The 69,045-nt window shown below is 54.2% G+C and overlaps 4 protein-coding genes across 4 annotated transcripts; 2 read left to right on the top strand and 2 right to left on the bottom strand.

The window, feature by feature from the left end:
* Positions 1-13,268: 13,268 nt before the first annotated feature.
* Positions 13,269-18,794, top strand: SLC51B (solute carrier family 51 subunit beta). The gene is made up of 4 exons (XM_055129504.1): positions 13,269-13,308; positions 13,644-13,844; positions 14,908-14,998; positions 18,469-18,794. The coding sequence occupies exons 2-4, from the start codon at positions 13,748-13,750 to the stop codon at positions 18,665-18,667; spliced, it is 387 nt and encodes a 128-aa protein (XP_054985479.1). The 5' UTR covers positions 13,269-13,308; positions 13,644-13,747; the 3' UTR covers positions 18,668-18,794.
* Positions 18,795-18,923: 129 nt separating this feature from the next.
* On the bottom strand, positions 18,924-35,337 carry RASL12 (RAS like family 12). Its single transcript, XM_004619624.2, has 5 exons — positions 35,137-35,337; positions 33,466-33,522; positions 25,392-25,465; positions 24,681-24,871; positions 18,924-21,099 (listed from the first exon to the last, which is right to left on the bottom strand). Exons 1-5 carry the CDS (start codon positions 35,237-35,239, stop codon positions 20,724-20,726), a joined length of 801 nt encoding a protein of 266 aa, XP_004619681.2. The 5' UTR covers positions 35,240-35,337; the 3' UTR covers positions 18,924-20,723.
* A 4,733-nt stretch (positions 35,338-40,070) lies between these two features.
* Positions 40,071-41,447, top strand: KBTBD13 (kelch repeat and BTB domain containing 13). Its single transcript, XM_055129771.1, has one exon. It carries the CDS (start codon positions 40,071-40,073, stop codon positions 41,445-41,447), a length of 1,377 nt encoding a protein of 458 aa, XP_054985746.1.
* Positions 41,448-55,854: 14,407 nt separating this feature from the next.
* Positions 55,855-62,340, bottom strand: UBAP1L (ubiquitin associated protein 1 like). The gene is made up of 4 exons (XM_055124373.1): positions 62,221-62,340; positions 58,334-58,717; positions 56,602-56,712; positions 55,855-56,002 (listed from the first exon to the last, which is right to left on the bottom strand). The coding sequence occupies exons 1-4, from the start codon at positions 62,338-62,340 to the stop codon at positions 55,868-55,870; spliced, it is 750 nt and encodes a 249-aa protein (XP_054980348.1). The 3' UTR covers positions 55,855-55,867.
* Positions 62,341-69,045: the final 6,705 nt, after the last annotated feature.

Consider the following 69,045-nt stretch of genomic DNA (forward strand, 5'->3'; position numbering starts at 1 on the left):
CAAAAATTGATGGTCCAAAGGTCTTATGCTATTATGCCAATGTATATATTTGTATCTGCACTGGATTAGAATTATTTGACCTAGAGAATCTTGTGAGTTGAAATAATTGTGATCTATGAAAACAGGTTCAAAGAGTAATGCTTCAGTTTAAAATATTATTTTCTAGAGTTGCAAAATTGGTTGAAAAACTTATTGTATTTGTGTTTTATTTGATCTCCAAGACTTCTGGTAACTAAAATTTTTAAAACTACTTAGCTTAGGGTTGTAAGGGGTTAATCTCAGATGTCAGCTTGGGAGTTTTTAAAGATTTTCCCTTGATCCACCCATTCCCCTGCACTCCAGGCTGACAAAATCTCTTGGAAATCTGATAAACCCATCTGGATTGATCAGTGGTCCATGCCCCTAGAAAAGGTCAAGGCAGCCTGTGAGCTGGTGCAGGAGCAATTATGCTTAGGCCACCTTGAACCCTCTACTTCCCCTTGGAATACCCCCATATTTGTAATCAAAAAGAAAAATGGGACTTGGAGGTTGTTGCAAGACCTTAGGAGTGTAAATAAGACCATGCAACCTATGGGCGCGCTACAACCTGGACTCCCAACTCCAGTTGCTATACCCTCAGGCTTTCAAAAAATAATCATAGACATAAAAAATTGCTTTTTCTCCATTCCCCTACATCCCGAGGATTGCAAACGTTTTGCTTTTTCAGTCTCGATTACTAACCATATAGGACCCAACCCTCGTTTTCAGTGGAAGGTCCTTCCGCAAGGCATGGCTAATAGCCCTACTTTTTGCCAGCGCTATGTAGCCCAAACTATTGATCCCTTTAGGGTGCTTTTTCCCTCTGCATATATTATTTATTACATGGATGATTTACTGATTGCCGAAGCTTTCCCTGCAGAAGTGCAGCAGGTTGCGCAAGAAACAGTTTTAGCCCTTCAAAACCGCGGCTTTACTATTGCCCCGGACAAAATCCAGACTCAGTATCCGTTCCTCTTTTTGGGTTTTCAGCTTGACCCCTCCCTCATACACCCAAAGAAAATTCAGATCAGACGGTCTTCTCTCACTTCCCTAAATGATTTTCAAAAATTATTAGGGGATATAAATTGGCTTCGACCTTACTTAAAATTAACTACCGGGGAACTTAAACCTTTATTTGATATACTCCGCGGTGACCCAGATCCTACTTCTCCTCGGTCCCTCTCTGTAGAGGCTGAGGAAGCCCTGAAACTTGTTGAAACCGCCATTGCTCAACAGAGTTGCGGCTATTTTCACCCTTCCAAAGTCCTATACCTCATTATTTTCACATCCCCTTATTCGCCTTCTGGCCTCTGTGGCAGGAAAAACAACCCCTTATGTGGATTCATATGCCTGCGTCCTTTTCCAAGGTTCTGCATCCTTATCCTCTGCTAGTGGAACAATTGATCTTTTCTGGATTAAAAACTGCCGTCAGATATTTCGGGCCTGACCCTGACATTGTTATCAACCCTTATTCTAAAGAACAAATTGGATGGCTACAGAGCCGTCATGACGACTGGGCAGTCTTGTTATCTAGCTATTAGGGACAGTTTGACACACACCTGCCCGGGGACAAGCTTTTACAATTTCTTAAGACTACCCCCTTTATTATATCCAAAAACACCGTCTCAAGACCCATCCCTGGGGCCCTAACCTTGTTTATTGATGGCTCACAAAACGGGATAGCTGCTTACGTCGTCCATGGTAGGGCATATCCCATCAAAACTCCCTTTTCCTCTGCTCAGTGAGTGGAATTGTTTGCAGCTCTTAAAGTTTTTCAAATGTTTCCTTTACAAGCATTTAATCTATTCTCAGACAGCCAGTATGTTGTTAGATCATTAACTGTTTTGGAAACGGTTCCTTCCATTCAACCATCCTCTGCTACTTTCCAGTTGTTTTCTGACATTCAAAAATGCATCCATTGTCGGTCCCACCCTTTCTTTGTTGGGCACATTCGTGCACACTCTGATTTACCTGGACCTTTGTCACAGGGCAATGATTTGGTAGATAAAGCCACGTGCCTTGTTGCTCTAGCACTAACTCCTGATCCATTCAAGGACGCGCAGGAGGCCCATGCCCTTCATCATTTAAATTTCCTCCACATTACGCCAGATGTGTGGCATTACTAGAGAGCAAGCCCGGCTTATAGTTAAAGGCTGCAAGACCTGCCTACCTTTCATGCCTGAACCTCACTATGGTGTCAATCCCAGAGGGCTTATCTCTGGTGAACTCTGGCAGATGCATGTTACTCATATCCCCACCTTTGGCAAGCTTAAATATGTTCATGTTACTGTTGATACCTTTAGCAGATCCCTTTCTGCTTCAGCACTAGCAGGAGAAGCTACTTAACATGTGATTACCCACATGCTGTCTACTTTTGCAATAATGGGACAGCCCAAGATTATTAAGACTGATAATGGTCCTGGTTATACAAGCCAAAAATTCAAAGACTTTTGTGCTCGGTTGAGAATTAAATATGTCACCGGCATTCCATACAATCCCCAGGGTCAAGGCATAGTTGAACGTGCCCACCAGACACTCAAAAACACTCTCCTAAAGCTGCAGGCTCAGGAGACATTGCACACCTTCAAGGGCAATTCTCGCCTCTTGCTTTCTCATGCCCTGTTCGTCCTGAATTTTCTTACACTGGATGACGCCGGTCGCTCGGCGGCCGATCGCCTGTGGCACCCCTCCTCTAAGGATAATTATGCTCAAATACTCTGGAAAGACCCTGTCACCGGTTCATGGCACGGCCCTGACCCGGCCCTCATTTGGGGAAAAGGACATGTCTGTGTATATGACAACAAAAATCAGGGTGCTAGATGGCTCCCTGAGAGATTGGTAAAATTATATAACAAACCTCAGGAGTCAAGTGACTCCCCACAAGATTAGTTAAATTATATTATTGAACCAGGGGAAACCACCCCTGAGACAGACTTTTCTGTTCTCTTACAGGAGACATCATGGACCTGCCTCAGATGCTGTTTTTGTGGACTTGGCTATTTTTTCCCTGGGCGTCGCCAACTTCCGCCTCAGTCTACCAACTTTTTAACTATACTTGGTTGGTTGTGAATGAGGCGGGCGATGCTGTCTATGCCTCCTCTTCCATTGGCACTCAACCCCACTGGCCCGAGCTTAGAGTGGACCTGTGTCAGCTGGCCCTAGGAGCCAGCCCTGACTGGAGCACCCATGAATATCTCTGGCCCCTGGATAGGACCCCTAACATTTTTAATCACTATTCCCACATACCCGGCTGTACCAACTACGCTAGACGAGCAGAACTAACTCACACTGACTTTTATGTGTGTCCAGGCCCCCATCAAAACCGCTCACTCTCATATCAATGCGGCCAGGCCTCTGACTATTTCTGTGCCTCTTGGGGTTGCGAAACCACCGGCACTACGTACTGGAACTCCTCCTCCTCCCGGGACTTCATCACTCTAAAACGCCCCAAGCTACAGCCCCACCAAGCGCATGCCAAATGCGATTTCCAGCGGATTCCCCAGAACCCCATGTGACCACTGGAGCCCCGCCCGTGGCTGGTGTAAGCCCCTTGTCAGTTCTTTCACAGCCAGTGGCAGACAACATGATTGGCTTAGTTCTCGAGACCTGCAATGGGGACTGCGCCTCTACATGACCTATAAGGACTTTGGTCTGCTTTTTAGTATCCGTCTTCTTAAAGAACTTCCCAATTTACATAAAGCAGCTATCGGGCCTAATTCAGCCCTTCACTCCCCTTCCCAAGAGGACTCACACCCCTCTCCCCCTCCAGTGAACGCCCTACCAGCAGTAGCCTAGCCTATGCCCACATACTTTCGCCCCACACTTCCTGAAGGGAGCCCTTCCTCCTCTGAACTAATTTTGGAAATGGTGAATGCATTTCATGCTACCCATTCAGCCCGATACGAGCAATGCTGTATTTGCTTTTCCCCAAGACCCCCCCTTTATGAGGGTGTTGCAATTTTTGCTCAGATCTTATTCACCAATGACCCCGCGCGGCCTTGAGATGGGCCCCAGATGAGGACCACGGCCTTACCTTAGGTCAGGTCCATGGTGCAGGTCTTTGTCTCCTAGGACCCGAAATGCTCCCTCCTTTTGAATTGCAGGACGTTTGTAATGTCTCCCAGCGCGTGGACGCCTCTTTCACCTATGTCTCGGCCCCGCCAGAGACTTACTTCGCTTGCTCTACTGGCCTTACCACTCATGTCGAGACCAATGCCTTCTTGCGCACCAGAGACTTCTGTGTCCTGGTCCACCTGTTTCCCAGGCTCTCCATTCATGACCTTGAGGATTTTCTCAGTTTTTGGGAAAAAGGGGCAGTCTTACCCCGCCACAAAAGAGAACCACTCACAGCAATAACCCTAGCTGTTGTCTTAGGACTAGGCGCTAGAGGCGCTGGCACTGGCATTGCCTCCCTAATTACTTCCAAACAGCAGTACAATCAACTCAGCCAGATTGTAGACAGAGACATTCAGGAACTGCAGAAAGGGCTGCAAGATCTAAAGGACTCTTTAACTTCCCTCTCTGAAGTAGTTTTACAAAACCGCAGAGGTTTGGATTTGGTTTTTTTACAAGAGGGCGGACTCTGTGTGGCCCTTAAAGAGGAATGCTATTTTTATGCAGACAAGACAGGTCTAGTACAGGATAGCATTGATAAGGTCAAAAGGAGCCTGGAAGAAAGAAAAAGGGCTAGAGAAAAACAGGAGTCATGGTATCAAAATTGGTTTTCCACTTCACCCTGGCTGTCCACGTTACTGCCTAGTCTTTTGGGACCCCTCCTGGGTCTCCTGATACTACTATCCTTTTGCCCTTGGGCCTTTAGTCGCTTAACCTCTATTATTAAGTCACAGATCGACTTGGCTACCAGAAGCACGGTTGCTGTTCACTATCATCGCCTTGGACCGATTCTGCCTCCGGAAGAGGGAGTTCCTGACCAAGTCCCAGAGACGGACCGGCTCAACTTATCCCCCTTAGCTGAGAGATTAAGGTCCCCTTGGTACCATAGGCTCTGGGCTCATTTCCCAGGGACTCGGCACCCTGACATCCCCTCTCCCACTCCGGGTCAGCTGTGAGGTTAGCCTATGACGGGATATAGTGTAACGCCAGACCCGAATAGGAGCAGCAAGGGGTCTCCATGACGGGAGTAGTGTGAGGCCTTACCTCTTGAGTCCCCATCACATTTTCACTAAGCGCTTACCCTGTGCAACCTCCCCTTAGCTTCACCTTGGGGGCGGCTGGCAGAAAAAAATAACCAAGCGCCACAAATAAGAGCACAGTGATGGCAAGAGTAAGAATCCCCTCACATAGCCTAAGACAGAGCCCCTGCCCCCTCGGGTCTGGAGGCACGTTACATAGCCTAAGACACGGCACCTCACCAACCCAGGCGGCTCTCAGTAGCCCTCAATTTTTTCATATATAAAAACACAGGGGGAGATGTGGGGGACCGGGACCCTGGGAAAAGGAGAACTTAGCCATTTCCCCAGACAGGGAGTGCCCACCAAGATATTGTATTATGTAACAGACATCCTGTACCAAGGGCGAGACCCACAAAGATGACAGGCATATCATGTTCCAGTCTGCTGATCCCCCTTACGCAAATGCCATGCGAATGCCCCGCGTGATCCACCCTGGCCCCCTCGCAAAAGCCTTGCCCCTCAGCCTATATATTCTGTATACTTTCCTTCAATAAACGAGACCTTGACAACAGTTCCTTGCTTGGTCTCCCTCTTCTTTCTCGCCCTTGCTATTTCAGGTAGCGCCTCTTCAGACCCTGGAATAACTTAGTCCCGCGGGACGGGACACCTTATGTTTGCCAAGGCAAGTTACCCCTGGGTGGCAGGGACCACCCCCAGAACCATACATACACAAGACGCATGCTGAGCCGCGTCCCAGATCCAAGCCCTGTGCTTATTTAAGTTTTGGGGTCACACCCCACAGTGCTCAGGGGCTATTCTTGGCTCTGTGCCCAGGAGTGACCCTGGCGATGCTTAGTACTTTACCTCCTGTACCAGCTCTCCATCCTCCCCCCTTGCGTTGATTGAACTGCATTTATTCGGTTGTTCTGGGGCCACACCTGGCAGTGCTTGGGGCTTACTCCTGGCTCTGCACTAAGGAAATTACTCCTGGCGGGGCTTAGATGGGGTGCCTGGGAGTGAGTCTGGGTTGGCCACATGCAAGGCAAGCTCCCTACAGTATACCCACAGAATCACCGGTCTAGCTTGCAGCCCTGTGTTTAAAACATTGAAATTGGGTCTTGGATCCCCAGAGTCAAACACAATTTTGTTTTTGTTTTTGGGTGACACCTGGTGATGCTCAGGAGTTACTCCTGGCTCTCCACTCAGGAATCACTCCTGGCAGTGCTGGGGGAACCGTATGGGATGCACGTGCAAGCCTACCCACTGTACTGTGGCTCTGGCCCCAGGCACAATCTATAACTGGGACAGAGGCTGAGAAGATGACCTTCGAGGCGTGGGTCATTCCTGGCAGATATCTGTGTCTCGGCCCTTCCGGCTCCATCTAGTAAAGAAAGAGGCAGGGCGGGAGAGGGGAGAGAAGGTCCAGGTGGAGCCGACTCCCCCAGCAGTGCTATTAGATGTGCGGGATAGGGCAGCTTGGTGATGTGTTTCCATCCAGGACACAGGAGTTATTTCCTGAACTCTTGAGGACCCATCTGCCCCCGTCCTGGACACAACTTCCCTGAGATCAGGGGAAAGACAAAGGTCTGGGCAGAGCTGGAGAGTTATTGGATCAACTTGAGGAAGAGGAGGAAGAAAAAGAAACAAGAGGCAAGAATGGGGAACCGGGGGTTGATCAGTTCCTCTTAAAGCAGACATCCCCTCTCCTCTTGAGAGCCTCAGAATTCCTTCAAGACAGACAGGAGGAGGGTGGCCAAGGGGTCACTACAGGGATTCATACCGGCCATCTAGTTCACAGACATTCCCTTTTCATGGCCCATGCATGGCATGAGAGTTGAGCTGGATGTAACTTATCCAAAACATGGGTCCACTTCAGAACTCATGAGTCCCTTCCTCAGAACTGCCGGATAGGTGCTGAGGTTATGTGAGCCTGATTCCTGGGAAGAGCAAAGGGACTCCTGGTGCCAGCCGTCCCACAGGTGAGTGCCACTCCAATGAAGAAGTCAACAAACCCCTTTCTGTTCCAGAGAATCCGTATTGGGTCCCTCACTTGTGTTTGCTTTTGGGGCAGGCAGTGCTCAGGGCTTACTCCTGGCTTTGCACTTAGGAATCACTCTCGGTGATGCTCAAGGGACCATATGGGGTGCTGGGGATCGAACCCAGGTTAGCTGTGTGCAAGGCAACCACCTTACCCACTGTACTATTGCTCCTGTCCCATGAGTCTCTCACTTTTTTTTGTGGGGGGGCTTTTTGGGTCACACCCAGTGATGCTCAGAGGTTACTCCTGGCTCTGCACTCAGGAAATACTTCTGGTGGTACTTGGGGGACCACATGGGATGCTGGGGATTGAGCCCAGGTTGGCTGTGAGCAAGGCAAACACCCTACCCGCTGTATATCACTCTGGCCCCATGAGTCCCTCATTTCTGAAAATGATGAATTGTTTTCTCCCCAACATATACCCAGTATCTGACTTCTTGTTACCGTCTCTACTGCCACTGCCTGCTCCAAGCCCATTAACTCTCCTGCCTGAATAAAGGCAAGGGCATCTCATGGTTGAGCCGCCTCGCTCATGATCTTTTACAATCCATTCTCCACCCAGCAGGCCCAGGGATCATGGATAAATATCAAGCAAGATCATGTCAATTCCTTGCATATACTCTTCTAGTGGCTTCTCATTACATCCAAACTCTTAGCCAACATAAGGCCCTCCTCTGAGCTCTGGCTCAAAAGAACGGGAACAAAGAAACTCATTATTCTGTTTTATAAGGCTCTGCACCAGCTGCTTTCTACCTTCCCACTCTGTCCCATGCCCTTCAACTTTGTCCTTTATGAGTCTCAAATGCAAACTCATAAAACTCACTATTTTAGGGGGTGGGGTCAGATTGGGGCCATATCTAGTGGTGCTCAGCTCCTTTCTGGTGGTGCTTGGGGAACCATACGCAGTGCCAGAGATCTGATCTGGGACCACCCTGTACAAGCCAAGTGCCTTAACCCCTGCACTACCCCTTCAGCCCAGACTCTTTTTTTCTTTAAAGTCTCTGTACCTGCTGTTCTGGGTCTCTGCATCACTCATTATTCTTCCCTTTATATAGTCATCTACTAGTCTAAGTTACTCAGTTCATCTTTTTCTATGTTATCTTGTGGTTTAACTTAATCACAGAAGGGCCAGAGAGGAACCGGGGACACAGTACAATAGGGAGGGCATTTGCCTTATATGCGGCCATCCCAGGTTCAATCCCTGGCATCCCATATGACCTCTAGGGCCAGCCAGGAGTGATTCCCGAATGCAGAGTAACCTCTAAGCACTGCCAGGTGTGGTCCCCCAAAACATAAAAATTAATTAATTAATTGGACTGGAGTGATAGCACAGCAGGTAAGGCGTTTGCATGCGGCCGACCCGGGTTTGATTCCTCTGCCCCTCTCAGAGAGCCCGGCAACCTACTGAGAGTATCCCACCCACAGGCAGAGCCTGGCAAGCTACCTGTGGCATATTTGAAATGCCAAAAACAGTAACAAGTCTCACAATGGAGATGTTACTGGTACCCGCTCAAACAAATTGATGAGCAATGGAATAACAGTGATACAGTGATTAATTAATTAATAGAAACTGTTCCTGGCTGGAATAATTTCATTTGTGTTTACTTACTTTCTCAGTGATTTGTGTAACCCCCACTTCTGCTGTCCCCCCCAAGAGGTGAGTTCTAAGAAAACAAGGTCCTTGGGGCCAAAATAAAAAAGGTGCTTGCCTTGCTATCAGCCAACTGGGTTTATTTGATTTTTTTTTTTTTTTTGGTTTTTGGGTCACACCTGGCGATGCACAGGGGTTACTCCTGGCTCTGCACTCAGGAATTACTCCTAGCGGTGCTCAGGGGACCATATGGGATGCTGGGAATCGAACCTGGGTCAGCCGCGTGCAAGGCAAATGCCCTACCCGCTGTGCTATTGCTCCAGCCCCCAGCCAACTGGGTTTAATCCCTTGCATCCCTTGGCCCTGCCAGGAGTGATCCTTGCTGCAGAGCCAGGAGTAAGCCCTGAGGAGCGCCAGGGCTATACTGGTGCTCCAAACCAAACATCCAGAAACAAAACATAACAAAGCAAAAGAAATCAGCATCGGGGCTGGAGCGATAGCACAATGGAGAGGGCGCTTGCCTTGCATGCGGCCGACCTGGGTTCGATCCCCAGCATCCCATATGGTCCCCTGAGCACCGCCAGGAGTAATTCCTGAGTGCAGAGCCAGGAGTAACCCCTGCACATCCCCAGGTGTGGTCCCAAAATTAAAAAAAATTTAAAAAAAATCAGCATCTTTGTTTTATTTACATGTTTCCACACTGTAGATGCTCAAGTCACACTAAATGAATGAATAAATGAAGGTGTAAGTTGCAAATGTTGAGGACAGGGACTTGTCTATCTAGGAACTGGTCCTGGCTCTGTGTTGGCTCTCCTTTCCTTGGTCCTGGCTGTCCAGTGCTGACCAGGGTTTAAGTCATATGAACTTGTCCCTGGCCCTTCCCCTCGCTCCTTCCTGAGCCAGAGCCAAAGGTTGTTGAGTTCAACGCAGATAAGCCCAGAGCCCACAGAATTTTATGGGTCTGCCCTGGTGAGGGAACACTTGGTTCTTGCTTCTCCATTGCGCCCTTCCTGCCGGAAGCTGTTGGGCCCGGCCTGCTGCCGTCTCAGGGATCATTCCCACAGCCCGCCTGACCTCCCTGCCTCCTTAATCTGCCAAAGGTCTTATACCACAGCTTGTGAGGAATTCACGTGGGCCATGACCTTTACTATAGGAAAATTTGGGCTGTAAATGACCCACTCTGTGGTTAAATATTGATGACACCAGGAAATAGGAGCCTGGAGTGGGCATACTACAGAGCCCCCTAAAATGACAGACCCCCCAGCCCCCACCAGCCAGGGGCTCCTCCCTCCCTTGGCCTTGACCTGAGTTAGCAGGAGAGTCTGGAGATTATCTCTTTTCTGGAGCCCAGCAGAGTTCACAGGAAGCACTTAGGCAGCTGATTTCCTGGGATTGCGAAAGTCAGGTGAGGCCATCATCCTTTGAGGCCACTCTCGAAGGTCAGTCACCCCAGATGGGCAGAGACTTCATGCCTGGGTGTGGGCTCAGAGTGGCCTCCAAACAGGCTGCTGTCTCCGCGCTGCGCCCCAGGAGACCTCGGTGTGAAGACTCAAGTGCAAACCACCCAGCTCTTCCCTGGAGAGGGGAGAGGAGACGCAGAAGCCAGCACTGCACCCCCAAAGCAGCGCCAGACCCAGGCTCCAGGTGAGTGAGTGGGGTGGAGCAGGAGGCCAGGATCTGGGGCAGGAATCACAGTCTCATGGCAAGTGGATAAGCCCTGGCTTACACACAGAGCTCCCAGTGGTGTGTCCTTGGGTAGGGTCTGGAACAGAAAACAGACATGCACGGGCTCATGCGAAAGGATGGCGTTTAGAGGTAAAGCTCCTGAGAGCTTGGATCCAACCCCCAGCACAAAAAAAGAGAAAAAAAAAGGGATGTAATGGAAAAATGGATTAAATTTTTAAAAAATCATACAGCTTAGTTAAGAAATAGCAATAGTGGCAGGAACAGCCCAGGTGTTCACTGCTGAAACAAACTGGATAGGTGCTCTGAGGGCGCTGCATTCTCTGTTTCTGTGGCACTTCCTAGGTCAGTTGTTGGTCTGTGTTTATTTGAACAATACTATTTGTGTGTAAAATGTTCTGTTCCATTGTGCACATCAGTTCATATACAAGTCTCAGCCTCTCTATTCATTCTGATGACACTGTTCTGATTCCTGTAGTTGTATAGTTTCTAGTTTGGGGGTCACACCCAGTGGTGCTCAGGGCTTATTCCTTATTCTCTGTGCTCAGGGACCACTCCAGGTGGGCTCATGGGGGGAACCCCAGTACTGAGGACTGAATCAGGGTCAGCCACTTGCAAGGCAAGTGCCTTAATCCCTGGACTATCTTTCTGATCTAAGAAAGCCCTTCCTGAGGGCCACCAGGTACAAAGGAAACACCACCTAGGGGCATTCCAAAGCCCTTTCTGACTGCCCACAGGCAAAATACCTCTTAAGGTGTTTTTCTCCTTTCCTCAGTCCAAGAACTCCATCAACATTTCAATACTAGTTATTTTTGTATGGACACAGTAAGAGACACGTTGAGGCTTGCAGGGCAGCTCTCCTGGGAACATCTTGCCACAGACTCAGACTACAGCGCCCAGGCCAGATTAATCATTCCTTACCCTAGCAGGGTCCGAATCTAGTTATTACATTTTGGATCATGACAGCATTTGTCCACGACCAAGCTCTTAACTTATAGTTAAGCATTAGGCACTTTGGCCAGGCCCATCTCGATGCCAGGGTAGCACATAACTCACCGCTTGCCCTAGGTTGATCCCATCCCTCATCGGGACCGTGCTTTTGGGGGTGCTAGGAAGTAAGGGCAGCTGAGGCTTGGGTCGAGAGAAAACAGATGCCCAGGAGGAAAATAACACACAGAGTCAAATGACTCCCAGGTTACAAAGCATAGCATTTGCTACAGTCTTCCTGTGCCCGTACAAAGGGACATGGCTCTACATAAACTGTGCAAAGGACTCAAGGAGAAGAGAAAAACAATATTTACAAGTCAACAGAACACCAAGAAGGAAGTTACAAATAAACACAGAGGAAAGTTCCCAATAAACCTAAACTACCTGAGGCTATGTCATCCTAAACTGATCCACTTACATTAAGTCCTAAAATTGGGTAACGGCTGTCCCCCGACTTTGTTCTTCTCCTCCACTATGTTGAGTGGCCTGGCACAGGCGGTTAAGTGCTCCCTCTGGCCCTGGCTCAATCCCTGTACTGCACGGTCTCCTGAACACCACTGAGAGTAGCCCCTGGGCACTGCCAGGTATGCCCTCAAACCAAGTTCAAAACACAAAACATGGATATTGTTTCATGAAAATTTTCACGTATTTTCATTTACGTGAAAAATGTACACAGTCTAGAAGTACGTGTGGGTGAGAAAAACCTTCTTTTCCTGATTCTACTTTCTTCGTTCTAATAATAGAGTCGACAAAAGAAAGATTAACAGGAGGGAAAAAGGTGTCGTCAAAATCCATTTCACCTGATTTTGAGGGTTTCTTTGGGGGCCACACCTGATGGTGCTCAGGGCTTACTCCTGGCTTGTACTCAGGGTTTGCTCCTGGCAGGATTTGTGGGGACCATATGGGTGGCGGGGATAGAACAGGGTTGGCTGCAAGCAAGGCAACTGACCTACCTGCGCGGTACTATCTCTGCAGCCCAATTCCATATGTGTTTTTATTCATTTTATTTTTATTTTTTTGTCTTTTTGGGGTCACACCAGCATTGCTCAGGGGTTATTCCTGGCTCTGCACTCAGGAATCACTCCAGGTGGTGCTCCATTAGGAGTGACTCCTGAGTGCAGAGCCGAGTAAACCCTGAGAATAGCTGTGTCTTCCCTCCTCAAAAAAAAAAAAAAAAAAGGAGAAGGGGGAGAAGAGGAGGGGGAGGAAGAAGGGGAGGGGGAGGAAAAGGACAAGGAGGAGGAGGAGGAGGAGGAGGAGGAGGAGGGGGAGGAGGAGGAGGAGGAGGAGGAGGAGGGGGAGGAGGAGGAGGAGGAGGAGGAAGAGGAGGAGGAGGAGAAGGAGGGGGGAGGAGGAGGAGGAACAATGTGTGACTGTTTTGATTTAGAGTTAATAACCGCGAATCCCTTTACCTGCTTCGTTTCGGAGAGAAGGAAGCACTTAAGGAAGGGATTTATTCCGAGAGCATGGGTTGGAGCTCTATCAAGGGGTTTCCAAACTAGGGCCGCAAGGACGGATCGAGACCAGAGGTGGCGGAGAGGAAGGGGCGCCTGGCTCCCGGCTGCCCTGGCCCGCAGCTGCCGGACTCAGGCTTGCCGGGTCTCGGCGCGCGCCCTGGGCGTGCCCATCTCCGGGAGAGCGCCGGTGATAGGACCAGTCCTTATCACGTGAGAAGAACTGGCCTTGTGATTGGCTGTCGTCTAGGGGGCGTACCGTGGGAAGTTCGGAAAAGAGCAGACCCGATTGGAGCAGGGAAAAAGCGGTGCTGTTCTCAGCAGATCGGTCCTCCTCGCCACTTGTCCACTTGTCCACCTGCCACATATTATGACTTTTTGTTTGCTTTGGGGAATACACTCATCGGTACTCAGGTCTTCTGGCTCTGCGCTCAGGGATCACTCCAGGCGGGCTAAGGGGAATGGGATGCCGTGAATTTAACCCGAGGCAGCCACGTGCAAAGAAAGCACCCTCCCTACATGCTCCCGCTCCCCTCCCCCACCCCACCCCCACATAAACGTAATGATTTTTAAGGGAGACCTGAGTCGCTCTCACTGTCATGTGCTCTTCACCTGGCGGCCCCACCTGTCCTGAGATCCAGCTATTTGGGTCCTGCAACTTTGGGTCTGATAGAAGCCGGATTTGAGCCACGGGTGGGATGGAATGGGCTGACCCAGCAACAACCTCTGTTTGCTTTCCAGGACTAGGCTCGGAGACTAGGAACGGAGGCGGTCCGAAGCGCAGGTGTGGGGCTGCGGGCCTTAAGGACTTCCTCACGGGACGTACCCCACCCAGGAGTGCAGATATGGGCCACAGTGAGGGGCACACAGGAGCTCTGGCTAGCACTGAGGTGCCTCAAGAGCTGCTGGAAGAAATGCTTTGGCGTTTTCGGGTAGAAGATGGTAAGTGGAAGAGGAGCATGTGTGTGTGTATGTGTGCCTGTTGTGTGTGGGTGTGTGCACGTGTGTGTGTGCACACCAGTGTGTACATGCATGCTTGTGTATATGACAGTTGTGCATATATTTTTGTGTGTGCATGTGTGCATGTGTGTGTACTCAACAGAAATAAAATAATCTGCAGAAGCCTTTGACACAGCTCCATCTGCCACCCTGATTGCACATTTGCTCCCAGTCCAGGACAGAGATGAGCGGTTCAATGTCTGGCTGACAGAACTATACTGCCTTTTCTCAGAAATGCTATTCATTTACTCATCCACCCACTTGGTGTGGATGTGATTGGGTTCCTATGAGACCTGTATTGTTCTCAGTACTGGGGTGTTACAGCAATGAATAAAACTCATCATGAAGGAGACAAAACACACACACAAGACTTGAAAACACACAGTGTATTGTGGGTAGCAATCGGAAGAACAAGCTAGCAGAGAAGGGGAATAAGAGAATAGGTAATGTGATCAAATGGCCCTCACCAAGAAGGTGACATTTGAGTAAAGACTTGGGGTGAGGGCAGAACTAGCCATGTGGAGAAAGAATATTCTGGGTTGAGGGAACTGCGAGGCACAGGTTCTGAGGCTGCATCTTGGCATCACTTTGGTCCAGCATGGATAGATCTCAATGACCTAAATCCAGATTAACAACTTTGTGAATTATCTGGGTCGTTGTTGGATCCAGTTTAAATGTATGACTCCCTCCCCTTATAATACACACACACACACACAAGCACACACACACACACACACACACACTCCTTTAATTCTTCTTCTACTGGCCTTGCTTGGGGTCAGCCCCTAGCAAAACCTGGGGGACTGGCATCATACTTACCCCCCTTTCCCAGTAGCACAGAGTGTGGCAGTCACGAGGGACTTCTTCAGGACAGAGCTGAGGCCCTCATCTGGGCCTTCGTGGGAGCTTTTCTGGATCACTCACAGCAAGAGACAGGCAGTGCCATGGGCTGAGTCTGATCTAAGCTGGAGGGGCCCCAACCTCTAAGCCATGTGTCTCTCCCCAGCATCGCCTTGGAATTATTCCATGTTTGTCCTGGCCACTGTGGTGGTCCTGCTGAGCGCCTTCCTCCTGAGGCGGAACATCCAGGCACGCAGGTGAGGAGCTGGTCCTGGGGGTCTCTGGAAGGGAAATCTAGGGAGGGGTCTTATGGGAGCCTTGGATGTTCACCCTTTGAGGTGCAAAGTGCCGTTTGCGGTGAGCAGCTGTCCTTGATCATCTCGGGCCCTGCAGGGCAGGCCAGTGAGTCTCAGAGAGGGCAGCACAGGCCAAGGTCTGAACCCACATCCTCACCAGCAAGGAGAGACACTATCCATGCAGACCCCGTGATCCTTCCAGAAATGACAACACAGGCCCCTTCCTCCTAGGTCCTGGGAGTGACCAGTGGTTCCTCTGCAGAGTCAGAAAACTATTAGGGGGGAGCCTTGCCCTGCTGTGAGTCCAGGCCCAATGCAGGGCACTGACCGAGACTGGGAAGCAGCTGTGAAGGTGTTTTTAAAGTTATTACACAGGGGGCAGTGGTGTGGCTCAGTGGCAAGGTGCATACCACGCTCGTGTGAGCTTTGGGTTTAATCCCCACTACTGCAAAGAAAAAATAATTTGTAAAATAAGAGACAGATATAGATACATGGGAGGGTTTCTCATGGTTGTTATATATTACTGAGGGCCGGAGAGATAATACAAGGGGCAAGCATGTTCCTTTCATGTGGCTGCTGATCCTACTTCCCCCTTCACAGGGACTGGCGTGACGGTCTAGCGGGTAAGGCATTTGCTTGCATGTGGCATGGTTCGGTCTCCAGCACCACATGTGGTTCCCCTGAGCCTGCCAGGAGTCATCCCTGAGCACAGAGTTTGGAATCAACCCTGAGGACCGCCAGTGTGGGACTCCCCTAATCTCCCCACATCCCCCACCTTATCAAAGGAATTCAGCATTTGGCGGGGAGGGGGTTGTAATTCACAGGGCCAGGGGCCAAGCACGGGGCACCTGTGTGCTGGGAACACGACAATGGGACTGCTGGTGTTTGGAGCGAAGAGAGGGAGGTAGATGGGCCAACGACAGAGACCCAGGACCAAGCCCGCCAGACCTAGGGACAGCACGCAAGGAGCCAGAGGCGGCAGGAGGGTAGGGAGGCGGTGGGTGAGGAGGCTAGGCTGGGGGTAAAGGGAAGGCAAGACGGGCCACCCGAAGGAGCTCAGGTCAGGCTCAGGGGCCCTGGGGAGCAGGAGCAGGGCTTGTTAGAGGAACACGAATGTTTCTGTCGGGATACAGAATGCAGCAGTGTGCTGCCACGGCCCTCAGGCACACGCCGTCATCCCCTTCAGTGAGTCAACAAGGCACCAACGTGGGGCCGGAGCAGTGGGGCAGGGTGGGGGCGGGGTGGGCGGGAGGGCACTTGCCTTGCACGTGGCCAACCAGGACTTGATCCCTGACACCCCATATGGCCCCCTGAGCACTGCTAGGAGTAATTCCAGAGTACAGAGCCTGGAAGCCTGGAGTGAACCCTGAGCATCGCCGGGTGTGGCCCCCAAACAAAAATAAACAAACAAAACCCAAACCCCCAAAAGACAAAAACAAAGCAGAACAAAGCACCCAGGTGAAAATGTTCTTTCGGTACAAGTGGACTCCCGGAGCAGGAAGTTCTCAGCCCCGCCAGGACCCTCCAGATGGCTAGAAAGTCCGGTTGCACCCCAAGGAAACCCTGTAGGTTGGGAAGACGCTGGGGAGGAACTGGAGTGGCCGGTTAACAAGGTGGGGCCACGAGGAGCCACTGAAGGTGCCTGAGAAGGGCAGCCATATTTGCCCACCGTGTCTCAGGAGCACTGTCAGCATGAGTAACAAGTTTTTATGCAGTAAAGATCTGTAATGAAGTGAAACACAAGTTTTAAAAGCTAGCAGTTCACGCTTATCTGTGGTCACTGTCACTGTCATCCTGTTGCTCATTGATTTGTTCGAGCGGGCACCAGTAACGTCTCTCATTGTGAGACTTATTGTTACTGATTTTGGCATATCCAATACACCCGGGTAGCTTGCCAGGCTCTGCTGGGTGGGCTTGATACTCTCGGTAGCTTGCCGGGCTCTCCGAGAAGGGCGGAGGAATCGAACACGGGTCGCCCACATGAAAGGCGAATGCCTCTGTGCTATCGCTCCAGCCCACTTATCTGTGGTATGTCGAATATTGAATGAGGAGATGTATTGTGCTGAAAGGACGATGTATGGATCACCCTTGGCCCCCAGTGATTAGAGAGAAGGACAGAGAAGGGAAAAATCGAAGGAGGAAGGACAGAATGGGAAATAATGGGTGAACAGGCATGAGAGCTTCAGTTAAACTGGCGGTGTGGGTGAGTGCTGTAGCCATGTATCCAGACACAAACCCAACAACACTGGAAACAGGAGATCCAAGCCGCAACCGCTGGAACTTTGTAAGGTGCCTGTCAAGGTGACGGGCAGTGGGGGGGCGGGGGGGGGGAGGGTGCGGGACGGGGAGGAAATAAGGGAACACTGGTGGAAGGAAACTGACATTGGTGGTGGGATTGGTGTTGAAATTATATGCCTAAATCCCAACTATCAAGAACTTTATAAGTCACAGTTCTTTAATAAAGAAGGGAAAAAGTAAAAAATATAGAACAAACAAAAAAAGCTATCAGTTCATATTAGTGATCAGTGCAGAAAAGTTTCATTTCTGCCACAATTATAATGCAGAATTAATTCTGAACTAAAATACAAGGAAAATGGAGTCACTGGATTCTTAACACAGTGAACTGTCACTGTCACTGTCATCCTGTTGCTCATCGATTTGCTTGAGCGGGCACCAGTAACATCTTCATTGTGAGACTTGTTATTGTTTTTGGCATATCCAATATGCCACGGGTAGCTTGCCAGGCTCTGCCGAGTGGGCGAGATACTCTCGGTAGCTTGCCAGGCTCCCCGAGAGGGACGGAGGAATCGAACATGGGTCAGCCGCGTGCAAGGTGAACGCCCTACCGCTGTGCTATCACTCCAGCCCCATACAGTGAACATGCACTCAATTTTCAGTTCTTCTTTCTATAAATTTCCACAACTAGAGGTTATGTTAGGGATAGAGTTCAGTTCTTGGACTGGAATTAAATGCAGGCTCTGACTCTCGGAGTCACAGCCTTCCACCTGTAGTTTTTGTTTTGGGGCCACACCTGGTAGTGCTCTGTGCTTCCTCCTGGGCCTCTGTGCCCAGGGAAACACTCCTGGCAGTGCTCAGGGGACGTATGGGGTGCTAGGGATTAAACCCGGGTCAGCTGTGTGTATGGCAAGGGCCCTACCCGCTGTCCTATTGCTCCGGCCCGGCCCACCTTCATCTCTAAAAGCAGTAACCTCTGAGCTCATAGGGGCACGTGGGTGTGGTAAGACGGTACGCAGTGGGCAGAAGCTGTTTCTCTGCTGAATACTTCAAACTTCTCGGCTTTCTCCCTCGGAGCTCCCAAGTTGGGTTTCCCCCTCAGACCCACGTGTCCACTTGGGAAGCTGGATCCTGAGCCAGCCCCTCGGTCCCCCGGCTGAGGGAACTCACTCTCATCAGGCGTCTCTCTCGCCCAGGAACCAAAAGATGCAGCCAACAGAGAAAACCAAACAGACTGTAGAACCTGAAGCCAAAATCAAAGATGACAACAGCCTGAATATGGTAACAGAGACTCTGCTCTCAGAAAAACCCAGCCTGGCCCAGGAAGAAACTAAATTCACAGAGTCAGCTGCACCAGTCGTTGTCCTTCCAGAGGCACAGGAGTCTGAGAGCTAAGCGTCAGAACAGAGTCTCCACGGTACCAGATAAAAGTGAATGAACAGGGGCTGGAGCAATAGCACAGCGCGTAGGGCGTTTGCCTTGCACGCGGCCGACCCGGGTTCGAATCCCAGCATCCCATAGGGTCCCCTGAGCACCATCAGGAGTAATTCCTGAGTGCAAGAGCCAGGAGTAACCCCTGAGCATTGCCAGGTGTGACCCAAAAGCCAAAAAAAAAAAAAAGTGAATGAACAACAATTAAACTAAAATCCTGTTATGAAAAAAAAAGAAAACATCCTTTTTAATAAAATGCTTCTGACAGTGGGCAATTGGACTGGCACAGTTTGTCCCCATGCAGATGGTCTACACACAAGTGAGTTGGAGCAAAAGCGCAAATTCCACAGCTCCCCTGTGGCTCAGACCGCCTGGCCAGGATGACCCCTGGAGCCCACAGGCTCCCTCTGACCTCAGTGTTTCCATCCATAGAATGGGACGAAAACTGGCTTAGAGCTGTTGTCTTCTTGTTTCGTTTCATTTGTCCCACGAGGCCTGTGTCGGGATCAGATCTGGTCTCTTGCTGTGAAGAACTTGCCCAAGCTGATGTTTTCAACCCAAACTCCTAGAACTGCTAACAGGGTCCAAAGCAGTTCCTGTCCTGTCCCTTCTTCCCCAAGAGATTTCCTTACTATTTTTTTCTTGTGTGGGGGTTACATCTGGCTGTGCTCAGGGATTCCTCCTGGTTCTGTGCTCCAGGACCAGTCCTGGCAGGCTTGGGGGGACCATATGGGTCACATACACCCTGCTCACTGGACTTTCGCTTTGGCCCTCCAGCTCCCCTTCTTTATCCACTTATCTGCTAAGGATCCGGGAAAGACTTATTTTGATTTTTAGTTTTGGGGGTTTCTTTTGTTTGTTTTGGGGGCCACATCTGGCATCACTGCTAACAGGGCTTAGGGAACCACACAGGAACCAGCACTGAACCCAGGTCAGCCACGTTCAAAGCAAACTCTCTGCTGTACTCTCCCGCCGGCCCCAGAAAGACCTGCTTTGGACTAGAGACCCCATGGTAGGGAAACTATGCCTCTGAGATGCTTTTCCGGCTCATCCCGGGACCCCCAGGGAGGGTGCTGATCTTGCATCTGAGCCATAGTATCGTGGGACAACCCCAAATAAATTATGCCGGAATATGTTTGAGGAACTGAAAATGCTTTAGCTTGGGATCTGCAGACCCGCAGGCTGCAATCCGGTGTTTACTGCCGCTTGTACCAGGGCGTGTGTCCCACTGCCTGCCGTGGCCCGGAACAATTGTCACCGAAGAAAATTTGGCTGTGCAGCTCGATCATGAAACTCGAGGAGGCTGGCGCTAAGACGCGGCCGGAGGCCACAAGCGGGCAAACAGGACAACAGCTGCCTCCTGGTGGAAACCCCGAGGCTCCTCCTGGGGCGATGAACTGGGATCCGGCCCTCCTGGGGCCTGCGCTTCTGCCCCACAGGGTCATTCTAAACACTGTTTTCGTCGGGGCCTGCGGCAGGCCTGGCCATGCAACAGGAGGCCACAGGGTCCCCCTCAGGCTTGCTCAGGGTTGATGCTGTGCCCAGACGGCCTCGGGGCCTCACACAACCCCAGTGTGTCTCCACCCCGCTGAGCCCGTCGTTCAGATTTAACTGGGATCCACTGGGGGGTGAGCTGGGCTGCACGTGCTCACCAAGTGGTTGTCAGGCCTTTGTGTGGCCGCTTCTCGGCCCTGTCACTCTGGGGGAGTCCTCAGAGCGTCCGCCAGGGCCCCCATCTGCCCTGGCGCACGGCAGGAAGGGGTGATGGCACCATGACAGCCACTGTCCCAGCCTCCACCTTGAGACTGAGCCCGGAAGGCTGCACTGTCACGGTTGCCATGGAAACACACACACACACACACACACACACGCACGCACGCACGCACGCACGCGCGCACGCACTCAGGGGCTGGGGTTGGGCCCGCAGTGGTGCTGGGGAAGGAGCACGGGCTGGTGCTGCAGCAGAAACACGGCCCCACCGCCCTCCCGCGCTCACTGTGGGGGTCCCAAGGAGGGACCCTCAGAAGATCTTGAAGCCCTTCAGCAGAGTCAGCGTGGGCGCCTTGCGCTTGCTCTGGGCCCGAGAGGACTTCACGGTGACCAGCTTGGCCTGCGCCACGGCCGGCATCTCCTTCAGGCTGACGGTCGAGAGCGTGTTGAAGGTGCAGCTGGCCAGGCTGTGGCCGGCGGCCAGTGGGGTCTGATGGGCCGGGGCCCGCTCCTCGAAGGCGAAGAGGGGCCGGGCTGGGGGCCTCTTCTCCAGCTCCCGCCGGGCCTCCCGCACCGCCTCGTGGAAGACGTGCTGCACGTGCTCGTGGTCCAGGCAGGCGGACACCTCGAAGAACAGGCAGCCGAACCTGGCTGCCAGCGCCGCGCCCTCTGCCTCGGTCACCTGCCTGGGGGAGGAAGCCAGGTGAAACCTTCAGGCAGGCCTGGGCAGAGCTCCCTGCCTGCATCTCTCTGGGGCTCAGTGTTCTCGTCAGGAAAATGGGATGACGATGAGGAGCTGCCTCTCGGGGATGTTGGGAAGATGGAGAAATAGCAGATGCAGTAAAAGCTCCCAGCCAGTGCTCAGTGAGGAGGGGTCTGGGGTTGGATGGGGAGCAGCTGGCCACAGTCCCCAAGCCAGACCCAGGCTGAGGCTGGTGAAGGTGTCTCTCTCCTGCTCCAGCTGGGAAATGAGGTGCCCTGGGGTGGGGCGGAAGAGAAAAAGGAGGAGGTGGGCACCGTATTTCAGGGGGAGGAATGAGACAGAGGGAAGGAGTGGTCCCTATTTCCAGCCTGCTCCAATACCAGCTCTGAATGGTGTGGTTAGATATTTACAAGCCAGGAAGGTTCTGGAAGCTTCTGAAAACCAGAGGAATTGAAGAGAAAGGGGAAAAGGACTGGATCTCGAGCAGGTGAGATTTCTGGCAGAGGGGAAGGTGCCTGAAGTCTTGAGGTCAGTCCCACCTAGCCAGCATGAAACACGGGGGCACCCCCTGCCTCTCAGGCCTTTCCTCGCAAGCCAGGGCACCTCATTTCTCGGCTGGAGCAGGAGAGAGGCACCTTCGCCAGCCTCAGCCTCCGCAGCTGGCGTGGGGACAGTGGCCAGCTGCTCCCCCGGCCTGAGCTGCCTCCGTCCTGAGGCCAGTGGCCTTCCAGCCTCCGTCCTGAGGCCAGTGGCCCCGGCTGTGGGAGGAGAGGTGAGATGAGGCTGGGGACGACGGGGGGAGGCTTCTGAGCCAAAGACAGCCTGGTAGGAGGAGTAGCTGAGAAGGGCCCCGGGAAAGCCAGAGCGAGAAAGACAGCAGAGAGGGCCCAGCGGCTCTGAGAGACAGCGCAGGAGTCAAGGCACCTGCTCCCTTCACCAACTCCGGTGCCAGTCTGGGCACAGAGGACGGTCCCTGAGTACTGCCAGAGGTCACGGTTTAGTATAGAGTCAGAAAGAGCCTCTGAACATGCTCACCTCCCAAAAAACCAAAACAAATGAACAACAACAAAAATACAAAAGAGAGGGGCCGGAGTGATAGTACAGCGGGTAGGGCGTTTGCTTTGCACATGGCCGACCTGGGTTCGATCCCTGGTGTCCCATATGGTCCCCCAAGCACTGCCAGGAGTAATTCCTGAGTGCAGAGTCAGGAGGTAACCTCTGAGCATCGTTGGGTGGGACCCAAAAAGCCAGAAAAAAAAATACAAAGGAGATCAGGACAGATCATCTAATAATTCTTTCCCCACCCAGGCTGGGGTCCGCCTCAACTCAGCAGTTCCCGAGGACACCCTTTAGCAAAAGGATCTGGTATTATTTACCTTTTTTTTCTTTCTCGTTTTGTTTGGGACTATACCCAGCGATGCTCAGAAGTTCTTCCTGCTCTGCACTCAGTAATTACTCCTGGTGGTACGTGGGGGACCATATGGTATGTCAGGGATTGAACTTGGGTTAGCCACATGCAAGGCAAGCATACTACCCACTGCACTATCTCTTTGGCCCAATTATTTACTTCTATTTTTTTTTTTATGAACTTGAATCTGAATCTGTAGTGGAGGGGCTTGAAGAACCTTTTTTGAAACAAGGGCCCTGTGTGGACATGCTCATGTGTGAATGGGTGACCAGGGCAGGTAAATTATCCTGTTTTTAATTTTTCTGCGCTCCGCCCCTCTCAGAGAGCCCGGCAAGCTATCGAGAGTATCGAGCCCTCGCGGCAGAGCCTGGCAAGCTACCTGTTTTTGGATATGCCAAAAACCGTAACAATAAGTCTCTCAATGAGAGACGTTACTGGTGCCCGCTCGAACAAATCGATGAGCAACGGGATGACAGTAACAGTGACAGTGACAGTAGTGAAAATATATTGGTGGCTTGGGAACCACCACTCTGTGTAACCACATTTTACCTCTGGCTGCAAGACAATCATGGGAAACCCAGATCAATTCTCAACCACCAGTCAGCTTCACTGGGCCACTCAAATCCCCTCCTGCAGCCTCAGCATATGGTCAGAAGTGGAAATGGCACTAAATTATAACAACTTGTTCTTAGAGGACTGCCATTACTTCATACGAACCCCCATATTCTTGTTATTTGCTCACGAGCCACTTTTTAGACAATTCCTCTGGGAAAGAGCAAAGCCAAAACAGTGACCCGGTTTGTTTTTCTTTCATATTGGAAACTATTTTATTCACGATCAGATCTTGGGATGTCTTTCTCGGCATCTGGGCTCTGTGATCCTCAAACACAACCTTTTTTTTTTTTTTTTTTTTTTTTTTTTAGTTTTTGGGCCACACCCGGCAGTGCTCAGGACTTGCTCCTGGCTTGGCACTTGGGAATCACTCCTGCAGTGCTCAGGGAACCACTCAGGGTGATGGGATTGAACACTGGTTGGCTGAGTGCGTAACCAATGCCTGCCCACTGGACTATCTCTCTAGTCCCAAGGACACCTTTGCTCATACAACTTCCCTCATCCCCCGGGATGGAATTGGGGTCTCTGGTTTGACCCACCTTTGAGCCTGTCCCCTGGTGGGCCACTTCAGCACCGCACCTCTCACTGGCCATGGCCATCTGACCTGCTAGCCCCTCCTTGCTGACCCCAGAAAACAGACCTTTGGGGACTGACCGGCTTGTGCAGGGGAGGTGGGGCAAGGCTGGTGGAGGGTGTCCAGGGGCTCAGACACACGACAGTCAAGGATTACTGGGGTGGAGAGGTTGTCTCACATGAGGGCCGCTGAGAGGGCACCCCCACCCCTAAACACTCCAGTCCCAGGTCTCTTCAAACACCGCCAGCCGAGCCAGCCAGGGCGGCCGTATGTGGTGGTCCAGGGCTCTCCGGCTCTGTCTTTAGCCTTTGAACCCAGTGCAGCCCTTTGCCACCAGATGGGCAGAAGGGAGCCCAGTGCCTCCCGGGCTAGACAGAAAACAGATCTGGTTGGCCTAGAGCGGTCACCTGACACGAGGAACCAGTCAGAGCCGAATCAATGTGTGGCCAGCCTGGGAGAGCGAGGGGACTCCAGGTCGAATAGTCTCTCAAGAAATGGTGAGGCTGGGACCACAGAGCCTCAGGAGGACGGCAGTTGGGCCTGCAGGGTGTGGCCCGAGTGCCTTTCCCCCTGTAAGCCCGTGTCCCCCTGCCCCCCACTTCCACCTAACCTGTGTTAGCGGGTAGGGAGTTTGCCTTGCACGCGGCCGACCCGGGTTCAATTCCCAGCATCCCCATATGGTCCCCTGAGCACTGCCAGGGGTAATTCCTGAGTGCAGAGCCAGGAGTAACCCCTGAGCATCGCCAGTGTGACCCAAAAAGCAAAAAAAAAAAAAAAATAGCCACCTAACTTGTGCTGAGTGTATGTGTGTATGTGGGGGGGTGGGTACTGTCTCTCTGTTCTCAGTGGTTCCACCTGCCCAGACAGTGACCCGCGGCCACCGCTGAGGGGTGAGTGGGCCCCAGGGCAGGGGGCGGGGCCGCCGCTGAGGGGTGAGTGGGCCCCAGGGCAGGGGGCGGGCCGCGCTCACCTGTACTGCGCCATGTCCAGCTTGTTGCCCAGGAGCAGGGCCGGGCAGCTGCGCTGTGTCTCCCTGGCGTGCAGGGCCAGGAGCTCCAGGTAGCTGCTGCTGCTCTCGAAGCTCTGGCGGCTGTCCACGCTGTATACCACCAGGAAGGCGTGTGCCCAGTTCAGGTAGCGCTCACAGTTCCGGGGGACGTCCTGGGGCGAGTGAGGGGCCGCTGAAGGTCTCCACCGGGCCGCCCCTGCCCATTTTGTCCCCCAGAAGAGCCCATTTCACAGGGGCACTGGAGTGGAACTTGGCAGCATGAAAGAAGGCGCCCTCCCACCACCCGGACCCGGGCCTTGGGGGCGCCAAGCCGACTCTGGCAAGGCCTCGGCTCAGACTGAGCTAGCCTGGGCACCTCCAGTCTGGGGTTGGGTTCATGGAGCCCCTTTGGTTTCTGGCTTGGTGGGGGCTGTGTGTCCTGGGCTGGAGGGGGCACCTGAGTCAACACCTGTGTCATCTGCTTCTGCGTATGCCCGAGCACCCTGCCCTAGAGCTCAGGAACTCGGGGAACGCCAACGAACACCCAGTCTCCCCAGCCCTGGGCCCCGAGCAGTCAGAGCCCGTCGGGAGTCAGAGGGCCACACGGGCCCACGGAGGGAGACGAGTGGCCAGCTGCAACACTGCCTCTGGGCACCGACAGCGCGGGAGGAGGCAGTAGGGGGGTGGCATTACCGGGTCTGCGGTGTCCATGACTCTCAGGTGGACAGGCTGGTGGTCCACAGTCTCCTCCGAGCTGTAGGTGTCCTCTATAACACAGACATTCCGCCAGGTGAGGGCAGGCATCCCTCCGCCCACAGAGGGGACCTGGGCCTGGGTCTCAGGGCTCCTTTCCGCAGGACCCCCAGGTCTGGCTGAGCTGGGGCCACCGGTGGGAAGGCCCTGTTTGGCCCTCACTACATGTGGACGGCCTGGGCAGAACCTCCCACTAAACTGCCCCAGCGGCCACTTAGTGGAACATGCCACAGGAGATGGGACGCACTGCAGGATGGGTCTCCAGTGGCTCTGCCGGCCTCTCCCTCCCAAAGCAACAGGGCACCCCCCCTCTTCCCTGCCGGCCACAGTCCTGATGATCCCGCCCCAGGGGACGAGACAGAGCAATAGAAGCGCAGGCAATGGGGGCTGGAACAATAGCACAGCAGGTAGGGCGTTTGCCTTGCACCAGGCCGACCCGGGTTCGAATCCCAGCATCCCATATGGTCCCCCGAGCACCGCCAAGAGTAATTCCTGAGTGCATGAGCCAGGATTAAACCCTGTGCATCGCCGGGTGTGACCCAAAAAAAAAAAGAAGCACAGGCAATGGAGGGTGTGTGTGTGGGGGTGGGGGGCTACATGCAGGAATCCGAGGTGGTTTACCCACGTCCTCATGCAAGCTGTCTGGTGAGCTGAGAGCTGCAGGTCACAGGCGTGGCCTAGCTGCCACTCAGCAGTTCAGATCTCTGAATACACTTTCTCAATACGTTCCCCTTCAAATTCATTATGTCAATTATTTGAATATCATTTTCTCAAATAATTCAGCTAAACAGTATCAAAGTTTCACTCCATAAAAAGAGAGTTCTGGGGCCGAAGCAATAGTACAGGAGGCCAGGTGCATGCCTTGCACATGGCCAACCTGGATTCGATTCCCAGTATCCCACAGGGTCCCCTCAGCACTGCTGGAATTCTCAAGTCCCCCGAGTATCACCGGGTGTGGCCCCCAAAACAAAATCGGAGAAAAAGAACAAACTAGTGAGTCCTGAGTTAGAAGGTAGTACCGAGGTACTTGCTCTGCATGAGGCCAGCCTGGGTTGAATCCCTGACCCCATAGGGTTCCCCGAGCTCCCCAAGAGTGATCCCTGAGAACAGAGCCAGGGAGTATGCCCTGAGCACTGCCAGGTGTGACCTCAAGCAAAACACAGTGAGTACTCTGGGCGGGAGTGAGCTCAGTGGGGTGGGACACACATTTTTACCGGCAGTGGGTTCCCAGAACACAGCCAGGAGCAACTCCCCACACTTTGAGTCCAGAGCCGGGAAGGGCCCCTGAGCACCGCCAGGAGTGGTTCAAATGCCACCCCCCAAGAAAACAGTGACGCCCACTTACTTTCTGAAACCTTGACACTGGCTGTAAAGGACCTCGGAACATCAGTGTTTATAGGCAGGTTGCGTTCCTAGGGGCCCTTTTATACTTCTTATTTTGAAATAATTTTAGCCTTCGGAAGAAGGTATAAATTAGCAAGTTCCCATGTGCCCCTCCCCCGCAATGTGCACCCCTACCTTCACCCCACCCAGATCGATGGTCAGGAACTCAACATTGGTGCCTGTCCACGAAGTCAGCTGTCTCCCTTAATTGGGTCTCAAGATCTTCCCTTCTTTCCTCTCAGTTCTGATGACCTCTGCTCGCCAAGGAAGCAGCGAGTGCCCTAGCATGCGGAGGGCACCTCAGCCGCATCAGGAACCCCTCCCCTAGCACTCCCAAAGGACCCCAGAGAGACCCTGCTGGGAGGAATTGGGGTCCCCTCTCTCTGCCTTCCTGGCAGCAGTCCCTCTGAGCAGAGCACCCAGTCCTGGCTAGGTCCTCTCTGAGGGCAGTTGTTGGCTGCCACGCCAGGCCTGGACATACGCCAGCCGCCAGCAGGAATCACAGCTCCTGTCCCCAGCCAGCTCCGGGCACTTGGCTAAATAGCTGCTCTTATTCATAGACCAAAAAAAAAAATAAATCGAATGGAAAATATGCCCCAAATGTTTAACTATATTTGGTCCAAGCAGCGAGTCCCAGAGACTCTCTCTGGTGAGCCTTCCCTTTGTCTTCTCGCCACGTTGCCTGATGCACCCCCTTTAGTGCACCAGGGAACTGGCCCCTAACAGGCACCAGCCCGGGGAAAGTATGAGCTCCACTTTGGTCTCCTGTGGTCTGTGGGCTCTGGTCAGTGCCCTTAGCAGGAGGCCAGAAGGGAGGCCAGAGAAGGAGGAAGCTCGCGAAGCCACATGTACTCCGGGAACTTGAACTCGGGCTGCTCTGTTTCTGCAGAGTCTCCAGCAAGGGCCTGAAGCCAGGGCCCCCGACACTGGCAGGCAGCTGAGCGGGGTGAGAAGCCCCGGGGAAGGCTGGACCTAGCGCCCCTAGCCTGCTCACAGGGAGGGTCCTGCAAAGGCAGGGCGGGGGGTGGGTCCTTTCCAAGTGGCAGTAGTGTCCTCTCTGGCCATCACCCAGTCTCTCCTGTCAGCCACTCTGGTGATCCCCTGAGCAGTGCGGCTTCATCCCCCGCTCTAAACTCAGTCTCCGTTCCAGTCCCATTCCAGTTGGGCTGGCGGACACTCTGCTCCCGGCGCATCCTGCACTTGCAGTCTAAGCGGCAGAGCACGCACTAAGGGAGGAGGGAGGTTGGTCAGACCGAGTGAGCCTGGTGATGCTCAGAAGCAGGGGTGGGTTGCTCCCACTCTTGTGAGACGCAGGTGTTCCTGGGACACGACCACATGCATGCGTGCATGTGCGTGCACACACACACATGCAAACACGTGCACGCATGCACACACACATCCCTGGGACGCAGCTAGGCAGAGAAAGGGGGAAGGGGAGAAAGCAGTGAAATGGGTGAAATGGAGGTGAGGGGAGGGGGGCAGGAGGGAAATGGAAGGGGAGAGGGAAGAGAGGGAAGGACAGAGAGAGATGGGAAACCAAGGCACGGAGAGCCCAATCCTCAGAGCCAGACTCTACCAGCACAAAGTATTGTGTGGACAGCGGCTGGGGTGACGCCATCTTCCTATGGACCTGAGGTTTTCCATAACTTGGGGCAAATCATGAAGTTTTAATTTCTTTCTCTATAAAATGGGGAAATGATAGAATCTCTTCTCTCTTTCTCTTTTTGTTTTTTCTTTTTGCATCACACCCGGCGATGCTCAGGGGTTACTCCTGGCTCTGCTCTCAGGAATTATTCCTGGCAGTGCTTGGGGGACCATATGGGATGCTGGGCATTGAACCCAGGTTGGCCGCATGCAAGGCAAACGCCCTCCCTGCTGTGCTGTCTCTCTCAGGCCCTGGAGTCTCTTTTGAAGCCCTGCTCCAGCCGCCTGTTTCAGAGCACCTGAATGATCCTGGGCTCAGGCTGGAAATGGCAATAAATAACCGGGGTCCTCACCCCCAAGACACTCTCTCGGAACTCAGCCTCTTGGAAGAACTCTGGGGGTGGGTGAAAGAGTTATTTCCCATCTCTAAAGAGCTAACTCTTGTCTGGAGGGAGAGTGAGTACAGGGACCAAGGTACTTCCCGGGTTCGATCCCCAGCACCACATAGGAGTGATTCCCGAGTGCAGAGCCAGGAATAGCCCTGAGCGCTGGCAGGTGTGGCCCCAAAACGGGAGGAGGAAGGAAAAAGGAGAATGAGCCTTGTACTAGGTGCTCACACCTTCACACGGAAAGGCAGGCTCTGGCTTAGACTCCCGCGTTGCTGCAGCCCCCCACGGGGTGGGGGTGCCAGAGACCCAAACAGGTGGCACTGGTCCCCAGATGCTTTCAGGGGAGTGTCTGGGCACATCTCTGTGTCCTAGGCTCTCGGGGTGGATAGAGGACGAGAACAGAGGCCACAGGGAGTGATCAATGCCAGTCAGCTCTGGAGCACTCTGCCAAGGCCAGGCAGACTCGCACTCTGAGGGGTTCCTGGGGGGGGGGCAGCGTAAAGGATCTGGAGTGGGGGCAGGGGGAGAGAGCCAGGAGAGGTGGTTCCAGATAAAATTTAGGAAGCACAGTGACAGTTAAACTCCAGCTGGGGGTGGGAGTGGGTACAGTGGGGAGGGCGCTTGCCTAACACGGCAACTGGGGTTCATTTCTTTCACCCCATATGGTCCCCCAACCCCTCAAGGAGTAATCCCTGAGCACCAAGCCAGGAGTAAGCCCTGAGCACCAAGCCAGGAGTAAGCCCTGAGCACCACTGGGTGTGGCCTAAAAACAAATTTAAAAATTCCAGATAAGGGGGCTGGAGTGATAGCACAGCGGGTAGGGCGTTTGCCTTGCACTCGGCCAACCCGGGTTTGAATCCTAGCATCCCATATGGTCCCCTGAGCACCGCCAGGGGTAATTCCTGAGTGCATGAGCCAGGAATGACCCCTGTGCATTGCCGGGTGTGACCCAAAAAGCAAAAAAAAAAAAAAAATTCCAGATAAAGAGCAAATATACTTTAGTACAAACATGCCCTTTGTGCATATTTGGGGGGGGGGGGCTGGATCTGCCTTTGAGGCACCATTTGTGCAGAAGCCGACTTTCACCCCCAGAGAGCCCTGTTGGTCCTTTCCCAACCCCTCCTCAGCAGTCCTTGATTCCCCCCCTCCATCCAATCCAGGGTCTGCTCCCCCAACCTCTGCCTCAGCAGCACCCAGCACCCCATGTCCCACTCCTCCCATGAGACAGGGACCCGCTTCAGAACCAAGAGCGGGGAGGAACCCCTGGGGGCTGCCAGCAAGTCACCTCCCCTGCATCCCTAACTTAACCAGGCAGCCCCTTGGGGTTCTGGGAAGGATCCTTGGGGTTCTGGGAAAGATCTTCGGGGTTCTGGGAAAGATCTTCGGTGGGTTTTGTTTGGTTTGGGTTTGGGGTCACAACTAGCTCAGGGGTTACTCCTGGCTTTGTGCTCAGGAATTACTCCTGGCTCAGGGGACCATGTGGGATGCTGGGGATTGGACCGGCTTGAGCATGTGCAAGGCAAATGCCTTACCCGCTGTACCATCGCTTGGGCCTCATGGGGAAGATCTTTGAATGATAAGTCTGCAACTTTTTGACCAAATAGCCGAGACCCAAGGAAGCCCGCTCTGCCCAGAGTTGCAGGTGCCCAGCAGAGGCCGGGCTGCACTGCGGGTGCTCCCTCTGTGGTCAGAGTCCAGCTGGCCAGGGCCGCAGCCAGGGCTGAAGGGAAGGCCTGGGACGCACCAGAGTGCTCTCCTCTCCCCATAAAAGCGTGATTCCATCTCTAGAAGCAGGAAAAACAAGCTAAAACAACATTTCCCAATTCCTAAAGGTTATGAACATGCCTGTGTTTCTCACTGGACCGCTTACAACACACAACTGCTGGAGACATGCACTTCCAGACGCCTGGGACATTCCTACCCATAGAATTCTGCTTCTGAGCTGCAGACGGGGGCTCCGTACAGAGGGGATCTGAGGAGAAGGCCATGTGCCGAGAGGGAGCTGCAGGGACCCCGCTCGAGTTAACCACAGGGATTGCAGAGACGACGCTGGACTGCGAATGTGTCTTACTTTTTTTTTTCTTCTTTTTAGTTTTTTGGTCATATCCAGCTGTACTCAGGGGTAGGTTACTCCTGGCTCTGCACCTAGGAATTACTTCTGATGATACTCTGGGGACTATAGGGGGTGCCCGGGATCAAGCCCTGGTTGGCCGGCATGGAAGGCAAGCGCCTTCCCTGCTGTGCTATTGCTCTAGCCCCAATGAGTTTTCTTAATCTTCTATCCTTCTCTAAATCTCTCTCTCTCTCTCTCTCTCTCTCTCTGTCTCTCTCTCTCTTTTTTTCTTTTGTGCCACCCCTGGGTGGGTTCAGGGCTTACTCCTAACTCTGCCCTCAGGGATCATGTGTGGTGTTAGGGATCAAAGACTCAAACATGGCTCAGTCCCATGCAAGGAAAAAGTCTGACCCACTGTACTATTGTACTCTCTCTCTCTCTCTCTCTCTCTCTCTCTCTCTCTCTCTCTCTCTCTCTCTCTCTCTCGTTTTTGAGCCACACTTCATGGCGCACAGGGTTTTCTCCTGGCACTGCCCTCAGGAGCCACTCCTGGTAGGGGTCAGGAAACCACATATAGGGTGCTGGGGAATCAAACCCAGGTATCCTTATGTCTGTTTATAGGAGAGGAGACAAGTTCAGAGAGGTTCTCCAGCTGCTCTGAGGTTGCACAGCCAATAGGGGGCAGAGGCAGGATTAGAGCGCAGCTCTGATCCCACTACTCCATGATATGGCTCTAAAACAGGTTTTTGTGTATGGCTGTCAAAAGCCACACCATGAGAGCATTTCCCAAATGTCCAGTTTTTCTGGAAAAGCACATTGAGAGAACATCTTTAAGAAAAACACTTACTGGATATGGATGTTCCGTATGTTTTATTTATTATTCTGGTTCCTGTGCTGCACCCAACTATGCTCAGGGCTGACTCCCGGCTCTGCACTCAGGACCTACTCCTCAGGGTAGTTCCTCAGCTCTCCTTGCACGCGTATGGCTGCAGGCAAGGCGAGACCTTGCCCACCGTACTATCTCTCCAGCCTATGCCTGATTTTTTTCTAGGGGCCCTACCCAGCAGTGGGGAGGGAGTGGGGGTATTCAGTGCTGAGGATAAAACTCACCTAGGCATGTGCTTGATCACTTGAGCTATATCTCCAGCTCCCAAATTGTTTCTTAATCCTTGTTTGTTTGGATTATCCGGGGTGGGGTGGTGTTGGGGTGCTTCCAAGCAGTAGTCAAGAGCCCTAGGGCCTGGAAACCTCCAGAACCCAATTGCCACCATGCTCGTGGCCAATCTCCGCAGGCTCGGGACAAGACCCTCAGGCATGAAAATGTACCTGCTGGATCAGGTATGTGGCATTTGTGATGGAAGTCTCCAGGCTCTGTGGAGCTGGGAATGGTGGCCTCCCCCCATCTCCCTGTCTTTCCCGGGGCCTGGCGGTCACACCCAGGAACTGCCTCCAGAGTCATATAACCTCATTAACGGCCATGACCCAGTGAGTCATAAATAAATCTCGGAAGAGAGCGACCAGCTGCAGAGATGCCTCTGGATCCCCAAGTCACTTCCAGTTGTGTCACCCTATTTGAAATTTTAGAACCCCTGAAGCGCACAGCCGCCTTTGTGGCTGTGCAAGATTTCATACTCTACTTGCACTGGTGTACCAAGAATAGCAAATCACAATTGATGGGGTAGAAAGCAAGCGATCTCGATCCTAAATAAGTAAATATTAGCACTCATTAAGCACAAGGCTTAACATGTAACAACATGTTGGTAATCTCTTACACAAGGGCTTAATGGCTCCGGGGGGAGATACAACAATCTTCACACACTTCCCTCTAGGGAAACTTTTTTGAATCATTTTTAACTCCTTATTCATAACAGGCCATACAAAATAAATTATTTAGGATCTGCTTTGGGGGTAGGCTTGGATAGGGGGGGAAATTCAAAATAATGGTGGTGGGAAGGTATTATGGTGGTGAGATTGGTGTTGGGATATGGAATGTAATAAATTATTGTGAACAACTTTATGAAAATAAAATAAAATTGGAAAAAAAAAAAAGAGGCCAAGGGCCCCTCCCAGCAATTCTCGGCCCCAATCAGGCCAGAGACTCAGTGCAGAATCCTGTGGTGCCCAGGAGTACACAAGTCCACCCAGTGATACTGTGATACTGGGGCGGGGGGTGTTCGGGATGGTACCCGGTGATGCTCGGGCCCAGGTGGTGCCTGGGATCCTACTGGGTCAGCTTCATGAGGGCGTGCCCCTTAACCCCTGTACTATCTCCCGGCCTCTCATTTAGTTTTTAAGTCTCATCATACCTCGTGTTTTGGCACATCGACTCTCCACTCTCCCGTCAGAGCCAAGCCCCCAATTGCCTGGGTGGGGTCTGGGAAAGGTTTGTTCTGGATCTTATATTGTGATCCCTGAGTTACTCACCCTGGGGTCCCTGTCTCTACCCACAGAGGGGCAGACGTGGTCATGCTGGACCCTCTAGGTGAGATCCCCTACAGGGATCTAAGTAGGGCGGAGCAGAAGGAAGGGGTGCGGGGTGTCTTACCCAAGTTGGGGTCGTATTCACTGATAAACCTCCTGGTCAGAAACTTCACAGTCAGCGCTACAAGAGGCAGAAAGAACACAGCTCAGACTCCATGGTTCTGTGCCCTCCTTCTCACTCCCTCGGACTCCCCCCAAGAAGGTGGGGGTGGTGAGGAGCTGGTTTGAGAGGTTCAGAAGCCAGAACCAAAGACTGCCACATCCAGATCAGCGCATCATTACTGGTTTGTTTTTTTCACACAAGAAAAGCAATGAGAGGGGCTGGAGCAGGTAGGGCATTTGCCTTGCACGTGGCTGACCCGGGTTCGATTCCCAACATCCCATATGGTCCACCAGCACTGCCAGGAGTAATTCCTGAGTGTAGAGCCAGGAGTAACCCCTGTGCATCGGTGGGTGAGACCCAAAAAGCAAAAAAAAAAAAAGAAAAGAAAAGAAAAGCAATGAGAATTCAATCCCCAGCATCCCATACGGTCCCCCAAGCCCTCCGAGTGATCCCTGAGTGCAGAGCCAGGAGTAAGCCCTGAGCATGGCCAGGTGTGACCTCAAACTCAAAAAGAAAAGAAGAGAAAAGCAAAACAAAGCAATGAGAGGCCCAGGCCCAGGGCAGGGGTGGGGTGTGGGGGGGATGCTGTTCGCAAAGACCCCAACCACCTCAGGAATCAGGACTCACCCAGCCAGTGAACCCTGCAGCAGCCTAGGGAGCCCGGCCGGAAGGGAGCAGCCCCCCCACCCACCAGGTACAAGGGTCCTGAACCTGGGCCATGTGCTCATGGCCAGGCTGTTCAGCAGAGATGGCCCTGGTGACCCCCGAGAGTGGTCTCAACGACCCCGCCCTCCTCACATGCCAGGAGAGACCCGGACCCTCTCCTCCATGGCTCAATTCAGAAGCTCCAACTCAGAAGCTCCCAGCGGCCTTTGGCCTTCTACCTCCTTTTCAGGGGAAAGAAAAAAAAAAATCACCCAGCGCCTCTTCCCCGCCTCAAATCTACCTTCTTTACATGAATAAACATAAAGTGCCCCCCCACCTCTTGCCCACCAAGCCACTGCCACTCCCTAGGAGTTTCTAGAAGCCCAAAGAGGGGTCTCACCCACTGGTCAGGCGTCCCTTGTCCGCTCCCCCACCACCACACCAGAGAATGGAAAACTGGCAAAAGGCTGTGCCCCCCGGGGCCGGGCACCTCCCCTCCCCCCTGCGCCCCCGCACCCCCACACCCATACCCACTCCGCTCAGAACTTGGCCGGCCACCTAAAGCCAAGGATTGGCCAGCTATTACTCAGGACCCCTCAAAAGTCACCTGCAGAGACAGTTACAGCAGGAGCTTATGCACGCGGCTGACCTGGGTTCGAGCTCCCCACTGCTAAGTGTGACCCCCGTCCCCAAGCCAAAAAAAAAAAAAACAGCGAGAGAGAGCGTGAAAGAAAATCAAGAGAGGGGGCTGGCTTAAGACAGATGCACTTGCTAAGAACGCACACTTGTTGCAGAATTTCATCCCCGCTGGGAACCCCAGGGCCGCCGGGGTGTCCCGCTGTCACTGCTGACAGCCGCCCAGAGCTGGCCCGCAGCGGGAGCGCGGGTGTGGACACACGGACACGCCCTGGGGGGGTGGGGCCGCAGGGAAACTGAGGCAGAGAGGGAGCCCGGCCCGCTGCGCCGCGACCCTCCCGCCCCACTCACCGGACTTGCCCGCCCCGCGGCGCCCCAGGACGGCCAGGTTGATGTCAAGGGGAGCACTATGCGGCCCGCCGCCCGCGCGGGGCTTCCCGAACACCGACGACATGGCGAGCGAGGGGGCCCGGAGCTCGGAGGAGGCCCCGGCCGCGAGGCGCGACTCCCTGCACCCGCGGCCCTGCCCGCGCCCGCTGGTGCTCGGCTGGATCCCGCCCGCGGCCGGCGGCGCGGGAGGGGCGGGGCCTGGCGGGCCGAGACGGGTGGGCGTGGTTATATAAGTGGGCGTGGCGTCCCGCTGGTGGGCGTGGCCGCTGAACATCCCTATTCCTTGTACGGGCCCGCGGAGCTCCACCGGCCGCTGGCACAGCGGGGGCCGGACCAGGGCGATCCCTTGGGTGACAAGGTCTCCGTTTAGAATACTACAGTGGGTCCAAGAGATAGTATTTCGGGAAGGGCTTTTGCCTTGCACACAGGTGGCCCTAGTTGGATCCTGACGCCACAACATACGGTACCCAGAGAACCTGCCAGGAATGATCCCTGACACAGAGCCAGGGGTTACGTCCTGAGCACAGCTGAATGTGGCCTGAAAACAAAAACCAAAAAAATAGACCAAAGGAAGGGAAAAATAGATTCAAAATTCCATGATGTGATTCAGGCCTAATAGGGAGTGACAGACAGCCTGAGTGCTTCCTAGAACCCGTGGAATAATATTCTGCCGGCTGGAGTGGGGAGGATGGGAGTCCCAGAGATGTCTCACTGCTGAAGCTCTCTGCAACCCTCACCACCCCCCACCCCACCCCAACAAGAGGAACCAGGGAACCTGGGCAGTCAGGAGGCCTCAGAACCTGATGGTAAATAACTGCTCCGCCACGGAAAGGGGTTTTCCATCGCTGCCTGTGACTCTGCACTCAGTCTAGCTGTGTTACAGGCGACTGGGCCTGTAAAGCAGTTGTGTTATGAAGACTCAAAGGCACAGGGAAGAATTTATCTGGATTACACCCTTAGGCCAGGATTGCTCATAATACTCCTGGCCAAAGCATTTTTCTTTGAGTTGGAGTAAAGAACACGAAGCTAAGTTCCAGCCACATTCCTGCTCTGGCCACAGGCCTCAGTGCAGACTAGTTCTGGATGGGCTCTTTGGGGGCAGAGAACTGTCAAGGATGGTCAGAAGTGGACAAGCTGTGGACCCCATAGACTCAATCACCTGAGCACGGCTGGGGAGTTACTTTCTAGTCTGTAAAGCTAGGACCAATCAGTAGATGAGAGCTTGCCTTGCATGCCCAGGTTCAATCCTTGGCTCCCCATATGGTCCCCTGAGCACTGCTAGGAGTGATTCCCATGTTGCAGAGCCAGGAGGAAACCCTGAACATTGCTGAGTGTGGCCCCAAAAGGGATCTAATGGAACTCAATGCTCGGATGTGCCCCTGAGTGTCTGAGCTGCCCACAGTTAGAAGGGGTAAACCAGGGCTGCGGAGACAGTACAGTCGGGAGGGTGTTTGCTTGGCATGTGGCTGACTCAGGTTCAATCTCCTGCACCCTGTATGGTCCCCTGGGCACTGCCAGGAATGATTCCTGAGTGCAGAACCAGGAGTAAGCCCTGAGCATTGACAGATGTGGCCCAAAAACAAACAAAAAAGAGTGGACCTCCCACTTCAATACTGAGGGCTATCCAGGGGTGACCACATGAAGGAGGTGCTGCAGAGAGGCCACTGTGACTGGCAGGCTGCAATGAGATGGCGCCTAATTATGTCCGATTCAGAGCTGTGTGGCTTGGGACCAGCTGGTGGCTCAGGCCCTCCCCATGACTACCAGTGTTCAAAGTCCACCCCTCCTCAGAGGCTACGGTGGCAAAGAATGCCAGTGCACACCACAACCAGTCCTTCTCACCATCCTGTATCTCATCTGCCACCTCCCTCACTAGCACACAAAAATGACCCTCGTGGGGCTGGAGCGATAGCACAGTGGGTAGGGCATTTGCCTTGCACGCGGCCGACCCGGGTTCAAATCCCATATGGTCCCCTGAGCACCGCCAGGGGTGATTCCTGAGTGCATGACCCAGGAGTGACCCCTGTGCATTGCTGGGTGTGACCCAAAAAGCAAAAAAAAAAAAATGACCCTCGTGTGTTGGAAAGGACTCTGGAATCAGTTGCACCCTGTCAGGCCCCAGAATCATGGACTTGCCTTTCCTCCTGCTTGAAACAGGGATCATTTAGGGCCAGAATGATGGTACAGTGGGTAGGACTCTTGCCTTGCACAAAGCCAACGCAGGTTCAATCCCTGGCTCCCCATATGGTCCCCTGAGCACCACCAGGAGTGATTCCTGAGTGCAGAGTCAGGAGTAGCCCCTGAGCATCATTAGGTGTGGCCCCCAAACCAAAGAAGCATACAAATAAATGAAGAGGTTGGATAGAATTTACAACTTCCAGCAGGAATTGGAACTCCTAATCCAGTGCTCTTCCTTCCTCAGATCCAGGTAGGCTCCTCACTATGCCAAACACATGAGGGCCAGAAGTATAGTCTAATGGATAGGGCCACTTGCCTTGCATGCAGCAGACCTGAGTTTGATTCTGAGCAACCCATGTGGTCCCCTGAGCACTGCCAGGAAAGATCTCTGTGCACAGAGGAGTAAGACCTGAGCACCACTGGGTATGGCCCAAAGTACCACACACACTCACAAAAGTCATGGGGAGACAAAGTCAGGGTCCCCACCAGGCTGAGGGTGGGAAGTATCTCCTTTCTCTCAGCTGCTCAGGAGGTTCTGCCAGGACAGTGGCTGAACTGCCTCCATCAGACTAGGGGCTGCCCCTCAGGTGGGGCCCTGGGATCCCCGTCTCCCACTGTGCCCAGAAAACTGTTTTCTGTGGCTAAAGAACCCAGGCAAGCACGAAGAGTCGCGCTCCAAGCCCCTCTCCTCGCCCCATCCCTGCTTCACACAGGGCGGAGAGATCCGTCCAAGGTCAGGCAGGGCCTGGGAACCCTGTGGGCGGCTGGAGCCAGGACACTTCCTCGTGGTCTCCAGGTCCCAGAGGAACAGGGACTGGGGAGAGGAGGAAACACCACTGGGGCTTCGGGGTGGGAACAAGGGGTTGGGGGGAAGACCAGCCTCAGCATCCTGACCTCTCTCACCTTGGGGGGGAGCCCTCCCCACTGCCTGGAAGCTGAAGGTGGAGCAGGGTGCAGGCCCCAGTGTCCCAACTACACTCACCATGAAGGCTTCTCTCTGCCTCCACCCCTAGGAATGGCCAGGCCCCGCTGAAACCCCAGCAGGGGCCTGGAGGTGGTGCGTCTCCCTCTCCACCCAACCCCCACCACGCCCAGCTCAGGTCCGGGGTTAGGGAGCGGGGCAGGGACTTCACTCTCCACCCCCATGTGGCTCATAGCCAAAGAACCTGCAGCCCAGCTCTCAGCCCCAGACGCGCTCTCCTGACCCCCAAGTGCACAGCACGGGGAGGTCTCCCGTGGGCTCTGCGGAGAGCTGTTTCCAGCTGCCTGCACTGTCCTGGCCCTGCCACGATCTGGGCCTCAGGATGCAGCTGGCTGAGGGCCTGGGAAGGGCCCAGGGGCCGCGTGCCCAGCCCCTCCACCTCCTCCTCCTCTTCCTGTCTGGTCCCTTGGGCAGAGCCTCCAGGAAGTCCCAGCAGCCTCCTCCTGCCTTCCCAGGCTCTGGCCAGCAGCCCCTCACCCCACAGCTTGAATGGTGCAGCTGAGGGAGTTCCCTGGAGGGGGCGCCACTGGTGCCATGAGCCTGCACCCTCATACATGCACTCTGTGGGGGAGAGTTCCCTGCTCTGACCTGGGGGTCCCTCTGTCCTCCTGACAGACAGCCTCTTGAGAGTCAGGTGCCACCCCACACAGCCTGGGCCGGAGTTCCCTCGATGGAAGGAGTGGCGGAAGAACACCAATGAGCTACCTGGCAGTGACACTGTGACCGAGAACTGGACAGGACCCCTGGGAATAGGAGGAAGGCCTGTTCCCTACAAACGCCTTGATCTTGGGCATTTCAATTTTTCATCCTCACTGCAAAGGAAGGGATGCAATCACTGAAGCTGCTCTTCTGGCTGAAACGTCCTGCCCAGAATTTACAGCTGAGAGAAACAGAAGACAGTGGTTAGGAAGCATAGTGGCTGTACATCACTTCTCCATCTTTGATTTCAGTTATTCTACTAAGCTTTTTGTGCCTCAGTCTCTTCACCTGTGAAATGGGCCAATGCCGATCTCACTATACACAGTTAGTACCTACTAAGTGAGCAGAAATGGGCTAGAGAGACAGTGCAGCTGGAACGTGGATGACCCGAATTCAATCCATGCATGGCATCGGGTCCTATGAGCACCACCTGGCGTGATCCCTGAGCACCTCCAGGTGTGACCTTCCAAACCAAAGACAACTAAGTATAAATAAAATATTCATAATACGCTCCAAATTAACTATTTCTCAAGGGTGGCTACAAGCACTGTAGAAATATGCATGCTTACAACAGCGACCAGCCACCAAACCCTTTCTCTTCCGTTCCAGGTGTGGTGACTTTACAGTCACAGAGATTCTCTGATTTGCATTCCCAACACCTGCCAGGCCAGGGAGAGCGGTAAGCCCGTGAAATGGGTACATGATTTTCAGGGGGGTCTGTGCCAGGGCCAGCAGCTGACGGTTAACCGCGCAGGTTAAGTGCGACTGGCCCCAGTCCCCTCCAGATGCCCGGCCCGCAGCGGGCCCTCAGGAGACCGTGGCCGCGACCCCCGGTTTTCAAGAGGAGGCAAATGACCCTGCAAGGTCTCCGGGTGCCCTCGATGGCACAGCAGCCGCCACATCACATGAGCTGAACTATCTTTAGCCAAGGGATATTTATAACTCCCGGGGAAGTTTGTTCCGCTCCGGGGTGGCCTCGGGGCCGGTGACCGCGGACTGCAGCCCCAGCGGCTGCCTTGCCCGCCCGGGGCTCACCATGGCGCGGGGCCCCGAGGCCGCGGTGCAGGTGTGGGTGGACGGGCAGCTGTTCCACGCCGAGCGCGCGCTGCTGGAGGAGCACTGTGGCTTCTTCCGCGGCCTGTTCCGCTCGGGCATGCGGGAGGCGCGCTCGGCCGAGGTGCGCCTGGGCGCGCTGAGCGCCGCGGGCTTCGGCACGGCGCTGCGGGTGCTGCGGGGCGAGCGGCCGGCGCTGGCCGCGGCCGACGAGCTGCTGCAGGCCGTGGAGTGCGCCGCCTTCCTGCAGGCGCCCGCGCTGGCGCGCTTCCTCGAGCACAGCCTCACGTCGGACAACTGCGCGCTGCTCTGCGACGCGGCCGCCGCCTTCGGGCTGCCCGACGTGCTGCGCAGCGCCGCGCTCTTCATCCGCGACGGCGCGGGCGAGCTGGCGGCCGGGCTGGCGCTGCCCGAGGCCCGCGCCTACGTGGCGGCGCAGCGGCCCAGCAGCTACGTGGCCGTGAGCACGCACACGCCCGCGCCCGGCTTCCTGGAGGACGCGTCGCGCACGCTGTGCTACCTGGACGAGGAGGAGGACGCGTGGCGCACGCTGGCCGCGCTGCCCCTGGAGGCCAGCACGCTGCTGGCGGGCGTGGCCACGCTGGGCAACAAGCTCTACATCGTGGGCGGCGTGCGGGGCCCCAGCAAGGAGGTGGTGGCGGCCAGCTTCTGCTACGACCCCGACGGTGGCACTTGGCGCCAGTTCGCCGGCCCGCACCAGCCGCGCTACGACACGGCGCTGGCGGGCTTCGACGGCCTCCTGTACGCCGTGGGCGGGGAGTTCCAGCGCACGCCCATGAGCTCGGTGGAGCGCTACGACCCGGCCGCGGGCTGCTGGAGCTTCGTGGCCGACCTGCCGCAGCCGGCGGCCGGCGTGCCCTGCGCCCAGGCCCGCGGCCGCCTCTTCGCGTGCCTCTGGCGGCCCGCCGACACCACGGCCGTGGTGGAGTACGCGGCGGGCGCCGACGCGTGGCTGCCGGTGGCCGAGCTGCGGCGGCCGCAGAGCTACGGCCACTGCATGGTGGCGCACCGCGACAGCCTCTACGTGGTGCGCAACGGGCCGTCGGACGACTTCCTGCACTGCGCCATCGACTGCCTCAACCTGGCCACGGGCCAGTGGACGGCGCTGCCCGGCCAGTTCGTCAACAGCAAGGGCGCGCTTTTCACGGCCGTGGTGCGCGCAGACCACGTCTACACGGTCAACCGCATGTCCACGCTGCTCTACGCCATCGAGGCCGGCACGTGGCGGCTGCTCCGGGAGAAGGCCGGCTTCCCGCGGCCCGGCTCCCTGCAGACCTTCCTCCTGAGGCTGCCTCCCGGCGCCCCCGGGCCCGTGGCTTCCAGCACGCCCGAACTGTGACCCCGAGACGGGGGCGCCAAGCAGGGAACCCCGGGATCAGCGCCGGCCGAGCCCGGGAAGCCGACAGGCGTCTAGGGAGAAGTCCGGGTCTCGGGTCACCTGTTGCGCACTTGGCTCCAGAAGCTTCAGGATTTTCGGGAGATGCTCAACCGAGAGGCTGCGTCGGGAGCCCTCCGATTCCCGCGATTCTGCCCAGCGCCCGGGGCTGCAGTGGAGATGAACGCGGCAAGAGCGCACCCAGGAGACGGTCACTGTTATTGGACTTGTAACCGGGCCAGTCATTGGGCGAGACTAGGAGCAGCCTAGCGGGGAACAGCTGACCAGCAGGCCAGAATTGGGTGCCTCCTGTATGCCCAGCATGGTGCTAAGCCAGAAGTGGCTGCAGTTGCTCGTTGGCTGCACCAGGCTTACGGCTAAGCCTGGAAAACTGGACCTGTTTGGAGGCACGACTGCATACACTTATCATGGTCCAGAATAAGCTGAAGGCAACAGGCCCCAGATGCAAAAACCTCACAAAATAGTATTTTAAAAACCACGGAAGAAACTGGGGTGAAAAAAAAGAAAATAGGGAGAAGAAAAATGTGTCACTCCCCAAAGGAGGAGGCACATTGGATGTGGATGAGGGCAGAGGTAACGGGGGTGGGGGTGTGGGGGGGTGGGGGGGCAGGGAGCTGAAGGGTGGTGCAGACGGTAGGAAGGAGAGACCTGGGGCACGAGCGGGCAGCAGACGGGTGTGGGGTTCTACGTGAGCCCAGCCTCTAAGGCAGAGCAGCATAGGGGAGGCTGCTGGGGAAAGTAAGCTGGACCAGGGACAGAGGGGGACCTGGACCCTTAGGGGTTGTGGCCGCACAGACAGCCCAGTGGTGAGCTTTGAGCCTCAGGCCAGGGCCCTGGACTGCACAGTGCCGTGACCGTGGTAAGCCAAGGTACGTCCTGCTCTCTGCGGAATGTCTGGCCTCCAGCAGAGCGCAAGCTTGGCTGCCTCTGGCTCCTGCTTTGCTCCAGGCAGATCCTGACACTCTGCTCCTGCAGAGACCCCCGGGGCTGTGTCCTGGCTACAGCACCTCTCTCTCCACCTGGGGAATAAAATGAGGCTCTGGAAGAAGCCGGACAAGGACCTAGTCCTGGAGCAATGATGAAAGATGAGGAATCTTGGCCCTCCCCGGGAACACCCTGCCCAGCTAGCTGGCAGGATGCCCCTGGGCAGAGTGATCTGAGCTGTCCACGTGGTCTACGTCCTCCAGAACCCGGGCTTCCCGGGAAACCCTGAACACCTCAAAAGCGGAAACTGAGGGAGTCAGGGAGACGGCGCTCAGGGTTGGAGCACATGCTTTGCTTGCTGATACTCTGGGTTCAATCCCAGCAACCCTGGTGCTCCAAATGCCACTGATGTGACCCCTGAGACCGCGCCACATGTAACCCCCAAACAACCCAAATTCCAGCTGCCCAGAAAGGCTGCCCTCAGGCCCAGATCCTGTTCACCCTATTTGGATGCATCACAGCAATAAAACTCTGCTTTTGTATTTTGGAAAGTTCTGCAGAGAACATGCATGCGTCTCACCACGCCACCTCTCCCCGACCTTTCCCCCCACCTCCGCCCCTGCCCCTGCTCCTGGGAGCTGAAATATGTGAGGCCCAGAGGCCTTGTAACGGGGCCTCGTCATTACACTCAATTCTTGTTAAAAGTGTAGTTCTGACCCCACGCCAGAGTTCATTTAACTAATAAGGAGCCAGAAGAATGATAGCGCTAGTTCAAAGATGCACTTGTGGGGCTGGAGATAGAGTCCAGGAGATAAGACCCTTGCCTTATACGTGGCCAACCCGGGTTTGACCCCCAGCACCCCATGTGCTCCCCCAAGCCTGCCAGGAGTGATCCCTGAGCACAGCATGGTGTGCCCCAGAAGCAAAACAACAAAAGTACACTTGCCAGACAGCAGCTTGCATGGTCAGAGAGGACAGGCTGGAGTAAGTAGGCCAGGCCCTAAGAGTTGTGACGATCGTTATAAAACAATAGTCAATTATAAGACAATAATTCATTTATCCAGGAATGAAGTTACTTTGCTCCTCTCCCTCCCTCCCTCCCTCCCTCCCTCCCTCCCTCCCAGAAAGGGGGGCACTGGGGAGATGGCTCAAAGCGATGAGACATGCTTTACATGCAGGAAGCCGGGTTCGAATCCCTGATCCAGAGAGTTGGGGGTCCTAACCCAGCACCTAGGTTTGACCATCATGGAAGGGCGGGAGTGTGAGGCCAGGTAAAAACTATGGAGACATTTAGGGCCTGACTGGGAATCTTTCTGCCTCTGCCCAGGGCCTGCCAACTTCCCTGTCCACTCACCCTCTCCCCACTCCTCCTCTTCCCCTTCCCTTCTCTTCCTCCTTTCTCCCTCTATCTGCCTCCCCCTTTCCCTCCCCCTTCCCTCTCTTCCTCTCCCTCTCTCCTCTCCTCCCCTTCCCTTCTCTTCCTCCTTTCTCCTTTGTCCCTCTATCTGCCTCTCTCCCTTCCCTCCCCCTTCCCTTTCTTCCCCTCCCTCTCTCCTCTCCTCCCCCTTCCCTCCTCCCCCTCTTCCCCTTCCCTTCTCTTCTTCCTTTCTCCTTTCTCCTTTCTCTCTCTATCTGCCTCTCTCCCTTCCCTCCCCCTTCCCTCTCTTCTCCTCCCTCTCTCCTCTCCTTGAGCCTCTCATCTCTGCCTCTCCTCCCCCCTTCCCTCCTCCCCCTCCTCCCCTCTCCCTTCCCGGCTTTGTTTCCCCAGACCCTCCTAGCATCACCCGCCTTGCTTGAACTTGTTAGAACCTGACTTGCCTAAGGTTTGTTCTTTGCTAACCTTGAGCTCCATGAGAGGAGGTTTTTCCTCTGTTTGTCCCCGTCAGTCTCCCCAGGACCTAGAACAGTGACTAGGACCCAGCAAGGGCCGGAGAAATGCTTGTTGGGGGACCAGGGAGGTGCCGTGAAGGGCTGGATCTCAAGCTTTGCCCAGGAGAGGCCAGGCTGGCTGATCCCCAAGCAACTCTGGGTCACTGGCCGAGAGGGGTGGCCCAAAACCTGAAAGTGAAAACTCAAAGAATTTTATGCAAGGAACCCTCATTCACCAGTGGTGGGACTGTCATCTGGTTCAGCCTCTGTGGAAACTGTAGGGAGAAACTGTCCGAAAATTCCAGCTAGAACCCAGCCATTGTGCTCTCTGGCACAGAAATATTCGCACGATTGGGAACAGTTCACTCACTGGTATTCATGGCACACTGCTTACAGCAATGGAAACATCCTAAGAGTCCGGTGACAAGTGAGAAGAATCTGTGTCTCTATCCACAGTGGGCTGTCACGCAGCTGGAAGGAAAAAGGAAATCTTGCCTTTGATTCTTAACATGGGGTGTGTTCGATGGAGTGTGTGCAGCAAAATAAGTTGGAGGAGGACCAACTGCTGAAGGATCCCATGCACAGGTGAACTGTAGAGGACCCAAACGAGCCAGTGTCTGATGATAAGTAACCTTTGACTTCTGAAGACAGAACTGGCCATCTGGACCAGAGAGAGGAAAAAGACGAGAAGTGACACAAGGACAGTGGTGGAAGGTCGTGGACACTTTGGTGGAGGTTGCAAGTGCAGTAACTTTGCAGACCTAAAATATAAACAGTAACGCTACTATAGCCATGTCACCCCAATAAGAATTAAAAAAAAGAAAAAAAAAGATGTCCTTGTCCAGCCCAGAGAGATGGTACAGCTGGGTGCCTGTCTTGCATAAGCAAGTGTTTGCATAACCCGGGTTTGATCCCTGGCATCCCATATGGTCCCCCCCAAGCACTGCCAGGAGTGATTTCTGAGCACAGTGCCAGGAGTCAGCCCTAATGACTGCCCTAAAACAAAATCCAGAAATACTTGTTGGGGGCGTAGGGACAGCTCTGTGGCAAAGCACTTGCCTGATCAACCTGAGTTCAGTTCCTGGCTCAGCCCCCGCGAGATGCCGGCAGCATGACCGAGCGTGATCTCCAGGGTCGAGTGTACAAAAACACTCTTCTTTACCAGGGAGCCCCACGGTCCCGTCTGGAAAGAGGAGGGACCAGCAAATGAATCAGTAATGAGCACCTGAGTGCTTGAGCAGTGCGTGTCAGCTAACAGGATGAGTGAAGCCCTGGGTCGAAGGAAAGTTGCAGGGGGACATTTGGGGTTAAGAAGAGAGGCGTGTCGGGGCTGAAGGGATAGCACAGCGGGTAGGGCGTTTGCCTTGCACACGCTGACCCGGGTTCGATTCCCAGCATCCCATATGGTCCCCTGAGCACCGCCAGGAGTAATTCCTGAGTGCAGAGCCAGGAGTAACCCAAAAAGAAAAAAATAAAAATAAGCAACTCAAGTTGAATTTTAAAAGAAAAGAAGAAGAAGAGAGGCGTGTCATTTGTGGCAGTGGCGAGGGGAGACTCCTGAGTGTGTGGAGTCCTGGGGTCCCCAGCACGAAGGAGACGGGCTTCAGAGAGCCGGGGCTCCTGTGCCTGCAGGGAAGGCCCGAGCAGCGCCTGGCAGTGGAGGCGCTAATCACGCGTGAGAAATGGCCCCTCTTGGCACTGGCATACACACAGGCCTGACTGTTTATTTTCCTCCGGACTCAGCAGCTGGGCCTCTTTTTCATCCTAATTGCTTTGCTTCCAGTTTCTGTCACTCGCAGGAAAGGGGGGCAGATTAACCAGCTTGCTGGCGGCCACACGGTGAGCACCCAGGCCCCCTCTGATCCTGCGGGCTGGGGTAGGCACCCTGTTGGGCTTCATCCCAGCAGGGTTCTCTGCCGCTCCCTGTTTCTTCTGATGCCATGGGGAGGCCCGGGAGAGGGCACCCCTTCTGCCCTCTGGCCTCTCAGCACCGAGCAAAGGGTCCTTTTGTGAGGGCCCTGGGATACAGGCCAGCTCATCTGAATCGCCTGTTTCAGGAGGAAAAAGAAAGTCTCTGGGGGCAGGGGCGATCGTGCCGTGGAGAGGACCTGTCTGCCTTGCACACAGCTGATCCAGGTTCGATCCCTGGCACCCCATACGGTACCCCGAGCCTGCCAGGAGTGATCTCTGAGCGTAGAGCCAGGAGGAACCCCTGAGCATCACCAGGTGAGGCCTCTCCCCCACACAAAAAAGTCACAGGGGATGTGAGTGGGAAGATAGTGACTTGTCTGGAGACAAGGCAGTCACGTGACGGGATTCGAGGCTGTTCTTCCCAGCACTGTGTGCGGCAATCTAGACTACCCGGAACACAGCACTGTCTCTCCAGCTCCAAAACAGTTTCTTTCGGTGATGATGATGATGGTACTTGCCCTCCACAGTGTCTGTCCTTTGCAGATTCTCTCACATTCTAAATCTCTCCTCAGAGACAGGCTGACACTGGAATGAGAAGGGCCCTGAGAGCTGCCGTGAGGGCTGGGCCTTCTTTGGGGGGAGGTAGTGAGTGTGGTGGGTGCGTGCCAAGCCCCTCAGTCTGTCACCAAAACCCTCACCCCACCCTGGGCTGCCTGGGTACTGTCTGCCCCCTCCCCCTCCATGCATCGAACCCCATGAAAGGACCTTTGACCTCGGGCACACCCTCCCCAGCAGAAGGGGAGTGCAGGGAGGCGGCGGTGGCTGTCCCACTAGCTCTCTGCAGGGCGGTGACACCAATGCTCCTTACAAGTGGCCTGGCTTAGGGGGTGAGACACCCCCGCTCCGCCCCCAAGCCTGGCCTGGCCGGTGGGGTGGCTCCGGCCCTTCGGGAATGGCCAATTTCCTCAAATCCTTCCCACCAAGACCTTTGGGGCCTGCAGCTCCCTGCAGCCCTGGCCCTCTGGTGTCAGAACACAGTAAGGCCCTGGGGTTGTCCATCTTAATCCCTTGGCCCGACCCCTCTGAGACGGGAAGCAGAGGAGGCGGCCCTGCCTCCCAGGCCAGGGGAATCTGAGAGGAAAGCCGCTCTTTAGTGTCCCTGAGAACAGAAGAGGGAACGAGGCCAAGCAGAGTGCGCAGGCCTGGCCTCTGCCGCCTCGCTGCACCCTTCCTCCAAGGGTCCCCAGAGCCCCTCGGCGCAGGCCCAGTCCGCCTGCCTTCTTTCGGGAATGTGGGGCTAGTGGCCAGCCCTTTGTGTCACCCACTGGGGACGAGAGTCTGAGTCTGGTGTCCAGTGTCACAGGCCCCTGGCAGCTTCTGCTCCACCTCTCGTGGTCGTCCCCAGCTCCAGCACTTTCTGAGGGTCAGTGCGCCCATCTCTGATCCCAGGGGCAATGGCCGCACCTCACTCAGGGAGGCTGAGACACACGGGGTGCCTGGGGCAGAGCCCACAGTGAGTGTCACCGTTCAAGAAGGGTCCCCTCTCCCTCCCCAGGTGGGGCGGCAGCAGGGCAGTTTCCCCATGGAGGCCAGGCCAGAGCGATGACCCGCAGACAGGGCACGCGCCTTGCATGCAGCTAGCCACAGCTTGATCCCGGCATCCGTCTGTTCCCTGCGCCCTGCCAGGAGTGGCCCCTGAGTGCAGGGCCAGGAGTCAGCCCTAAGCGCTGCTACGTGTGGCCCCCATGCCCCAAGAAGCTGCCTGTGCCAGGTGCCAGGCTGGCTCAAGTTCCTGCAGCTCCGAGGCGCGCCTAGAGGCTGACCCCAAATGGGTGATTTATGAGCTGTGTGTGACCCTGGCCTAATGCCGTGACCTTCCACCTGGCCTTGCTCCAAGCCTTGGGCCCCTGGAGGTGCCTGGGAACATCTGTGGACTCGTCTGTCCTGCCACTCCCGTTCAACCCCTGACTTCCTCCCGCCCACCCTCTCCTAATCCCTAGCCCATATCTAGGCTCAGCCTGGAAACATTTTCTTTTCTTTTGTTTTTTGTTTTGTTTTGTTTTGGGGCCACACCCGGGGGTGTTTAGAGCTTAATCCTGGCTCTGTACTCAGAAATCACTCCTAGCAGGCTTGGGGGATCCTATGGGGTGCCAAGGATCAAACCCTGGTTGGCTGTGTACCAGGCAAATGCCCTTCCCACCCTACAAGCGCCCTGCCCCCTGGAAACATTCTCTTAATGACCAAAGGAAAGCAAGAAAAGAAAGAGAACCTGAGGTTAGAACCTTGAGCGAGTGGAGGCTGATGGCGCGCGGCCCGTTTCCCAGCGGACGCAGTGGGAGGCCTTATAAGGCCAGGCTGGATGAGAGTGGGCAGGAGGCAGGCCCCTTGCCAGGAGGGCGAGGCAGGATGGGATGGGTTCGTGGCGGGACTGAGCAGAGCCAGCCCGGGTGCCTGGCCGAGGCCCAGTCCCTCCAGACTGGGTTTCTTCCTGCATCCGGGGCAGCTTTTCCTGGGCCATTCTGAGCTCAGTTCTACTTTTTCTCAAAATCCTTTTTTGAGAAAAGCTTTGGTTTTTAATTGTTTTGGGTTTAGCCGCCACACCCAGAGATGCTGGGGAGCTCTTCCCGGCTCTGAGCTCAGGACTGACCCCTGGTGGTGCTCAGGGGAATATATGTGGTGCTGGGGGATAGACAAAGGACCATGGACAGAGGCCCTAAGTGGCCAAAGCCCAGGGGAACATCGGCCGGCCGTGGCTCCTGGCACAGCGCTGGGGCCTGCCCCCACCCCAGGCTCCTCCTTCCCAATTCTTCAACAAAGCTTTGTCGCAGGGCCTGAGCCATAGTACAGCGGGTAGGGTGTTTGCCTTGCATGCGGTCGACTCGGGTTCGATCCCCGGCATCCCACGTGGTCCCCCAAGCACCGCCAGGAGTAATTCCTGAGCATTGCTGGGTGTAACCCAAAGAGAAAAAAAAAAAACAATCAAAGGTTTGTTGCAGAGGATTTAGGAAGGGCCGGGGTGTGAGGCCTGCTCGGGGTCACTGTGGGGCGACAGGCACGTCTTCTCAGAGGGCCTGGTGGGTGTCTCCCGGAGAGCATGAGGGTGACAGAACCTGCCTGCAAGTAAGGCTGAGCCAAGAGGGCTGGGGGACCAAAAGGGGGGGCGTGCCCACAGCGGGGGAGGGCTCTGGACCCCTCCCCGCCCTCATTAGACTCTGGGCCCTGGCGCTGCTGCCACTGGGCACTAAGGCAGAAGTGGGTGGAATGTACTGGAAGGAAGGACTGTTCCTTCTGGCTTTCCCTGGGAGCTTCTCTGGGCCTACGATTCGGAGTTCAGCTTTGCTTTCTCGAGATCCTCTTTGGCTTTTATTTTTGTATTTTCGGTTTGGGGGCCAAATCCAGAGGTGCTCAGGGTGCTATTCCCGGCTCTGAGCCCCCTGGTGGTGCTCAGGGGAACATATGTGGGGTCAGGGGTGGAACCCGGGTGGTCACACGCAAGGCAAGTGCCTTAGTCCTATACTGTCTCTCAGGCCCTTGACATCGTCAAGGGTCATCAGGGTCAAGCACAGAGTGGGGCCAGCTGTGGCCTGCACTCAGGTGCCCACTGGCCTGGGGTTGTGGCCCCCTGAGACTACTCAGTTGTCTTCCTCCAAGATAGAAACATCCCTTGGCAAAGGAGTAATGCGTGGAGGGCTGGCGGGATAGCACAGCGCGTAGGGGCACTTGCCCAGCACACGACTGACCCGGGTTCAATCCCCGGCATCCCAGGTGGTCCCCCAAGCCTGCCTGGAGTGTTTCCTGAGTGCAGAGTTGGGAGTAAGCCCCAAGCACGCCTTGAGAAAAAAACCAAAACATAAAGAGCAATGCAAAACCCAACCCGCCTCCCTGAGGGAGTGGCCTGACGTACCACGACCAGGCACATTTGTGGGGGTTCAGCACGCCCTGAGGGTGAGCTGGAAGACAATCCGCCAAGGGCATTATCACGCCCAGAATCACAGCCCCTCACCTGGTGAAGGAGATCTGGCAGCTTTGATCAGAATCTCAGGAGGTTATTCTTGATCATCCAGGAGACGTGCCCAGGGAACCACAAAGAGCTTGTCGGGCGGCGGCGAGGTCGGCCAGATGGAGGCAGACTCATCCTCCCACAGGGGCAAACAGTGCCATGCCGGGCTCTCAGCTGGGAGCAGCTGGGCTCTTCCTGTCCCAGTGGGCAGGTGGACAGGCCTTAGCCACGGGCACTGGGCCTCCCATGGATCCGGGGGACAGAGAGGAAGCAGGGGGTGTGAGGGACAGAGGGAGATTAGGCCCAGGGTGGGCCGGCTTCATTCTGCATCCCTGCAAACGCCTTGTTTATTTACCACAGATGTCCAGACCCCATGATCCGGCTGCTGCTTCTCCAAACATCTTGTCTGCACCAGGCCTCTGAGCACATCAGCGGCTGCCCTTTCAGGGGACCATTGATGCAGCTGCTGTCCTGAGGATTAGCCTCAAAGACCTCCCTCCTCCAAGACAGCGCTCTCAGAATCCTCCGCGCCCGTCACCTGCAGCCCTGCTCACCAGGGAGGTGTGAGGCTGTGTGTGGATGGAGGGGGGGTGTGGGGTTCTCCCAGGTCTTCTGAGTATGATTATAAAGGCTGGGGGTGGGACTGGAGCAATAGCACGGCGAGTAGGGCATTTGCCTTGCACGCGGCCGACCCGGGTTCGATTCCCAGCATCCCATATGGTCGCCCAAGCACCACCAGGAGTGATTTCTGAGTGCATGAGCCAGGAGTAACCCCTGTGCATCATCGGGTATGACCCAAAAACAAAACAAAACAAAACAAAAGGCTGGGGGAGGAGGGGTGGAGCCATAGTACACTGGGGAGGGCACTTGCCTTGCACGCAGCTGAACCAGGTTCACTCATGGTCCCATGGTCCCTCAGAGCACCGCCAGGATTAGTTCCTGAGTGCAGACCGGAAGTAAACCCTGAGCATCACCAGGCGTGTCACCCAAAAAAACCTAACAAACAGAAAAATAATAATAAAAAAAAACCCTGAAGAGTTTTGTCTTGTTTTTAAATTGGGGGAGGGGGGCATGTGGGTGGTGCTCAGGGCTTACTCCTGGCTGTTCCTCCTGGCAGTGTGTGCCACACGCACCGCGGGAGACTCGATGAGGGCAAGACTTAGACATATTCTAGCCATAACAGTAATGAGCAGGATGGCCAGGGAGAAGGTAGCATCATTACAGCAGTGCTCTCCAATGGCACACAAGCGGGAAAGCATGAGAAGGTAGAAGAACAAGGCAGCCAGAAACAGGTATAAATAAGCCCCGAACTTCCAGCGAAGCCATTGAGTCATCCCAACGAGGAGCCTCCAATAGTTCACAGATGACAAAGGCTCAGGACTGTAGTCACAGTACGGCATGTAGGGCCCTGCCTTGCACACTGTCGACCGGGTTTGTAAGGCCCCTTGAGTACCACCAGGAATGATTCCTGAGTGCAGAGCTGGGACTAACCACTGAGAATTACTGAATATAGCCCCAAGACAAAATTTAAAAAAAAAAAAAGAAGGCTCAGAGAAGTAGTGTGACTTTTTGGAGATCACACAGCTAGTCCGTGGCAGACCTTTAGCCCAGCTCTGACAAAGAGTCCATGCCTTTGGCTACCACACTGTAACAATATGCCCATAGGTACCTTTTTCCTTTCTTTTATTTTTTATTTTTTTGGTTTGGCTTTTGGTTTGGGGGCTACTTGCAGTGGTGCTCAGGGCTTATCCCTTAGCAGTGCTCAGGGCTTATTCCTAACAGGGTTCATGGATCACTTCTGGTGGTGCTCGGGGAGAACCATTATGGGGTCCTGGGGTTGAACCTGTGTCAGCTGTGTGCAAGGCAAGAGCCCTACCCACTGGACTGTCACTCCAGCCCAGATATGTCCTTTAGGATCAAGCAATAGTGTTCTGGGGTTAGAAAGCAAGGCTCAGGAGAGGACAGTGGCCGAGGGTGGGCTGCTCACAGGCCACATCTCGTCAAGAAGTGACGTATCGGGGAGGACACATGGGACTAAAGTCTTGGGGTTTAAGCTTGAATTTTACTGACTTTTCCAAGTATCTTTTTGTTTTGTTTTGGGGCCAAACCTGGTGATGCTCAGAGGTTACTCCTGGCTCTGCACTAAGGGATCACACCTGTAAGTGCCAGGGACCACATGAGGGGCCAGGGATCGGACCCTGGTCAGCTGCGTGCTGCACCAGCACCTGAACCCCTGTACTATCTCTCCACCCCCAGCCCCTAGTGCGGCTTTATTTTGACCGGCTTGGAAACATCTTGCCAATTTCCTCAAACAGTTTTCATTTTTGGTTTTTGTTTTGCCTTGCGTCCGAGCTCTTCAGAGCCAGCTGTGAGGCCAGAGACTGTTTTGAGTGTGATCTCTGTTGTCTGACAGCAGGGCTGAGTGGAAAGTCCCTGGTGGGTTGGAGGAGCCTCAGACTCTTGGTGTTCTAGTCCCAAGTTTGGTGCTGGGGCCTGCGGAGATGCTGGAAGTCACCACCCCCGCCACACACACACACACACACACACACACACACACACACACACATTCTAACAGCAAGGTGTCTGTAGCCTTAGAGACCTGGAAGGTTCTGGAAGTTCATTTTTCATAGGCTTCAGCGACAAGCCCAGCCCCGATGGCAGGGTGGGAAGCGCTGAGAGGCTGCCCGTGACTGTGCCTTTTTTGCTTGGGGCCATGAGAAGGGATGGCTGGGACCTCTGCCTCGTTGAGTTCCAGGAGCTCCACAACTGATCTTCTCAGCCTGGGGGCCTGAAGGTAGGCCTAGGTGCATGGGGGACAACCCACAGTGTCCCGAACGTGGAAAGAGAGGGGCACAGACCTTCCACGCAGAGGGGCCCAGTCCGACTGGTTCTAGGCAAGGCTTCCTGACCCTCCACTGGCAGAGAAGCTCAGAAAAGCTGCATACAAAGACAAAACACGGGGCCTGCGCAACAGTGTAGCAGGGAGGGCTGACTCGGGTTCGATCCCCAGCATTCCATAGGGTCCCCTCAGCCTGCCGGAAGTGATTCCTGAGTACAGAGCCAGAGTAAGCCCTGAGCATTACCAGGTGTGGAAAACCAGACACCTCCCAGAAATCCCCCTAAAACCAGATTTGGGCTAGAGAGATAGTACAGCGTGTAGGGCGACTGGCTTATTCTCACCAGCCCAGGTTCAATCCCCAGCACCACCTGTGATCCCTGAGCACCACAGAGTGTGGCCCCCCCAACCACACACACACACACACACACACACACACACACACACACACACACACACACACTCATTCCAGGGGAATTCTAAGTTGGACTTTGTCAATCAGGTTCTCCAGGGCCATGATCCAGGTTCTAACTTGCTTTTGAGACAAATATGGGAAGCTTTTGGCCTGATGCAGTGTCTTCACTTTTCCTGGGGAAATGCGTCTCAGTGAGGTCTTGATTCAGTTACCAGCAGAGGCAGATCTTCTCTTTCTTCCCTCTCCTTTGCTACCCAGAGCAGAAGTTCTCAAACTTTCCTTCTCATTTTTTCCCTAGCGATACCCAGAGTGCATTAATGATCCAGTGTCTTTCTAAGATCTGCAGTGCCATGACCAAGGGCCAGACCCCTACAATGCCATCCGAGTAACTGGCAGTGGGAGGGACCCAGCACCTCACTTATAAGTTTGTGCAGGCGGATTCCAGTGTGCAGCTAGGCCGAGAAGCACTGTCCCAGCAGCAGGATGGAAACCCTCTTTTCGGGAGACCGACTGCTTTCAGCCCATAATTTGCCACTTTTGGAAACCTGAAACCACTTCCTCTATTCTGTCCTTTCTCTGCACATGTAGTTAGTGGTTGGCAATGTGCAAGAATCCAGAGTTCCTGGGGGCTGGAGAGATAACACAGCACGTAGGGCATTTGCCTTGAACGCAGCCGACCTGGGTTAGATCCCTGGCATCCCATATGGTCCCCCGAGAATTGCCAGGAGTAATTCCTGAGCACAGAACCAGGAGTAACCCCAGAGCATTGCTGGGTGTGACCCAAAAGAACAAAAGCAAAAACAAAAGAATCCAGAGCTCCAAACCACTGCCAAGTTCCTCTTACTGAGCTTCCTAGGATGTGCTACTGGGGCTGGAGGGATAGCACAGCAGGTAGGGCGTTTGCCTTGCACGCGGCTGACCCGGGTTCGATTCCCAGCATCCCATATGGTCCCCCAAGCACCGCCAAGAGTAATTCTTGAGTGCATGGTCCAGGATTAACCAGTGTGCATTGCTGGGTGTGACCCAAAAAGAAAAAAAAAAAGAAAGAAATGACCTAGGATGTGCTCCCTAAGCCAATAAGCTGTTTTACTCTCCCTACTTCCTCCCTTTCCTTCCTCCCATTCTTTCCTTCCTTTCTTTCATTTTATCTTTCCTTCCTTTTCAGTTTTAGGGCTATACCTGTCACCTGACTTTGTGCTTGGGAGTCACTCCTGCTGCTGCTCAGGGCACTATCTGGTGCCAGGGATGGAACCCAGACTTCCTGCATGCAAAGCATGGGCTCCAGCCCCTTTTCCTTCTTTAAAATAGAGCCCCCCCCCCACTAGAGAGATAGTACAGTGGGCAGGACACTTGCCTTGCACTCGGCCAACCTGGGTTCCAGCCCCATTACCCCATGTGGTCCCCCGAGCCTTCCAGGAGGGATCCCTGAGAGTGGATCTTTCTCCCTCAGGAGAAAGCCCTGAGCAGAGCTCAATGTAGTTCCCCAACACACACACAAAATCTTTTTTTTTTAATAAATAGATTTATTAATAGAGCCCCAGGGAAGCAGTATTATGGCAGGGAGGGCACTTGCCTGGCATACAACCAATCTGAGTTTAATCCCTGGCACCCATATGGTCTGCAAGTACCACTACGAGTGATCCTTGAGCACAGAGCCAGGAGTTAAGCCCTGAGCACTGCCGGGTGTGGCCCTCAAACCAAAAACAAAGAACAAAAGCAACAAAATAGAGTTCCAGATAAAAAATAAGACAGTCAAGGCAAGCTCACTGGCACCATTGGCTGTTTCTGGGGGTCATGGGCAGGTGTGTGGGTTTGTGAATGAATTCACTGAGACAATTAAAGGTATAAGAAGACTTTATTGAGGAAACAGGATGGCATTTGCCAGGAAACAGGAAGAGGCCTCTATCCTTAGCGTGGTCCCTGGGTGGAGTACAGCTCACGTTTCACCGGCTTACGTGTTCTTTCCAGACTGTGGGTGGGGGTGGAAGGGGCTATCTCCGTGGATCAGTTTTGGAATCGGGGCCTCTGAGTAGGACAGATGGACATGGCATGTGTCCCTTCCCGCCCTCCTGTGCCTGTGCCCTGGGCCTTGTGGGAAGCTGCTGTGACTGGGGGGAGCCCTTTGCTGGGACCGCCCAGTGCTTCAGGATCTTGTGTGCCCCAGAGAAGTCTGTCGGGATCATCTTATGTCTGTGTCCCCCACCCCTCAGCCTCCGCACAGCGGTGACTGCTGGCCAGTCCCCATCAGCGGTGTGTGCCTCTGCAGCGAGCAGCAGCACTGCTTGCTTGGGGCTGGGGGGAGGGAGGGGGAGACAGGCACTCTCGCCCGTGGCCATCGGGGACTCACTGAATTCTTCCTGCAGGACCTGGCAATGCAGTGGCCGGGCCAGTCTGGCGGGGCATTGTGGTCAGGGCACGCGGGACACCAGCTCCTCCAGGGCCCGTTCAGGGCAGGGCCCGTGGGCCAGCAGCACCTCCCGGATGCGGTCCTGCTGGAAGCCCATGTCGCTGAACTGCTCCCAGAGACGCAGGAACTCCCGGGCCTGGGGGACGGAGGGCGCTGGGGGCTCCGTGGGCCTGGCACCTACACCACTAGCTCAGGACTGCAGCAGGCAGGACCTGCAGCCGCCCGGGCTCCCTGCCTGGGCCACCACCGGGCACCGTCCAGGCTGCCCCCGCCCCAGGGCCCTCACACCACAGCCAGGAAGGAGGCTGTGCGATGTCCCTGAACCTGCCAAGGATGCCAGGACCAGTCTCAATCAGCCCTCCCCGACCTCCTCCCCGTCTTCCCTCCCCTCCACCCCCATCATTTCCTCTCCTCCTCTCCCTTCCTTCCTCTTCCCTCCCCCTCCTCCCCACTCTGGCACACCTGGCTCCCTGCTGGTGATGGGGACACTTAGCACAGCACAACCCGGCCTGCAAACTCCCCAAGTAGAGAGTTCGAGAGTTCGAGGGTCTTTGTTCTGCCGCTCTGAACGTCCAGCAGAGAGCAGGCCTTCAACAGCCGGGCTGAGGGGATGGGCTCAGTTCAGACCACACCAACGCAGCCTGCCTCCTTGGCACCCCACTCTGTGCTGCCCCCTTCTCTTCTCTGTGTGTCCCCTGGGCTGCCCTGGGCCCCCGTGGTCCCAAGCCTGCTGACCTGACGTTCCGAGAACTGGGACATCTCCATGGCCTCCTCCACCAGGCCCCGCTCGTAGCCCTGCTGCCGGAGGCGCTCACAGGACCTGAGGTAGCTGAGAAACTGCGGAGAATCGAGAGGGAGGGCAGGGACCGTGGGGGTGAGGGAGGGCAGGGACAGTGGGGGTGAGGGAGGGCAGGACAGTGGGGGTGAGGGGGGCAGAGACACTGGGTGGTGAGGAGGGCCAGGACAGTGGGTATGAGGGAGGGGAGGGGCAGTTGGCAATGATGGCGTGCAGGGACAGTAGGTGGGGTCAGTATGCACTGGACAGCTTCACAAAGGACTAATCCTACTGGGCAAGGCACAGCCGGTGACCTTGGGGACCTCAAGGGGAAACAGAGGCCTCCTGGTCAGAGGCCAGCGTGCTCAGACCAAATGTGGATGGTATCCAGGAAAAGGTTCTCAGGTTCCCAGAACCTTGGTGGGGGTCCCCATGGGGGGGCACTGGCTGGGAAGGTGCCTCCTCTTCCCTGCCCCCACCTACAGGACAGGCAGAACACATGGTTGAAACGCTGTCCATGTCCATGTCACTTCCAGGGCAGAGGTGCTAGGGGAAAGCATGTGCCCAGCGAGTCAAATTTAATCTCGACTCTGCAAGAGCCAACACGAAGGGCCAAAGGGATAGTCCAGTGGGGAGGGTATCTGCCGTGAATGCAGCCGACCCAGGTTCGATCCCCGGCACCCCAAATGGTCCGCCGAGCACCACCAGGAGTGACTTCTGACTGCAGAGCCAGGAGTTAGCCCTCAGCACTGCTGGCTGTGACCCTCTCCCCATGAAAGAGTGGAATGACCTCAGCTCCAGGTTCTACCTGAACGTGGGGGTGGCTTGTGGCCTCAGGGACCTTGTCTGTAAGTTTGCTCCAAGCAGCTGTGGGGGTCACAGACAGAGCCACAAGTCCAGAGCAAGAGGGGAGGGGAGCGTGCAAAGGCCAGATCTCTGCTGTGTCCCCTGGGCTGAATCTGCCCTGGCCCTGTCCATCTGTTCATCCCCTGACCTCTGAGAGCTGTCCCCCACTGTCCCCTCCAGCTACCACTCCTTTCAAAGCCTCAGCTGCTCTGGATTCACACTAGCAGGGTGCCAGTCTTGTACAGTTTAGTCCTTTAAAGGGAAAAGACATTTGGCGCTGCAGAGATAAAGCAGCAGGTGAGTGAGGCACTTTCCTTGTGGGGTTTAATCGCTGGCACCCCAACTGGTCCCCCCCAGGCCCACCAGGAGTGACCCCGAAGTGCAGAAACCAGGGGTAAGCCCTGAAGCACCGCCGTGTGTGGCCCCAAGAACCCCCAAATTAAATTAAGAATAACGATGGGGCCGGAGAGATGGTACAGGGTTAAGGCAATGGTTTGCACGCAGCTGACTGAGGCCAGAATTCTCCCTGGACCCGGAGCCAGGAGTAAGCCCTGAGAAACACCGCGTGTGGTCTCAGAAACCAAAAAAAGAAAAAGAAGGAAAGACACAACCGTGACTTTAAAATGAGTCCCGATCCCCGGAAGGGGCAAAGGGCCCTGAGCTGGGTCTTACCGTCTGTTCCCTGCCGCTCCCTCCACCCCTGCGCCCACCCAGGACTCAGCGCAGTCCGGCCCCGGGTGAAGCGGGCACAGGGGACCACGCGGGGTGGGCCGGTGCGGGCGGGGCTGGAGGCGCGTCCCGGCCCAGGGCGGGTCCGGCGGGGGCCGAGGGTCCGGGGGCTCTTACCGCGGGCGTGGGCGCGGGGCTCTGCAGCGGGCGGGCGGCGCCGGCCGTGGAGGGCCGCGGGGGCGTGGCGGGGCGGCGGGGGCTCTCCGGGCCCGGGCAGAGGCTGAGCGCGCGGGGCCGCCCGGCGTCCGTCCCGCGCTCCGAGAGGCGCCACCGCTCGCTGCGGCCCGGGACGCGGGGCGGGGGGCAGCCGGGACCCGGCCGGGCGGTGCAGGGGCCCGGGGCGTCTTCCTCGTCCTCTTCCTCGGGGCCCGCGGGGCTGAGCAGCAGCTGCCAGGCCGGAGGGGCGGACGCGGCGGCCGGGCCGTCGGGGGGCCGCGCGCAGGGCCCGGGGACCAGGGCCTCCACCCAGCACAGCGCGCTCCTCTCCAGGCTGAAGTCGTGCTGCGGAGGGGGCGCGGCGTGAGGCCCCCCGCAGTGACCCGACCCGGGACAGGCGGGCAGACCAGGCCTCCTCCCCGGGTCACTCCAGACCCCAGCCCAGGGGGCCCGCACAAGCACTGGGCAGTAACTCTTCATGGTGAACTGAGAACTCAAATCAGGAGGATGAAATGTGGTAAGGATCGGTGATCTCTCGGCTCACCCATCCAGTACGCAGTCCAAAAACGCTGCTGGGGGCCCGAGCCATAGTGCAGCTGGTAGGGTGCTTGCCTTGCACCAGGCCCGCCCAAGTTTGGTCCCTTCAACCTGGCTCAGGAGTGATCCCTGAGCACAGAGCCAGGAGGAGAAAGCCTGGAGCACCGTCGTCGGGTGACCCCAAAACAAAAACCGAAATGGTGATTCTGAAACTCAAATGAAGCACATGGCATATCCAGAAAAACCCAGAGGACAAAAAAAGGAGTAAGAGAAACTGGATCCTACCAGCTGTTTCAGTATAGTATAAAAACATCAACTGAAATGATGGTGTCAGCACGAACAGATTAGAGGCTTAGAAGGGAAGCCCATCAACACACCTTAACAGGGGCTGGAGCCATAGCACAGCGGGGAGGGCATTTGCCTTGCACGCGGCCCACCCAGGTTCCATTCCCAGAATTCTATATGGTCCCCTGAGCACCGCCAGGAGTAATTCCTGAGTGCAAAGCCAGGAGTAACCCCTGTGCATTGCCGGGTGTGACCCAAAAAGCAAAAAAACAAAACAAAACAAAAACAAAAAAAGACCTTAACAGTTCCGCTGGGCCGTGGCAGCAGTGGGAAAGGAGGGATGCATCAGTGAGCAGTGCCAGCCCAGAGAATCGCCTGGTGGCAGCTGTTCTCACACGGTGCCAAGTTCAGTCGCAGGGTGCAGGGAGGTGCGGTGGCTGCCAGGGGTGCTTCCAGTGTCTTTGTGCCTAGATGCTACCTGTTCCATGTCTCTCCTGTCCCCTGCACTGCTCTTAGCTGAAAAATGATCTGGGGCCAGGGCCCAGGGTTTTTCTAGTCGTTGCCACTAAATGCATAAATCATACCCCTTGCTTGAGCCTCCCAATGCACACGGGCAGGGTGAGAGTTCAACTAGACCCTCGAACTCTCCTACAAGCACAGTGGGGCGTGAACACACCCAAGTGAGGACTCACACCCAGGGCCAGTGCTGGCTCTATGGTTCTTTCAAATCTTGCCCTTTCTTTTTTTCATTTTCAGGGCCACAGCTGGCTGTGATTAGGATTTACTCACTCCTGGAAGGACTCCGGGACCCTGTGCAGTGGCAGGCATCAAACGGGGGATCTCTGCATTCAAAGCAAGTGCTTTCCCTGCTGTATTGTTGCTCCCAGCCTGTTCTGGACTTTCAAAAAGTCTCATGAGCTTTGCTTTCTACCTGCTGAGATATCTTTGCTTTCTACCTGCTGAGATGTCATAAGCTCACAAAGCTTCTTCCCTAAATCTTGTTTGTTTTGGAGCCACATCTGGAGATGCTCAGGGGTCACTCCCAGCTCTGCATTCAAGAATCACTTCTAGCAGTACTCAGGGGACCATCTGGGGAGTCAGGATCAAATCTGGGTTTGATGCCACATGTAAAGCATGTGCCTTATCTGCTGTACTATCTTACGGGCCCGGGCCTGGTGTAAGATAGTTTTTTGTTTTAGTTTTTTGTTTTCGGCCACACCCAGCGACGCTCAGGAAATCACTATTGGAGGTGCTCCAGGGACCATATGGGATGCCTGAGATTGAACCCGAGTGGGCCACGTGCAAGGTAAGCGTCCTCCCAGTGTACCATCACTCAGTTAAACTTGTCTCTCCTAAAGACAGATGGCAGCACCTTGTACGTTGGGCGCAATCCTAATGTGAGTACCACAGGCAGAATGCACCTCGGCACAGCGGGGGCACAGTAACCTCTTCTGCTGTGTCTGTCTCGGGCATCTGCTCACATTTTAAGAGAGGACCCAGAGCTGGTGGCCTCGCCCAAAGCACTGGGGCTAGTGCTGGGACTGCAGACCTGGCAGCAGGCTGAGGGGCAAGAGCACAGGATTCTGCAGCTGTGCCCACCAGTGGCTTCATTCATGTTGGAATATAGCTCTAAATATGTTAGGCCTGACTTTGGTTCGTCCTTGCTCCCCTTGCCCAAGAAGCTTAGGTTTATCAGTCACACCCATCAAAGTGCTCCCGAGTCACTCCCATTCTTTTGTTTATCTGTAACCAATTCTACCAGTTTATCTGCTCTTCCCTTAATCAAACTCTGTTAATTGGTAAGGTCAGAACTTCCTAGGACACTGAATATTATAACATTGCCTTTCTCTCCTCTTTATGCCTTTTGAATAATTTACTTTAAAGCTATGTCTTTTTTGTATAGACACAAGAAGACAATATTATGTTTTTATAACTTAAGACTTAATTGGCCTCGATATTCCTTCCTGGACATCTGCTTTCTCCACTTAAGCCTCAGTTGCCCTCAGTTCCTAGCACCCCAAAGTAGGGTCCCCGACGTGGGACGGGAAGGATCCAGGGCAAGCGGTGAGTTATGTGCTACCCTGGCATCGAGATGGGCCTGGCCAAAGTGCCTATTTCTTAACTATAAGTTAAGAGCTTGATCATAGACAAATGCTGTCATGATCCAATAGTAATTATGAGACTGGGACCCTGCTAGGGATAGGAAAGACTGATCTGGCCTGGGCACTGTAGTCTGAGATTGAGATGGCCCCAGGAGAGCAATTCTATAAGCTTTAATGCATCTCTTATTGTGTCCATACAAAATGATTAATATTATGAATTCTTATATGTTTGCTGGCTGAGGAGAAGAGAAACACATTCATGGGACTCTGCCCTTGGGTGGGTCTTCCTGCTGAAAGAGAGATTCTGTCCTAGTGAAGGCATTCCCCTAAGAGATAGAACTATACCCCCTATGGATTGTAACCACACCTTTAGATAAGCCCCAGGCTGCTGGGGGATGAGGAGATTTAAGGTAGCTGTATGAGGGGGCAGAGAGGGTTCCAGAGGAGACTGTATAGAGGGAAGATTGGAATAAACTGCAAGTGAGACCAACCATCTTGGCTCCGTTCCTTCCTTCGCCTGCCACATCTTCGCCATCAACCTCCCCGGGGTGGGGGAAGCGGCCGGAGGCTACCGAACTCGGGTGGCGGGAGAGACAGCTGCTGACCTAGGCCCTGTGCCTGGCTCGGTGCGGTGAGGCGTCCTTCCCTCGCCCGCGCTTTTTATTTTTATTTTTATACAATTCAGGCAGTCTTCCAGGAGCCTGGACGCCGAGGAAGACCTGAACAACCCCAGCCCCCAGCCTCCCCACCCCACCCTGCCTTCTCTGGGAGACACCTTTTCCTCTGGGACTATCTCCATACTCCCAAGAAGATGCCAGCGCAGGCCTGGCTGCCCTGGAAAGACCAGGAGCCAGTGCCCACACGGCTGCCTTGGCCGCGCGGGGACGCAGGCCTGACGAAGCCGGGTTGGGCAGCCTCACTTACCAGAGTGCCCAGCAGAAGCTCCCTGCAGGCGGGGAGGCTGAACTCTGGCCTGGGGAGGGGCTCAGAGGCCATGACCAAGCCCTTGGGCACCCTGAAGGGGACATCCTTGAGGGCGTTCATTGTGTCAGAAGAAGGCAGGGACCGCTGACTCTAGAGGTGTGGTCCTGAGAGAAAGGGAAAACAATAAAGCTGAATGATGGAACAATATATTCCTCACTTTATAATCTGATCGAATCATAAAGAGAACGGTTCATTCAGGGAAATGCTGATAAAACGGAGGGCGAGTTAATAACTTGGGGCTAGAGAGATAGTACAGCGAGTATGGCGCTTGCTTATATGTGACAGACCCAGGTCCAAGCCCCGGCACTCCATATGATGCCCCGAGCCCTGGCCAGAACTGGTCCCTGAGCCTGCAGACCTGCATCGAACCCACTGGCCTGTTTGGCCAAGAAGTGCCAGAAGTGGCGCCGAGGCCCCCTGGAGACCACTTGGGAGTACTGCATCCCACACATGAAAAACTGAAAAAAGGAAAAGACAAAAAAAAAAAAAAAGTAGAAAAGTTAGGGCCTGGATCTATAATACAGCGGGTATGGCGTTTGCCTTGCACGTGGCCGACCTGGGTTCAATCCCCGGCATCCCATATGGTCCCTCAAGCACTGCCAGAAGTAATTCCTGAGTGCAGAGCCAGGAGTAACCCCTGAGCATTGCTGGGTGTGACCCCCGCCAAAAAGAAAAAAAAAAAGGAAAAAAAAACAAAAGTAGAAAAGTTAAGGTGTTTGCCCTGTGTATGGCTGTAGTGGTCATCCACCAGGTAAGGCTTCTGAGCACGAGGCCGGGTGTGGCCCCCAAAGAAAACAAATCAAGAGAATTGCAGTGGAACAAGTGCTGATCCATTCATCCATTCAGTGAGTCAGTAGATTTGTCAGTAGAGGGACCCATTCAGCAAATACAGGGATGGGGCGAGATGGGTGGGGTGTGACTATAAAGGCACTCTCTTCATGCGTCAGCAGATCCATACACGGGTCTGATTCCTACCAGTCTCGGCTCTGCCATCTGGTGGCATCTGAGCTGGAGGGCGGAAGTGGGGAGAGTATGGGGGAGAGGGTAACTACAGAGAGGTTCCTCCTCCTCCCCACCTTCCCCTCCCTCCTTCTTTCTCTCCCTCTTTTGATTTTAGGCTATTCCCAATGGTAGTACAGCGGGTAGGGCATTTGCCTTGCATGTGGCTGACTCAGGTTCGAATCTTCCGCCCCTCTCAGAGAGCCCGGCAAGCTACAGAGAGTATCCCGCCTGCACGGCAGAGCCTGGCAAGCTACCCATGGTGTATTCGATATGCAAAAAAACAGTAACAACAAGCCTCACAATGGAGACGTTACTGGTGCCCGCTTGAGCAAATAGATGAACAACGGGATGAACAACAGTGCTATAGTGCTACATCACTCGTAGCAACCCCCTAACAGGGGACCATAGGTAGAGCTGGGAATTGAGCACAGGTTGGCTGCGCGCAGGCGAGCGCCTTATCCACTGAACTGGCTCTCTTCGACTGAGCATTGTTTATTGAAGCTCTCCTTTCTACTCTGTGACTGACTTCCGGTGGCCTTTAGCTGGCGATCTTTGTGCCAAAGGCACCCCGTGAGGGAGAATCCCTGGGTCTCTTCCAGGCCTCTTCTCCAGGTCAGGTGCTCCACACTCAGCCTCTACACTGAGTTCTTCCCAAACTGCACCCCCGCCCCCAGGGCTCCGTGTCTCAAGGGGTGTCTAAGGGACACAAGTTAGGGCCTCACCCCTCTACTTTCCTCTGTCACCACTTCCCATCGCTAGTTCCCCTCGGCAGTTCTCTGAAGCTTCTAGAACCCACCACTCTGGGTGTCTTCCACAGAGGCAACTGTTGTCCATGGGTCTCCTTATTTGTGTGTGTGTGGGTGGGGGAGGGCTATAATTCTGTTCCATGCACTGGATCTGAAGGAAACATTTCAAACCACGATGTAGGGTCAGAGAGATAAGTACAGCACATAGGGAGGGCACTTGCCTTGCACTCGGCCAACCCGGGTTTGATCCCTGGCATCCCAGATAGTCTCCCGAGCACCACCAGGAGTGATCCCTGAGCATAAAATCAGGAGTAAGTCCTGAGCACCATGGGATGTGGCCCAAAAACCAAAGAAAAATAATTTTTAAATGCCTAATTAATCTTATACAGCTATGCCTTTGTTTCTCAAAGTATTCAGCACATTATTTTATCACTGTATCACTGTCATCCTGTTGCTCATTGATTTGCTCGAGTGGGCACCAGTAACATCTCTATTGTGAGACTTGCTGTTACTGTTTCTGGCATATCCAATACGCCACGGGTAGCTTGCCAGGCTCTGCCGTGCGGGTGGGATACTCTCGGTAGCTTGCCGGGCTCTCCGAGAGGGACAGAGGAATCAAACCTGGGTTGGCTGCATGCAAGGCAAACGCCCTACCCGCTGTGCTATGGCTCCAGCCCACACTTGATATATGTACAGTGAAAATGTAAATTTGTTACAAAGTGCCTTTTTTTTAGAAGAAAACCTCATATTGATTGAGGTTCTGAGATTTAAAATACAGTTAAAGATGGTTCCTCACTGAACACCTATTCACTATGATATTTATCACAATTATAACCAACTAATTATCTGTCTGACCATTGTGCTACTCTAGATCTAATCCTGTCTGCTAACCCCTCATTATGTCTCTAATACTTAATATTGACTCTCACAAATATGACATTAAAATGATTTCTCCAAGAGCACTATTCAAGTCGTGGTATGGAGATGCTGGCAAGCACTACGTCAAGTTGAGCAGAAAGTGTTTAGTACTCTGCAGAGTTATGTTCTCTAGACACAGTCGCCTCAAAGGCTGCAATCTTTGCTCCAAAGACTATGAGAAACTTACCGGATTCCAAAAGGCAATGAAACTTAACACTGGCAGCAAGTTTTTTTTGTTTGTTTGTTTCTGGGTCACACCCAGTGATGCACAGGGGTTACTCCTGGCTCTGCACTCAGGAATTACCCCCAGCAGTGCTCAGGGGACCATATGGGATGCTGGGAATCGAACCCAGGTCGGCCAAGTGCAAGGCAAACACCCTACCTGCTGTGCTATCGCTCCAGCCCCGGCAGCAAATTTTTTGAGGGGGAGAGCGTCCACACCCAGCAGTGCTCAGGGGTTACTCCTGCACTCAGGAATCACTCCTGGAGGGACTTGGGGGACCATATGGGATGCCAGGGATAGAACCTGGGTAGGCTGCATGCAAAGCAAATGCCTTACCCGCTGTACTGTCTCTCTAAGCCCTGGAAACAAATTTTTCATGGGTATGCAGAAGTGGCAAGCCACAGACCCCTGTGTGCCCACACCAACGTGAACAGCTTGGAACTGGGATGCGCTCAGTGAGGGCGCACTCACGCACATTTAGGAGGCCTGGTGTGACCCCTGGCACCAGAACAAGTAAATAGCCACCATATGGAAATAGATTATGGTTAAAAGTATTAAATTTTTTTCCACTGAAAACTTGCTTATAGTCTCTATTCCCTAAAATATTTCACTGATAGGGGCTGGAGTGATAGCACAGTGGGTAGGGCATTTGCCTTGCATGTGGCCGACCCGGGTTCGACTCCCAGCATCCCATATGGTCCCCTGAGCACTGCCAGGGGTAGTTCCTGAGTGCAGAGCCAGGAGTGACCCCTGTGCATCGCCGGGTGTGACCCAAAAAGAAAAAATAAATAAATTTAAAATAAATGTAAAAATCTTTAAAAAATATATTTCACTAATAATGTTAATACTAAATAGCATGCATACTCTCTCCATATATATATATATATTATATACATATCTTTGGAACTAAGAAAGATACCCTTTGTACCTACCTTGCAATTTCCAGAACAGCTTCCCTGGGGACAATACTTGTAGATGTGAATTGTTACAGCAGATGGTATAATCCCAGCTAAGCTTCTTACTATCTCCTTACCTGAGTCACATGGACTCAGGAACATGAATGGTCTTAAATTAGAGCCATTTATTTGGCTCACTCCTAGCCAAATCCTTTGGCGTCATAAACTCAAGCACTAGAGTCGAACACGCCGAGTAACATTAGCTGATAACTAATCCCTTCATTTCATAATTTGTTGGCCTGAGGAATATAGGCTGTGGGTCCACACACAATTGGTTAACTTTCTGGCTTGTCTATGAATTTGTTTTTTTTCTATTTTCATTAATTTATTTTCAATAGATAGAGAATTTATATCTAAGCATAAAAAAGACATGATTTAGAAAATGGCCAGAGACTCAGGGAAACTGGAGTTCCTAGCTCCAACTGCAAATGAGACTCATAATCACTAACAAATGCCCATATCATGCACACAGTGATCTATGAATGCCTTTTCCACTAAAGAAGAAGTAAGGCCTGGGGCCAGAAAGAGTACAGTGGGTAGGGTGCTTGCCTTGCATGTGGCTGATGGGTCTGATCTCCTGCATCCCATATGCACCCCCAAGTCATCCAGGTGTAATCCCTGAGCTCAGAGCCAGGACCAAGCCCTGAGCATCACCAGGTATGACCTCAAAACCAACCAACCAACCAAAACAAACAAAAACCCTAAAACAGGGGCTGGAGCGATAGCACAGCAGGTAGGGTGTTTGCCTTCACGCGGTCGACCCTGGTTCGAATCCCAGCATTCCACGTGGTCCCCTGAGCACTGCCAGTAGTAATTCCTGAGTGAAGAGCCAGGAGTAACCCCTGTGCATCGCCGGGTGTGACCCAAAAAGCAAAGAAAAAAACAAAACAAAACCCTAAAACAGAAGAAGGCCCGAAGAGACAGCATAGAGGTTAAGGCACTTGCCTTGCATGCAGCTAACCCTGAAGACCTCACATGGTCCCCTAAGCACCACCGGGATGATCCCTGAGCACAGAGCCAGGAGTGGCCCCTGAGCACTGCTGGGTGTGGCTTCCAAACCAAAACTGTTAAAATATATATACATACATATGTATATATATATGTGTATATATATATGTATATATATATATATATATGACAAACCTGAAATAATACACTGGGGCTGAGAGGGAATTCAGGAACTAAGAGTCCCACTGGTCAATAAGGCCATCAATAAATGGCAATGGGTTTAAATACAATTATGAGGTCATCAATAAATGACAATGGGTTTAAATACAATTATATCTAGATTCACGCTCTTAACACTTAAAACAAAGCATTCACTGGTGATGTTTTAAAGACGTTAAGGAACCAGCTTGTTACTTTGAAAATTCATTAAGCAAATTCTAGCCCTTCCCATATCCTTTGTGCCATGGGAAGAAAATTTTTGATAAGGGGATGTTTCTCTTTCCAGAAGTATTCCAGCTGGTAATTCAAGAGAGCGGCAGAACTGAACTATCATTATTTTGCAAACCCATATGAATGAATAGCTGCTGAGCTAATAGCTAATAGCTAATAAAAACAACCATTTGTCTTCCTGAAGGGAGTACATACCACCTCACTGAAATAACCATTTGTGTGTGTTGGGCGCGGGGTGGGGGTGGGGGTGGGGGTGGGGTGGGGATTAGGATGGCGGGGATAGGATACAGACCAGCAGTCCTTTGGCTTAGTCCTGGCTTTGTAAACAGGGATCACTCCTGTGGGTTCAGGGGATCATACGGCATGCTGGAGAGCGAATCCAGGTCAGCTGTGCGCACGGAAAGCACCTAACCTGCTGTGCGATTGAGCCAGCCCCCTCTCTGAAATATTATCAAAAAAATTTACTCTACTTCTTTTGGCTCATCTCACCCGTTCCAAAAGAATGACAGCATGACCCCCTGTGTTCCTTTGCCCTTCACAACTCAAACTCAACTACAATTAGAACTCAGTTTTACATGCCCAATAGTATCACCATATTACATTATAGGAAATATGGGAGAAGAGGTACATGCCATCATAGAAAGCAATTAGAAATTCCAAAGTGGGGGTGTGTAGAGAAAGCTCAAAGGGCTGGAGTGCATGCCGCAGAGGCAGGGAGCCAACAAATATGGCCCCCAAAACTCTGCCAGGGGTAACCCCTGATCAGCGAGCTGAGAGCAGCCCTTGAACAGTGCGGGGTGTGGCTCAACAGAACCAAAATCCAAACCCATGGGAACCCTTCAAAAGAAAATGATTGGGGCTAGAGTGATAGCACAGCGGCTAGGACATTTGCCTTGCACGTGGCCGACCCGGGTTCGATTCCCAGCATCCCATATGGTTCCCCGAGCACAGCCAGGAGTAATTCCTGAGTGCAGAGCCAGGAGTAACCCCTGTACAGCACTGGGTGAGACCCAAAAAAGAAAAAAAAGAAAATGATTGTTGAGCCAGAGCAATAGTCCAGCACATATGGCCTTGCCTGTAACCTGGGTTCAATCCTAGTCACCCATATGGTCCCCCAAGCCAGCCACTGTCACAACTGATCCCTAAGCACAAAGCCAGGAGTAACCCCTGAGGGCTGCTTGTGTGGCCCAATGCACCCCTCACTTGAAAAACAAAAGATCCAAAATGAGCGGTAAAGGTCCAGATTAGACAGGATCGACCCTAATTGGTATTTGAATCTGAATATGAGAAGATTACTGTACTACTCTCTTTATGTCTAAAGATTTCCACATTTTAAAAAGAGCAATGAAGAATCCTGGCCAGTGGGCTCCACAATGCCAAAGAATGCTCCAGACCTCAGACCGAGCCGGTAACACCGGGGTGCCCCAGATGGAGCAGGTGCAATCTCCCCGCCTTCTCCAGATGGAATCCCGGTGACCACGAGCTTCTACAAACATGGCTCCGGTATGTGGGGCCCAGGACT

Source organism: Sorex araneus, chromosome 2 (genome assembly GCF_027595985.1).
Source record: "Sorex araneus isolate mSorAra2 chromosome 2, mSorAra2.pri, whole genome shotgun sequence".
NCBI classification, from domain to species: domain Eukaryota; kingdom Metazoa; phylum Chordata; class Mammalia; order Eulipotyphla; family Soricidae; genus Sorex; species Sorex araneus.

Bases quoted from the DNA above. Each gene is read 5' to 3' on its own strand.
- SLC51B (XM_055129504.1), top strand. From the start codon at position 13,748: ATGGGCCACAGTGAGGGGCACACAGGAGCTCTGGCTAGCACTGAGGTG. The intron at 13,845-14,907 runs GTAAGTGGAAGA...GTCTCTCCCCAG, and splicing joins GCGTTTTCGGGTAGAAGATG to CATCGCCTTGGAATTATTCC. The intron at 14,999-18,468 runs GTGAGGAGCTGG...TCTCTCGCCCAG, and splicing joins CGGAACATCCAGGCACGCAG to GAACCAAAAGATGCAGCCAA.
- RASL12 (XM_004619624.2), bottom strand. From the start codon at position 35,239: ATGTCGTCGGTGTTCGGGAAGCCCCGCGCGGGCGGCGGGCCGCATAGT. The intron at 24,872-25,391 runs GTAATGCCACCC...CACTCGCCCCAG, and splicing joins TCATGGACACCGCAGACCCG to GACGTCCCCCGGAACTGTGA. The intron at 21,100-24,680 runs GTGAGCGCGGCC...TTCCTCCCCCAG, and splicing joins CTGGACATGGCGCAGTACAG to GCAGGTGACCGAGGCAGAGG.
- KBTBD13 (XM_055129771.1), top strand. From the start codon at position 40,071: ATGGCGCGGGGCCCCGAGGCCGCGGTGCAGGTGTGGGTGGACGGGCAG.
- UBAP1L (XM_055124373.1), bottom strand. From the start codon at position 62,340: ATGAACGCCCTCAAGGATGTCCCCTTCAGGGTGCCCAAGGGCTTGGTC. The intron at 56,713-58,333 runs GTAAGAGCCCCC...CTCCCTCTCGAT, and splicing joins GCCCCGCGCCCACGCCCGCG to TCTCCGCAGTTTCTCAGCTA. The intron at 56,003-56,601 runs GTCAGCAGGCTT...TCCGTCCCCCAG, and splicing joins CCCAGTTCTCGGAACGTCAG to GCCCGGGAGTTCCTGCGTCT.